This window comes from Prenolepis imparis, unplaced genomic scaffold, assembly GCF_030444845.1.
Source record: "Prenolepis imparis isolate NDT839.2.m4 unplaced genomic scaffold, iyPreImpa1.0 SCAF_10, whole genome shotgun sequence".
In the NCBI taxonomy this organism is placed as follows: domain Eukaryota; kingdom Metazoa; phylum Arthropoda; class Insecta; order Hymenoptera; family Formicidae; genus Prenolepis; species Prenolepis imparis.
Genome location: NW_028141168.1, coordinates 5,015,208 through 5,066,066, shown reverse-complemented (window position 1 = coordinate 5,066,066; position 50,859 = coordinate 5,015,208). Strand labels below are relative to the sequence as shown.

The window sequence follows — 50,859 nt, the reverse complement described above, 5'->3', positions numbered from 1 at the left end:
TTTCATATTTTATAAATCCGTTGCTTGAAATATTAAAGTTAATCGTCCACAAATTAGGTCTTATGCAATACATAACATAAATAAATTAACAATTATTTAATATTAACAGAAACACAGAACTCACTCTCAAATTATGTAAGAGATTAATTAATTAATTAATTAAATTATTTATTTAAAAGATTAGTAATCTGTGTCTCAACTAGACTTTTAAAAAGATCTTTATACTTTTTCGAAAATTATTATGGAGGAAAAGATCGGAAGCTTCTGACACCAATGTATTTTTTTTCTTCTCTTTCAACTATTAAATGATCATCGTCAATATTGACAAATATACAAAAATATTTCGCGAACGAAATATTTATACAGGATGTAACAAAAATGTGAACCGTTACTTTAGGGGCATATTTTATTCATCGAAATGAGCAAAGAAGCTCATATAAACATATATCCAAAAACGCTTTATTTTTACGTTAGTTTTTCATGTTGGGGTTGAAACTTAAGATAATTACAAAGCATATTATTTTATTTTCAACAATAAAAAATAGTATAGAAAATAATTCTCATATCTCAGAAATAATTCGTTCTCGAGTAAAATGGACAAATTGTTTTTCAAAAATTGTCCAAAAATTATGCAGCACCTGCTAAGCGTTTTGATAGGACGAAGGAGCCAATTAAAAAATCATTTTGAGCATATGTTTATACGAACTTTTTTGCTCATTTCGATGAGTAAGATACGCTCCTAAATTAGCGACCCACATTTTTGTTACACTCTGTATATCGATTAATTTGTTCACTTCGGCACCGAGCCTCCACCAGGTTGGCTCTGCATTCCTTAAAAGCCGCGAAGCTACTACCTAACGTAGCTCTGTGCTCACTTAGCTAATTCTTACGGTCTCACGTACCATAAGCTGACGCGGCTGAAAATGATGAGTCTGAGATTCGAGATTACACACGTACCGAGGAACACGTTTCGAGTTATGGCACGGAATATGAAACGTTCCCTCGCGTTGAATTTATGAAAAGGAATTAATTTGCGCGATATGGTCGGAGAGAAAGTTCGCGAGAAAACCGCGACGACATTATCGATACGAGTTTTAAAAAATGTGTAAAAATAATGTCGGTAGAGATAAACGAAATTGCGATTTAATGGATCTTATTACAATTGTCGCGACAATATTTTGAAGATGCGAGATGTTAAATTTTATTATATTAAAGAATCGATAGCGACACTCCTATTTTTGTCCTCGGTATCTGTTTCATTTGTATTTTAGAATGCAATACAATGGGTAGGGGTAGAATATGTGTCTCGGGAGAGATAAAGTCACTGAAATAGTCCATATTGTTTTGCAAAAATCGCATTAATTATACATTATTTTCTAGGGTGTATTATTCGATATCAATTAATCGCGGAAACTACTTAATTAATCAGAGATGAGTCATGCAGTAACGGTATCTATGTTATCAAACCCCCAATAAGCAACCAATATTCTCAACAATGACGCAAATTGTAGATATAGCTTTAACCGAAAAGATAATAATACGTCAAGTAAACGTCATGTGAAACAAAAGTGATATTTTTATTGATTGTCAGATAAAAAGAGTATGCTGCTGCGTCAGAAGATTGTAATAAATCCTATTTTGTAGCATGTAAATAGAAAAGTTTTATAAGTGAATTTATTCACATGACATTTATCTTCTTTATTCTGAAAAGTTATTTTTAAAGTCGCGCGCACACGTTCTTATTGTTTATTTAACAATCTTGTTTCTGCCACTTGTTTTATTATTTGTTACGTGCATTCAACACAATTTATATAAATAGATTAATTGTAAAAAATTAGATGCAATAATTACTAACAATTAATTATTTATTATAAAATGTGAAGAGATGAAAGTAGCGAATTAAAAACTGTGAAACATGTCTCAAAGAAAATGCATAGGCATGTTTAACGTGACTTTCTCCTATTGTTAATTGTAAACAGGATAAAATACAAGCAAGTTATGTCAAGTTCCGACAATCTGCAGCAAAAGATATGCGTAGGAGAAAATAAGACAAATAATCTTACGTAAATTGTGTCAATAGCAAACGAAATCCGTGAGTTCATATGATGCGATTCTTTGTGGAATTACTAAAGATGGAGATTGATAACGCAAAGATATAAATGTACTCGTCTATCATCAGGCGAGCAGTTTGACTTCATTTAACACGCGGGTTATTACAATTAATCTTATACGATGCGCACTTTACTTTTCGCGCTTCTGTGTTTGTCCACGATTGCTTGTATAACGGCAGGGACAGATTTCGTCAGAGGTGAACGTCAGGAGGGTGATAAGGTTATCAAAGATGAAATTATTGAAAGAGTAAGTAATTGTTTTAGAAACATTTTATATATTATACATATATATTGGATATAAAGGGAGAGAATTCGTTTTATCACCTTGTATATAAAAAATCGCATTTTACTTATCAACTTAAAAAAACCTTTTAATTTGGAAATTGTCTAAGTCTTTCATTTATATCATTGAGTTCCATATTTGAATTTTGTAGAAAATGTAGAAAATTAAGAAAAATGTATTTCGTGCGTGAATTATCTCATGAAAATTTGTTAATTGAGTTTGAGACTTTGTATCATAATTTCTGGCCGGTTTAATTAAGCATCAAAGTTTATATTTAGATATTTACTTTTTTTATATAATATTATTAATATTTAACAATATTACACTCTAGAAAGAGTTTACGTTTTATTTTATCTGACTTTATTTTTTATATTATTTGTCGTAGTAATTATTATTGATATACTCAATGCATAAAATTGTTTACTTATTGATAATAATTGTTAAATATTTACGTTTGTTATTATTTTCTCTAAAGTCGAGTAATTTTAAGGAGATCCCTCAACTGTTTGTATTACCGATAAAATTACTATTTTTGTACTTCTAGTCTTTCGTCGCATTAATTTGACAGAATTAAAAATGCTTTTCCACGATTGCAATACATACATCAATGATTCCAGGAAACTCCGATTTCATATAGAAAATGAAAAATAATTACGAAATTATAATTTTCCTTATTCATTTTTATCTCAATATGGCGTCTTGAATTGTAGACAAGCTGTCAACTCATTATAATATACCGGGTGAGGCAATAATTATTAGCACCTTAAATATTTTTATAAATATTGATTTTAGACAAAAATGTTTCAAACAAAAGTTGTAGGGTTTCGAGGGGGACATAACATCGTAATCAAGAATTGCTCTTAAGTGGCGTTTTTCAAGGTCATTTAAAGACCATTTGTTTTTTTAAATGGAATTATCTAAATTTTTTTATATAAGTCGATTTCCCGCAATATTCACTATAAAAAGTTATAAGGGCAATATGGCCAAAAAATGAATAGTTTACGAGATATTTTATAAATTAATGCAAGCATGTCAAACACGCGGCCCGCGGGCCGCATGCAGTTCGCCAACAAAAAGACTGCGACCCACCGAGACTTTTTGAAAATCTTTCGAAAAAATTACAATTTAATATATTATTTACTTAAAAATAATTAATTAATATTTTGCCCTTATAACTTTTTATAGTGAATATTGCGGGGAAATGATTTATATAAAAAAATTTAGATAATTCCATTTAAAAAAACATAAATAACCTTCAAATGACCTTGAAAAACGCCACTCAAGGGCAATTCTTCATTACGATGTTATGTCCCCCTCGAAACCCTACAACTTTTGTTTGAAACATTTTTGTCTAAAATCAATATTTATAAAGATATTTAAGGTGCTAATAATTATTGCTTCACCCGTATATGCTTCATATAAAAAGTGCACACTTTGTATGAACATAAAAACAAGTTCCCTGGTGTTGAAGTATACGAAAGAAAATACTGTTATTCTTAAATCTAGATTAGAAGTTTAATATAGAAGTATAGTTTGTATTACAATTCATGCGTATATGTTCGTGCGTTGTAGGTATAGTAAAGCGAAAAACAACAGTACATATTTATGTTTAAACCTATAATAGCATTGGACGTAGCAAAAAGTGATTCTATGTGTGCAATGTATACACGGATTTCTAATACATGTTTGATTGGGATGATCGATAATGTGAAATTCAAAATGTCAGTGATTATTCTTCGATAGTCAGTCGGTAATTACCGATATTCTTAATTCCAAAATAAGGTACTATTTTGTCGGAGTTTGCCGTTCGCTGAGGGATCCCCTTAATTTAGTACAATTGTTTCTTTTATGTTACTAAATATCCTATTATATTATTACAGCCTGCACACAAGCGTTCTTCCCCGATAGCCATAATCCGTATTTTGGTTCGATTATCAACTAAAATTATCACTTACGTTAGAGTCAGTAGTGCACAAGACATCAAAGTTCATCTGAAAGGCAATATTGGTAGAGAATCTTTTATATTAATAATTGTTTTTGGAGAACCTGGAGTAGATTTAAATTTACATGTGGAAGCTTATGCCAATATTCCGGGCTCCCTGGATCACGGCTTATCCAAAGATAAAAGCAGTAATACATGCGATAATGAAAATGATTCATGCGACGATAAAAACAGCAACATATCCAAAAATAGTTCATCTGAAGATGGAAGCGACTCATCTGATGAAAGTAACAATTCATCTGAAGATGAAAGCGACTCATCTGATGAAAGTAACAATTCATCTGAAGATGAAAGCGACTCATCTGATGAAAGTAACAATTTATCCGATCATGGAAGCGGCCGCACAACTCATGATAAAAGAAGCACCACTCGCAATGGTGGAAGCAGTAGCACGCGCAGCACGACTCCCAATAGTGGAAGCAGCAGCACGCGCAGCACCACTCCCAATAGTGTAAGCAGCACTACGCGCAACACTACTCCCAATGGTGGAAGCAGCAGCACGCGCAACACTACTCCCAGCGATGGAAGCAGTAGCACGCGCAATACTACTCCCAATGGTGGAAGCAGTAGCACGCGCAACACTACTTCCAATGGTGGAAGCAGCAGCACGCGCAACACTACTCCCAATGATGGAAGCAGCACCACGCACAACACTACTCCCAATAGTGGAAGCAGCACCACGCGCAACACTACTCCCAATGGTGGAAGCAGCACTACGCGCAACACTACTCCCAATGGTGGAAGCAGCAGCACGCGCAACACTATTCCCAATGATGGAAGCAACATCACGCTCAACACTACTCCCAATGGTGGAAGCAGCAGCAATACTATTTCCAATGATGAAAGCAGCATCACGCTCAACACTACTCCCAATGGTGGAAGCAGCAACACGCGCAACACTATTCCCAATGGTGGAAGCAGCATCACGCGCAACACTACTCCCAATGGTGGAAGCAGCAGCACGCGCAACACTATTTCCAATGATGAAAGCAGCACCACGCTCAACACTACTCCCAATGGTGGAAGCAGCAGCACGCGCAACACTATTCCCAATGGTGGAAACAGCATCACGCGCAACACTACTCCCAATGATGGAAGCAGCAGCACGCGCAACACTATTCCCAATGATGAAAGCAGCACCACGCGCAACACTACTCCCAATGGTGGAAGCAGCAGCACGCGCAACACTACTCACAATGGTGGAAGCAGCACCACACTTGTCGATGAAAGCACTACTGATTAACAAGATGAAAGCAGCAGCACGCGCAATGATAAAAGCACCAGCACACCACTTATTGAAGTAGATATTAATCTTAAATAATAAATATTATAAAACAACAGCATACCTAATAAAAAAAAACAGTAGTACATTTGATAGTGGAACTAGTAGCACTACTCTTCCGATAGAAACAATACACTTACTAAAGGCAATACAATGTGTGACATAAATTTCAAGCAATGATACAAATGTATAGAAGCTTAATTGTTATATAAGATATGTATTAATTTCTTGACTGGAAACTTTTGCAAAAATTTAATAAAATTGGAGTACGTAACAATTATCACATATGTATTATTATTGCATGTACATAAAATATAGATTAAATTTGATATAGACAACGCGTCATTTAATTAGTATATGATAATGTGTAGCTGTAAAATTATGCAAGGGGTAAGTATATGCTTTAATTTATTCGACACGTATCAGTCTAGAATATGCGTCTTTTTTTTTTTTAATGACGGAGATGTCCAGAGTATTCGCTGGCGTGTACCTTGTAATTTTATGACTCTCGCGAGCCGCTTAACATCGCGCGCGTATATTTTCCATAAAACGCTCTTTCGGACATTCTTCTCTCTCTCTTTCTTTCTCTCTATTTCTCTCTTTCTCTTTCACCCGGTTGGACTAAGGTAAACTTCCAGTCCGTTCGCAGGTAAACGATTATACTCTCCCATGGCCCCCATCGTCTCTCGCGATGGAAATATCTATCTCTTGTTGCGAATCTCAGCAAAACTGCGTTGGCACTTATTATGCCAAGTGACGAGATAATGAGGAGCTCCTCCCTTCCCCCTTCTTCCTTCACCACAACCTAAAAATGTTCTAATCTACCTCAAACTTATTTCTGATTAAATTAAAATTAGATTTGTATTATCTTATATTAAAAAATTTGATGAAAAATCTCTGAAAACGAATTCATATATTTAAGAGGCCAACTTTTCGAGCCATTATTAGGGTGTTATATTAAACTCAAGTTTATTCAATTTATTATACAAACCATAATAAAATATAAATGGAAAGTATAAACGTTTCAACTGCACGCAGTCTTCTTCAGTATTATAAAAATTCTTACAAACAACTTAATCCTAAACATTAGCAGTAATAAAATTACTATGAAACGAGCAATTTAGTGAAAATTTATGCGTGTTATAATGTGTCATATTCGAATTGTCGTACGTGTATTCGTTGTGATATGATCAATCTCAGAGATGATAAATAAATCCCGTAAAATCTCTGAAAACGAAAAATTTTGAAATTTTAATATATTAAAGAAAAAATTAAAATTTTGAAACATTAATATCTCGAAAATTGAAAAACTGTTGATCATAGCGGATTATAGTTTGCGACATTTTTTTTCTAGATGAAAAATCTATCAGACACACTTAACAAATTGAGAGCTCCTGGAAATAACATTCTCCGCTTAAGAAAACGTGTTTAACAAATTTTTTTCATTTAACGAACCGTGCAAAAACATATAATGAAAAAAAACTTGTTATGCTATATAAAATTAAATCAGTTTTATTCGTTTCTTTTCATTTCTTATTTACGCTTAATATATTATTCAAGTCAAAGCGCAGTTTATCGCATTAATTATCGCTACATAAAAGGCTTTCAAGATTACTCTTCCATCTCTTTTACGCTGAATTCTAATATTTTTGTTAAATTATCGCACAACACTATAGACACACTGTAATATTTTTCTACTTAGGATAAATATAATATTCATTAACTTTTTTCTCTCTCTCTTCCTTAGTATATAATACTTTATTTTATACAATTTTTTGCTGGTAAAAGAGAAAGGCCTTTCCTTTATGTACACGCTGTAAAACTTCTAACCGCATAAAATTATCGGCATTGCAGCATGCGATGAGTGTACAACCCTTTTTATATTTCTATTTTTTTTACGTTGACTGATCAAGCACGAAAGCGTTTTTATTTTTAGATGGTACAATCGCACGGCCGTGCTTCGCCTTTCCTTTCCCATATGTGTGTGAAAAAAAACCCACTGAAAAACTTTTACGCGCATAACGCGCGCACACACACATACACACATATACACACAAGATATTGCGCTCCGATGATTAAGAGAACGTTAAGAGGTCAAGCAAAAGCTACAGAGCTACGAAACTCGTACACCGATATTTCGGATGATGGATCGATACGGTACCAACTGCGGTAATTTCTCTCCTGAGGAGAAGCTAAACGAGATATGAACGACACGATTAATTCCCGCGAACGATCTTTTTCGGCGCTGTTAACGGTTATCTGATTGGCTCACGCAGCTCACCTTCCCCCCCTCCTTCGGACGGGGGCTACAGTGCAATGTAACGAGCTGTGGGGATCGCCCTTTTTTTTATTGGCACGATGGTGCATTCTTTTTGCCAATGCGAGAACCAGACTTGGCAAGACCGGGCCCTGGCCGGTTATTACACCACGGAAGAAGCGTGTTGAGCGCGAAATAATGTTTGCACGGATCCGCAACACGTACGTTTAATTAATAAACGTGCACTTACTCAATACGCGTATCCGGCGGTGGGCACGTTTTATATAAGAACTACTGAAAACAATTTCGCTCGCGCGCGCGAGTAGTTTTATTTAAAAAAAATAACATTATTTGAAGATGTATTTTTCTTGGGATACGATAGAGGTATAGCAATAATCAAAATTATTAATTAATTGAAATTAATTATTAAAGTATTTTAATAATTTTGATAAAAATTGATACGCGTATCCAGCGGTGAGCACGTTTTAAATAAAGACTACTGAAAGCAATTGTTCAACTAATCCTGTTTAAAAATATACCGTGTTATTTGAAAATGTATTTTTCTGAAAGTACGATAGAGATAAATAATATAATTAAAATTATTTATTATTGAAATATAATAATTTTTATAAAAATTAATCAAAAATTCTTATTAAAAATAGTATTTGAAGTCTTCGAAATTGCATTAATGCACTTATTGGAAAAAGATCACGTTCGTTTAATTAATAAACCTGCACTTACTCGATACGCGTATCCGGCGGTGGGCACGTTTTAAATAAGGACTGAAAACAATCTCGTTCGAGTTTCATTTAAAAATATAATGTTATTTGAAAATATATTATTTTTCTGTATTTTTCTGAAGTTACAATAGAGGCACAATAATATAATTAAATTATTTATCATTGCAATATTATAATAATTTTAATAAAAATTAATCAAAAATTCTTATTTAAAATAGTCTTTATCTAAAATAATCTTATATTTTATTTGAAATTTTCAAAATTGCAATTATTAGAGAAAGAATATTATTTATAATATTATTCTAAATATTTTATCAAATGTACATAATTTCGAAAGTAACTATAGCGTTTATTTAAAATAATAAATAATACTTTTAAACAATTAATAATAAATAGTAACTGAAAAACAATTAGCAATAAAAGTAAAAAAATATATAAATTTAACAAATTTAAAAATCATAAAGCCCTATAACAGAAAATAATACAAATTTGTGAAAAAAAAATATTTTGTTGCTTATCAAATAAAATAATAATTTTATTTAATTACTACATATTAATTATTTATAATCTGCCAAAAAGAATAGTTTTTTTTTAGAAAAGTATTTTTATTTTCTATAATTCAATACTATTTTTTATTCATTTACTTTTGTATTTATTTGTTTATTTTTTAATCAAATACTATTTTTGAATTATTCATTCTTTGCGGGTGCATCGATATCTTCAATATTGTTAAAATTTCCGAAAGAAACTTTGTCACGCGCAATCCGAATCTTTTAGACAAACTTACAGCTCATCATTGTGCATAATATTAATTTTTCTGCCCGTCCGCGCGAATATTTAATAAATAGCGTCAGTTATGCGCGGACATACGATCTGTTTGCGTTACATGCGCGCGTGATGTTTGCAGGTTGCGCATGAAATATGTATCACGCGAGCAGATTTTAGCACATATGTACGTCGCGTATTCAAACATTTTAAGCATTCATAACGACGCAGGCAATTACCCTCCAAGTCGTCCGCGGGTGCGATAAGTACCAAGCTAAAAAACTATAAATCTCGCGAATCTCTCGCGACACGCGCCGCGCATTACCATGTAGGGGTACCCATGTAATGTCAAAGCGTACCGTGACAAATCTCAGATTATCCCTTTTGGGAATAACAATACGGGTGACGGGTTATGTAGAAAGCGAAACCGTGATGTTAATTTCCTGTTGCCGGGCCAAACAAGGAGAAACAAAGGCACATGCGGGGGATCTTTGCTACGCCTGTCTGCTTCTAGTTTCCTCCTCTCTTTCTCCTCCTCATCCCGAATCACGCCTTCCGTTGTCAAAGATGAAATGGATATCCAAAAAGCAAAATCGTAACCTCGGCTTGAAATTACCTTCAGCTTTTCATAATGACGCGTTAAATTAAGCAAAGTTTGAATAAAAAAGTATATACAAGAATATATGTATAATTGAAAGGTGAAATCTCGAAGATTGAGTTAGCTGGAGAGAGAACCGCTTGTTGAATAAAAGATGCAGTCGATGTGGATGAAAATTGTATAATAGAATGTGCATGTCGAAAACAGAGTTTAATTAATTAAGCATCAATCTCTTCGATTTATAATACCCGATATATCTGGAAATGGAAATTGCATCTTAGAATGCAAGCGTTTGCAAAAATAACTCACTGGATCAATGAATGTTATCGACGTTAATTGAAAAAGCACAAATTTATAATGAGAGATACACGTCGGCGGAATAATTTTTCGGGATAAAAAAAAATATAATAACAAATTTAATTGAGTTAATATAAAGCCTTGCGTAAAAAATTTATGATAATTCTTTAAACTTTTTTATATATTCACAGATAATTGCAGATTTGTAATAAATAAAGATTTCAATGTTTACATTAAAAACAATTATGCACGCACGTATACAAACAGAGATTTTATATATTTGTCTCCATGTCAATGGTTCATTACATTTTTTTAATTAAAGATTTGGTCTATTACTTCATTTCTTCTGCTCTCCCCCTTTTATTCTATATTCATATACATATATACATACATATATATACATAGAAAAAAGAGGGAGGAGAGAAGAAATGAAGTAACAGACCAAATCTTTAATTTAAAAAATGTAATTAATCACTGAATTGGAGACAAATCTGAGATGATAATGTGTCATTATGCATTTATTTCAAGAAAAGCAGACAAGTTATATGTATATATAGTCGGACTTTGTCTTGTTTTCCATAACCTCGAAGTTTAATTAACCCGTGAGAAATTTGCGTAAGGAAAAATTACGCTATTGTATGTATAAACAAGATGCTGTTATTCTCTCGGAATATAGTTAAATTTGTAGCGTAGCACGAGAGATGCACAGTTGAATTTTAGTACAACTGGAATGTATAGAACTTTGTTAGAGATAAACTTTCGACCCTGGTCTGCATTCTTAATTCATTAACTTCAAAGTTATTTTAAAATTGTTGAGGCATCAATCTCCCTCCCTCTCTTTCTTCCTCCCTCTTTCTCTTTTTCTTCTGTCTTCAAATCTGAATTATAAATAAATTTGTACTGTTTAAATTAGAATGCACTTTACTTTCTTTGAATTAAGAAAGTACAGATATTTTTGGCGATGCATTGTGCTAAAAAAAAATTTCACATAAATAAATATATAACTCGACTATCTTTAAATCATATACCCATCTTTCCTTTGCATTTTCTCTGCGGTGGTGGCGCCAAGAGTAGGTAAAATCCCGGGGTATTTTCGTTTAATACCGAGAACTTGTACAAGGCAAAGCAGAATAGTTTTTGTGCGTGTTATTATATGCGCGGCGCAGAAAGCTATTCCCACAAGCTGTAAGCGAAGAAACAAGTTCTCCATTCAAATAAATCGGCTTTATAGAGTCGTAAAAGAGCTCGCGCTTCTACTTCTGCGTAATTTTGTATGCCCCTGTTGCAGGATTAAGGAAACTGCGCTCGGATTTTGTTCTTAAAGAGGGCGATTATAAGACGTATCAAGCAGTTCGTCAAGACATTAAATAAATAACTTAAGGATATATATGATATTATAGGTCATTATATTATATTATTATACAAAAATATATTATATATTATTATTTAATTAATACGTCAATGTTGCATAAATTGAAATATACATTTGAACCGTCGTGTTTCATATGTACGGAAAAATGGAGACCATAAACATTTAAGAGTAAGTTCGATGATAATAAATTGCTTCTTTTATATTAAATATTTTCGTGGAAAAAAATCGAACATTTTGCATGTAGGTAATGCTGGGACAATATAACATTTTAAAAATATGATTTTTCAAATAAAACAAAAATATTATATGAATAAATAAAAGTATTTAACCAATAGGGGGTTTTTCATATAATTAATGTGAGATCACAGTTCTCACGCGATATGATTGCTAAATTATAAAAGTCTCGAGATTCTGCATATGTCGAAATGTTCCTAAATTGCTTAGAAGCGAAACGATAAGACACGTCGATTGGTAAACTGCATAATACAACAGGAGCATAGCTAACCTAGTGCAATACGAAACGAACGCAATTGCAAGGATCGTAAGAATATAAGCACGACGACATAACCACGTTCGCGTTGTAGAACCATGTCTAAAGTTCCTATTATTGCTCACACACGTCGCTATACGGCACGGTCAATATTAATCGGGAGAATAGAGGAGGAGATCCCACACACCCTCCTTCTCCCTTTGCCTCTTCACGCTTTAATGCCTGGGAAAATGTCAGGAACGTACGCGGACCGAAAAGTGGAACAGATTCGTACGATGTCAAGAAAGCGGATAAATGCGAAGGAAATTTTATACTAGGATATACACACACACATAGAGACTATATTCCATACAAACGAGGTCTAAGGTGGATAATCATGGGACATTATACGGCTATGAGGACATCTGTTTGTATTACTTTTTCAACATCGCGAGATAACAAAGACGTACCGTGATTTGCAGCCGAAATCTTTCTTTTCGTAATTTTTCCGTACGAGAATTTGATATATGAAAATGTTATATATAAAAAATATTCTGGTACTTACGCAGTAAGATCCACTTCTGCAAATATGCACTGAAAAATAAATAAATAAAATTACTTAGTACAGTGTGCGATCTTTGTGAATTAATTTAAGTATATTTAAATTATAAAAAAACACTATCATATTTTTATGTAATATATATATTTATAAAATAATTGTATATGTGTATAATAAAAAATTGTATATGTATAATAATAAAAAATAAATATATACATATAACAAAGTAATATATTTTATTTTATTTTATTTATTGCACATATGTATATTTTAGTAATATCCTTTGACATGATTTTTACTTCTTAATAACATCAATTCATTAATTCACTGACAAATATTTGGAAATATTAACCAAATTCTTAATCACTGTATTCACTCAAATAACTATATTAATACATGATATTCCAGATGCTAACTCATAATGATTTTCAAAAATCTATTGAAAAATACTTAATTAAAATTACTTTACATTCTGTGATCTTTGTGAATAATTTATATTTATCCTAAAAGACTATCATATATATATATAATGAGAAATATCTAACATTAAAAATATAAATAATAAAATATTAAGATCTTTTATTTTATTAATTGATATATTTTAGTAATGTCCTTTGATATGATTTTTATTTTCTAATTATATTCATTCATTAATTCGCTAATAAATATTTGGAAATATCAACCAAAATTTTAACCAAATAAAGTGTATTAATATCCCCGATATAATACATGGTATCCGGGATGCTGACTCACAATGGAAAACATCGAGTTTCTAAAATCTATCGAAACTTATTTAATTAAATGCCATATGTATATAACCATCCGTTGAACTTTATCTCTCGAAAACATGATCAGAGAAAGAGACTCCGATGGAGCGATATTCTTTCGTGCCAAGAAAGTCCCGGAAGCAGCAGTCGATGTAACAGTCTGAATAATCGAACGTCTAATATCGTTACGTCCGATATCCGCTATCCAGTTTTCTATACGAATCGATACGTAGCGATATTAAAAGTGCAATTTTGCAGGGGTCTTTATTCCCGGGGAACACGATATCGGTTACTGAAGGGCAGATATATACATGCATATATACATACATACATACATACGGCGGATACGTTATTTCGCGTATGAGAAAAATCGACTAAAATTGAAAACAAAAGTTCTGCAGAAAATGCTCGATAGCTACAATTGCTTTGCGAGCGCGAATAAAATTGAGATTAAAGTAAGATCGTTATATAGAGATTGTATATCCTTCGAAAGAATTAAAGAAACAGTATAGATGAATTTTAGAAGGATGAAACATTTGTAGATCTCCTTTCCTAATCAAAGACATTTTTGCGCAAGAAAAAGGAAGATAAAAATTCTATCCAAAATTATAGATATAAGTATCGTGCCTATAGTTGTTTGATATCTATTGTATACTTGTAAAATATTAGATAAATGATTTTATATTTTAAATGAATAAATATTATATTATATTATATATTATATATATTTTTATTATAAAATATTATTAAAGAATAATAAATGTCAATTTATTATTTTAATATTTTTTTTTGCTTACGCTTTTTTAGGAGAAACAGAGGATTTAATAAAAATAAAATTTCAAATTTTGAAATTTATTTATATTCTTGGTATTGTACCAAAGAAAATTTCTACACAACTAATCAATTTCAATAAAAATTATTAAATTGAGATATAAAAATAAAAATTAATTTTTTCTTAAAATTTATGCATTATCATTTATCATCCTTGTCTGGCTTTTAGATTATTGAAATTTAAATACAAAGTCAGGTATAAAAAGGGCAAATAAGAGCCAGATATTAGCCACAACAAAAAAATGTTTTTAAATTTCTCTTTAATTACTTTATACAAAATCAATTTTCAAAGTTTCAATTTTTTTTGGTACGCGATACCAAGAAATTAAATAAATCTCACACAATTCCAAATTTTAGTTTTAACAAATCCCTTTACCCCTCTCCTAATGAGAAGTGTAGGCGAGAAAAAAAATTAACATTTAAAATAATTAATTGATATTTATTATTTTATAATTATTCGTTTAATCAACGGGGAAAATAATCAACTCTTTCTGCATTCGTATATACATCACAGATCGTTTCAAGAAGCTAAAAACGCCTGTCACTAGTGCCGCTAACTATTAAATTTCATTACGCTTTGTAAGACCATTAATCGTCGGAAACTCCTTTATCGAGTCCTTCGCGCACGAGTGAGTTGTCGCGCGTTCGGAAATCGCCGAAGAAATCTCGACCCAACTTCTGTCACCGACAAGAGAGGAACATATATATACACACACATATACGTCACACTCTGGTTATCTGCCCACGCGCGATGAGAGCAATATTGTCTTTCTCGCGAGGTGTCTCTCCGAGAAAAACTTTTTAATCTCTCGGACGGGCAGATGCTTCGCTGCGCGTTGACGATTCTCGACTTGACAAGCCGCATTAAAGTATCGCACCGCGAGAGAAATAGATACGTACGCACCCTAAAATTTTCGCGGCGCGCGCGCAAAATTTGAAACGTCAAATAATAGCTGTTTCTACAGGGATCCGTATCGCTATTGAGGAGAATCACGGGGATAGCGATCATTATAGAGTCCTAGATATCCAGAAAGGCGATATTGAGGGACAAAGTCTGATTGGTTACCTAAATCACGTGATCATAACGCTATTTTGTTTCCTTCGTCTACTTGCAACTTAATCTTCTTCCTTTACCAATCATAATAGAAGTAAAATAGTGGATAATCGTGATAGATTGATATATCGACAGTCAATATTCTCTGACTGAGCAGGCTTCTCGGATATCTAGGACTCTAATGATCACCAACGTATGTAAGAAAGGGTCACGTGAGTCGCGATTGCACCGATCTTCAGCATGACATCACATCCGGAGGAAGACGGACAGAAAATACGCGCGGATTTCGAATACGCGAGGTCTAAGTAACACGAAGGAAGCTTAAAAACGCTTTAAAAAACGCGGGAATCGTACTTTCTCTTTCTCTTTCTCCCTCGTTCTTCGTTCTCGGTGCGCAGCTTTTACTTATCTCTCTCGCGCTCTTCAACGTTGAAACGATAGGGAACTTTTTTAATCTTCGAAGCGCGAACGAGCAGATGCTTTCACCGACGACGGTTTCCCGACTTGACACGCCGTGTTAAGAGCACGTCGAGGGTATGAGAGAGAAACGCTTCCTTTCTCTCTTTCTCTCTCGCCCTTGGCGCTGCCTCTCTCCTCCCTCTCCCTTTCAGGATTCCGGCGGCCCGTCGGAATGACGTGACGGTAAAGATTTCGTTCCGGATGCCGCGGCAGCAACCCGAGAAGAGAAGGCTGAATAACGGGGCGGGAAGAGGAGGGGGATTTCACGAGACGCGCATTACGCGCGCACCAAGTATATAGCCCGCAAGATGGTAACTAGGTGTAGGATATTCCGGAGGGCCCCACGTCGAGCGTGAAAATATCATTTTTAATGCCCTGTCACGAAGACGCATTTACAACCCTGACATTTATCTTCGTGTTCTCTCTCTCTCTCTCTCTCTCTCTCTCTCTCTCTCTCTCTCTCTCTCTCTCTCTCTCTCCCCCTCTCTTTCTTTCTTTTTTTTCTTCGATATTTATTTCCGCTCGGCTGTTGCAATTTAAATTAGTCAGCAATATTCGATAATATTTCCTTATTAAATTAATAAACCAAAGTCATAAGCAAACAAAAGGCTCGATACTACTCTGTAAGGATTGTTTGATAAGAATTGTGAAAAGCTGTGAACTTAGCCATTCATCTTTTTGTGAGATGTCCGAATGTAATCAATGAAGTCAAACATTTGATTAAATTGGATCTTATATTTTCTGTTCTTATTATTGAAAAGAAAATACAATAATTAAATCAAAATTATTTTTAATATATTATATCACAATGATTTTTATCCGAAAATAGAAGTAATTACGTAGCACGTTGATTAAATTCATATATACAGGATGTTTCTAAATAAATGTAAAAGATTATAGAAGATAATTCTTTGTCAAAAATGAAAGGATGGGGGGGTTATATAAACATATACTCCTATATTCCTCCCTAGAATTACACTCCTCCAAAGAGGGAGATGAAATTTAATTTATAATTTTTTTCTCAAATTTTGTGTTAAAAAAATAAAATTTGATGGATATTTTCTACTAGTAAAAAGGATATTTATTAACATTTTTTAAATCTTTCCGTATGATTATATAAGGGGATGAAACTAACTATACCTGTTAAATTTTTTATTAGAATTTTTTAACGGACCGGAATGCGATTATCTAAAAATATACGTTAGAAAATTTGATTCCTTTAGAAACTTTTTTATTTTTTTCGTAAAATCAATAGTTTTCAAGAAAAAAAATAAAAACCTAATTTTCACATCCACCTTTGGAGGAATGTAATTCAGGGAAGGATATAGGAGTATATGTTTATATGAAAAACCCTTTTTTAATTTTCGACGAACATCTAAAATTGTTCGCACTAATTTTGAAACATACTGTATATTCGAGGAGCGTTTATTAAATTCGTATCTTTGCTTATAAGGAAAAGAATGAAGTGTTTGAAACTGTGCACATTTATTAATCTTTTTCTACATATGAATCTTGCAAAGTTACACATTTTTTTCAGCGATGCAAAATCTGTAATCGATACAATCATTGTAAAAATCGACACATTGTGTGTCTTTTTAAAAAATGTCATTAAATTTTATTATAAATTAATACAATTTATAAAAATTAATTTTATATAAATTAATTTGATAAATTAATAAACTTTGCAGGATTTATATGTAGGAAAATGTGCGCACAGTTTCAATCAACCACTTCATTATTTTCCTTATAGGCAAAGGTACGAGCTTTATGAACGTTATACATATATTCATAAAAAAAGAAAAATTTTGAAATTAACTTAATTAACGTGAAAATTTTTCTTTTATATGAATTATATATATATATATATATATATATATATATATAATTTTGATATTATACAATATATATAGTATCCAGAAACCTTCTTGTTCCTCGAAAATTATGTGTATGTTCTCCTAATGAAATTCATTAAGCGATGGGTACGCGATATTGCGTTACCTAAGCGTAACCTTAAGCGGACGATGAGGGAAAACCGCCTCTTGGCGGTAACGAGAGAAATAATATTAACGACGCAAAATGGCGGCAGTTGCAAGGGATCGCTTTACACAGTTACGTCTACTCACAGTGGCCGACCTTCCCTATGCGAGATCGCGACCGTCGACGCATAGTAATTCGAGATCATGCGCGACGACGATACGGTTTTATCGCGTTAACGCGCCCTTTCGTCGGTCTTGTCGCGCGATAACATATTATATACGAGCGCGAGAAGCTCATCTCTCCCCAAGAGAGGTGGGCCAGGCATGGCTGAACCATAGGCATGGATGATGACAGGATCCAGGGATGACAGGATGATCGTTACGATTTCGTTCCGGATGCCGCTCCAGTTTCTCTCTCTCTCTCTTTAGACTCCACCTGCATCTCATCGCTGCGAGATAATTCGTTACGGCGGAATCAGCTTTAACGGCTTTCTCCCTTCCCCCTTCCTTTCTCTCTTTCTCTGCAAGAATGTTATTTCTGGGACCCCACAATTTGATAGATCAGATTTCATAAAATTTTTGTCAGAAGAAGAATGCTGCAAATGCGCTATGATTCATATATAGTTTTCAATCGATTCTTAAAAATCGCAATAACAGGAATACTTTCGCCACAATAAATAATTAATGATGGTACTATATGTACATTTAAAAAAGAATATATTTGGTAGAATAATTTATCCACCCCCGAAAAAATTTTAACCTAACTCAATTCTATTTTTGATTAAATTAAAATTAGATTTGTTATGTTAAAAAATTTGATGAAAAATCTCTAAAAAAAAAGACCTTTTGCAAAAAATTTTGAATGATCAATATATTTTTAAAAAAATTAAAATTTTGAAACATCGATATCTCGAAAATTATTGATCGTAGCGTGTCGTAGTTTGCGATATTCTTCTTCTCGATAAAAAATCTATCCAAACACACTTATCAAATTGAGGGATTCCGGAAATAACATTCTCTCCTCTCCTTATCCCTTCTTTCTCTCTTTCTCTCTATCATCCTTTGCTACTTTTACACCCTACAACTGTGTGTTTGATTCTCTCTGTCTCTCTCTGTCTCTCTGTAATTTCCCTTATTCTCTCTCTCTCTCTCTCTCTCTCTCTCTCTCTCTCTCTCTCTCTTCCCTTTTCTGACGTCAGCACAAACTTTCGGAGAAATACCAGCAAGCCTATCCGACCGCAGGACAGAGAGAATCGGTCAGCCCGTTACCTTGGTAACGCGATACAGGAACTAAATTCCGTATGTACTCGGGGACTAAGTGCACTTCTAAACCGAAATTTCACGGCCTAAGCAAACGGTTACACCGACACTTAAACGAGATTTCATATTAATGCTTAAAGCGATATTCCGATCCTGTCGTTACCCAGATTGCAATTAGCAAGGGACAACTAGCGAACATACCTACATATACATGTAACTGTGTACTACGGGGGGCGGCAGGTGGCAGGGAAGGGCGGAGGGGAACGTATTGTGTTTGAAATGTTTAAGTGGTCGTATAAACGTTTAACCAGATTTTGCTAAATTTACTACTACGTATTTGCGATATGCGTAAATATAAATAATATATATTTTAATAGCAGCGAAATATATTTTCGTTAAAGAGAAATTAAATTTTCGCGCGCATTCCTTTTCGCACATTTTGCGATGTTTTACATTATTATTCGAAATAACGGGAATATTACATTCGTACATTGTTAACGCGTCGAGAATAGAGATAAATTATCTCTCTCATCTGCAAAGCACGCGATCAATCTTCCCGTTCGACGATCACCAAATAACATAAACATAAACCTTTATTTTCTCGCGAGAAATTTATGCCTTTAATTAAATCACGAATTTACGAACAGAAAGTAAATGATGAGTAGCAAAGCCTCAGATCAGGTAGAACAATTTCACATCTATTAACTTGGCTCTTCCACCATCTCGTTAAAAAAAATTCGCATCTATCAGAAAATTTGTAATTCATGTGCTAATTTGTTATTCCCGATTTTGTTTCTTAAACCTTTTAAGCAGAAATTTATATTCAAAGTTGGTTGATATTAATCTTTTCGACACTTTTAATAATGAATTCCTACTAAAAAATTTGAGCAAGATAATCAAAAGTAGAATAATAAATTAGCACATAAGTAATATTTATTTTCCAATAAACACACCAGGTGTAAAATTTATTTAATAATGATAGGCCAGTTTAATTGATGTGAAGATTGAAAATTAATAAACTTGTATTTGCGCGCAAGCATAATTAAATACAAATCGAACTCTTTTTTAATGTAAATTTAAAAATATATATAATAAAATTCAGTTTCTCTCTCAATAATAAAATTTTGATCGAAAAGCGTGAAATATTTCAACAAATGTTTTTTTTTACCCGCACATATATTTATATGTTTTAAATATTTTTTTTAACATTTCGAAAATAATATATTTTTAAGAGAGATCTCTCAATATTATGCATACATTTTTTTAAGGTAATTGTTAATATTCATCAATTTATATATTAAAAATATTCAAAAAAATATTTAAAACACAAATATGTGTAGATAAAAAAACACGTTGTTAAAATATTTCAAAATTTATACATATTATTGAAAGAGTTCTACAAAGATATATTCCGTAATAATTACCTTAAAAGAATTATACGTAGTATTGAAAGATCTCTCTTAAAAATATATTATTTGCAAATAGGTATTAATATTTATTAATAATTACCGATAATTATCTTAATATTCAAAAAAAGGTATCAAAATAAAATTGTAATGACATACAGTTATCACACAAATATCACAAAAAAATAGCTGCGGAAACGGCATGTAAGGGGTAGAAGACGTGCTTTACAATTGAGAGAAAGCTTTTTCCCTTCCCACACACAAGGCAGCACGATGTCAGGTCACAGAGCACTGTTGTCATCCCTCATTGAATGCCCAGCATCCGTATAAAGACTATTTTCTTCTGCTGGCTGCTCCTGACATCTCGAGGATCTATATTTCTAGCGGAATCATCCATCTTTGGACCGTTCAGGTGACTAACGTGGAATATATTGTGCTTCTCGCTACATTTGGGAAGCAAAACGCTTAACCTTTGATGCATCGCATGTCTCACCTTACATCCCGTTCGCGATGAAAATTTCGTAATCGTATATAATTATAATCGCGCGAAATATATGTATATTTCACGGATCTCCGTAAAATTGTATGTATAGTTTATGTAAAAGCGAGAGCGTATAGGATACGAACGGATATTGAATTCTAGATATACGCATTCAAATAATTCGCACAATGATGCATGAATATGTATTTTCGCCCCACGATCCACTTTTTTTATACATTCAGATTTAAAAATAATTGTAAAATATTTTACGCAAAATTTAAATTTTGTATGGGACACGCGATAGCAATTCGATAAATATCTATTGTGATAGTATTCGCATATATATGTATATATATACATATATGTATGGACCGCAAAAAGAATAAATATTAATACACGAGATATATATGCAATCGCACCGCGTTTTCTCTCTTACGTGCCAAAGACTTTTTTGCCAATTTTTAAAATTTATTCTTTTTATTGTTTTTATTACGGTTATTACTTTTCATTACATTTTCGAATTTTTATATTTTGAAATATAAAGTATATATCTAAAAATATCTCTTTTAAAAATAAAAATTGTGTTAATAAAGAAAAATATACGAAGATAACTGACATTTTTATTTGATATACGCAGAGCGTAATTTATAAAAAAGTAATTACGAATTTATAAAATAATTAACTGTACTTTTGTTAAGCTAGCATTTCCATCAAAAAATTTGTAAGTTTCTTCAGTTATATACCGTTTAAAGCACCGAGAATCTTATCGTTAAAGCAATATCGTAATCTCTAGCGGGCTTCCGGTTGATATAACCGGATGATATGCCAAAGTTATATCCCACATATACGTGAATTTATGTGTCGAACTCTATATGTAAGGGCTTCTCGCGATCTCTTCATTAATGAAACTGCGTTTCGGCCACACAGTTAAACGCTCGTTTGGCCAATTAGATTAAGCTACATGCTTTTTAAATAGGCAAATTATTACACGAAGATGGTATAAAGAGAAGAGTTTTAATTTTCAGGTGGTTTACTCTTTCTAATCTGTGTGAACGTGAGAGAGAGAGAGAGAGAGAGAGAGAGAGAGAGAGAGAGAGAGAGAGAAAGTGGCATCTTTCATATCATTAAAAAAAAAAAAAAAAAAAAAAAGAAAAACGCGAGGCAAGGAAACTTTCAGCAGAGTCTTTCGCTCGTCTTCGTAGTAAGTAAGTGGTATTTTAAAAATTAACCAAAAATATTATATAACTTTTTTTAATGCAACCGCGACATATCTTGGTTGTGCATCACATTTTATACTTTATGAACCGACGGACAAAAAGCTTTCGTCCATCTTACGCGTTTGCGCGTAATATATACAGGGTGATTCACGTAACGGTCGCCACGATTTTTGGGACATTTCCGCCAGTTTAAAAAAAAGTTTATAGTAAAAATCAATCTGCTTTACGCAAGCTTTAACATGCAATAAAAAATTTAAAAAAAAAAATTTTTTTTTATAAACAAATCAATGTCACCTTGAATTTTTTAAATGGAACCATCATATTTTTTTTATATAAATTGATTCCTCATAATATTCTGGATAAAAAATTATAAGAGTAGGATGGTCAAAAAGTGAATAGTTTACGAGATATTTTATATTTTAATCTTATAAAGGTGGTTCTCGTAACGATCGCCACGATTTTTGGGGTACTTACAATAATCTGACAAAAAATGTCATTAATCAGAAATTTACCAATTTGTAACCGTCAACAAATTTAACAATAATTTAATGATTGCATACAATTTTACTTTATGTAACATTTTAATTCAAAATTAACGATTTTAAAGCTTCTACAGCGTAATTCTTTGCTATCGAGGAAGTTCACTAAAAACGTAAATAGTAAACAGACTTGACTTTGACCTTATGTTACCATGTAGCTTAGCTATTAATCTGATCAGGAAATTTTTAGTATCAGTTTATCTAGTATCAATTTAGTGTGTTATTATTTTTATTTACTATTTACTATTTATTTTTATTTTATTTACTATTTATTTTTTATTTACTATTTATAGTGAACTTCCTCGATAGCGAAGAATTACGCTATAGTAGCTTCAAAATTGTTAATTTTGAATTAAAATGTAACATAAAGTAACATTGTATGCAATCATTAAATTATTGTTAAATTTGTTGACGGTTACAAATTGGTAAATTTCTGATTAATGACATTTTTTGTCAGATTATTGTAAGTACCCCAAAAATCGTGGCGATCGTTACGAGAACCACCTTTATAAGATTAAAATATAAAATATCTCGTAAACTATTCACTTTTTGACCATCCTACCCTTATAATTTTTTATCCAGAATATTGTGAGGAATCAATTTATATAAAAAAAATATGATGGTTCCATTAAAAAAATTCAAGGTGACATTAATTTGTTTATAAAAAAAAAATTTTTGTTAAAAATTTTTTATTACATGTTAAAGCTTTCGTAAAGCAGATTGATTTTCACTGTATAAACTTTTTTTTAAACTGGCGGAAATGTCCCAAAAATTGTGGCGACCGTTACGTAAATCACCCTGTATACATATACATATATACAGAGTGAGTCACTTAAGACTGGCCACCCGAATAACTTCCACAGTTTTGGAGATAGGAAGAAATGCTTGAAGTAAAAATTGTATGGTATCGAGAGGGAAATCTTGCGGAGGTGAACATTTTTTTCTAGGTGGAGGTGCTTAGGAGATTTGAAGATCATCTTTATTTTTTTAAATGTCCATTCCAATTATTTTATTTTAATATTTTTATGCACAAAATAACGAGAAAAATCGATTGGTGTATAGAAAACAGACAGTTGTTTTTAAGAAAAAATATGTAGTCGCTAGTTGTAAATTACAAATTTTTTCTTAAAAACAACTGTCTATTTTCCTTTTACACCAATCGATTTCTCTCATTATTTTGTGCATAAAGGTATTAAGGTAATCGGAAAATGAATATTTTACGAGATATTTCATAATTTATGTAAGATTATGTCAAATTAAAATATAAAATATCTCATAAACTATTAACTTTTTGACCATACTATCGTTATAACTTTTTATACAGAATATTGTAAGAAATCGATTATAGAAAAATATATGATGGTTCCATTTAATAAAATAAAGATGACCTTCAAATCTCCTAAACACCTCCACCTAGAAAAAAATGTTTACCTCTGCAAGATTTCCCTCTCGATACCATACAATTTTTACTTCAAGCATTTCTTCCTATCTCCAAACCGTGGGAGTTATTCGGGTGGCCGGTCTAAAGTGACTCACCCTGTATATATGTATATGGGACATACTTTCTCAACCGGACACCCCATGCTCTCCAAAATTGGTTTAACTTTAAACAGTCGTTCAAGGGCTTAAAATTTAGCTAATTGCATCTACTTTCTGATGCCGAGTGGCGTTTTTCAAAATTCAATATAGCGGACTCAATATAATGGCTATAAGCAGTGAACGGTCAAAAAAATTTTCTTCAATACGAAAATAAATCTTTGCATTACAGTTTTTCTTAAAATAACGTTTTGTTCCTTAAGAACCTCCTAACATTTTGTTATCGTTCAAATGTTTCCAAGGTTTCCCATTTAATTAAAAAAAAATAAAGTTAATATCTCTAAGTCAATGGTGAAGAAAATAGCTTGTAACACTTTATGCGGGACACCCTGTATGTCATATGTCAATATGTACATCAGATTTGTCAACTGCAGAAATGACGATTTTTATCCAAAATACAACAAAATTATTTATAAAGTTGTCGCCTGAAAATCCAAATTTTTTGGCCGTCCCCTGATTATAGCCGCCTGATTATAGCCGCCATATATAGATGCAATTAGCTAAATTTTAAGCCCTTGAACGATTGTTTAAAGTTAAACCAATTTTGGAGAGCATGGGGTGTCCGGTTGAGAAAGAATGCTCCATATATATATATATATATATATACACATCATACATGTGTGTGTGTGTTTATGAAAATCTCTGGAAAGAGGGAACATGGCAACACGTATGTAAATAATGATATAATAATTATTTTGCTAATTAAGAGAGGATAATTGTTGTTAATTGTTGAAGAGAGAGAGAGAGAGAGAGAAAGAGAGAAAGTGTAGAAATTTGAAATATATATTTTATGATTACAAATCTTATCAAATATGTATCAAATATTTATGAAAATCTCTGGCAGAAACACGGCAACACGTATGTAAATAATGATATTAATTATTATTTTGCTAATTAAGAGGGGATAATTGGCGCTTAAGTAAATTGTTGTTAATTGTTGGAAAAAGAGTGTAGAAAATTCTCGACTATATTTTTATAGGATAATACTGAAGGAAAGCTCCGTTCGATCAATACTTAGGTATATATTTTTCTATTGCTTTATATTAATAAATAATAAAATAAATAATTTGACTCACATTTCGGCTATTCTTCTCCTCCGGTCTCGGCGTACTCTGGATTCCTCGTCGGCACCGTTTTTTCTGTAGTAAACTAACCTCTGCGTCGGGAACTGTCCTCGTAGAAATCCTTCGAAACATTTTGCACTCACGTTACTTTTTTTTGTTCGCGACGCCCGGGTTTCAGTTATCACAATCTCCGACGCGTTTCGGTAAAACGCGAGAAACGCGAGAGCTTATTCGCGCGCGAAGAAAATCGATGCTCCGTTTTTAGCGTCGCCGCTTTTTTCAAGGCCCACTCATCGAACGACGATGCGACGACTTCGGCGGCTCGAGTCGGAGCTGTGACGTCACGCCGCTTTCGGTGGAACGAACATCGAGCGAGATTCACGATCGACGAGATCGATTTCGCGCGTGCGATCGCGATCACGATGTCGGTACACGTTTATACGACAATTAACAACGTGAAAACTCTAATTAATACTCACATTCGCACTTTTGCGGACCGACGATAAGCGCGCGAACGTTGATCGCGAACAATCCGATAGTGCACCAGATGGCAGCATTCTAGATTGTGTTCGAAAATATATTCATCTAGGGCGAAGCGCTCGATTGACCAATCAGGACAAAGAGATCCTCGACTTCCGATAGATCGGTCAAATTCTGCACTTTGACGGACGGATTTCCCTGAAGTTTCTTTCGACGTAATATATGACCTTTACGAGACACTTATTGAGTTATCCATCCGTGAGTAAATTATTTTATTTATTAATTGGTGTTACGCGCGCGCGTGTATGTGTGATATTTATCTTAATTGAGATATTCTATTCGAAATGAGAATATTATTTCGATTATTACATCAAACGCTGTTCTCATTGTGTCGATGATTCGTGTCATTGTTAATTGTTTTTTTCATTTGCATAGATTTTTCGTGATACACGTTGTAGCAAAATGAGATCCTTCCGAGCTGTATTTTCTATCTTTCTAAGCATAATTTCCGCTTCCCTCTTCTCTTACATACATCGTTTTAACATCAAGTATATAATACAGTGTCATTAATAAAAAGGACGAATCTATGTAAAAAGAAATAAAGAGCGTCAAAGATAAAGAGTGCAAAAGAGTACGATAGATACGACGCTACCGTTTTTTTTTTCAAAAGGGCGCGATCACATATATTTACAAACTTGGAAAGAACGGAGTATTTATACTTTTTATTTTACGTTACATAAAATCTGACAAACCTAAATGCATTCTTCGCATTTCATAACATTAATCTTATTTTATGTTAATTATTATATATGAGGTCTGTCCGGAAAGTAACCGATGTACGCTAATATCTTTATGTCTGACAAGTAAACCTACGGAAGTGTCACTCATCGATTTTAATGAAACTTTGCACATTTGTAGAACTATGAAAAATATTCGATACGTATTTTTTTTTATCGGCCAAGGTTCGCTCTGAAGGGTTGAAACGACAAGGGTTGGATTTTATGCATCAGGTAGAATAAGTTGAATATTTCAAGACATTAAATAAGTATAGGGGTTTTTTGGGGTCGCCGAAACTGAATCTGATGTTAAAATTATGGAAATCAAAATGGCCGACCCAATATGGCCTCCAGGTACATAAAAAAAGTGTTCAGTTCGGCCTCGTAGGGTATGTTGTACCAAATATTTTTACCATGTACCAAAGTTTTATGCATGAATGTAACTGCTGATATTCATAGTGCAGTTTACGTTGGTAACATTGTTCCTACGTAAAATTTCGAAATCAGAATTGTGATTAGCGATATCAAAAACCTTGAGAAACACCGAAATTCAAATTTAACATTTTTTACAATATTTCCATACCGTACAAGGCCGAACTGAACACTTTTTTTATGTACCTGGAGGCCATATTGGGTCGGCCATTTTGATTTCCATAATTTTAACATCAGATTCAGTTTCGGCGACCCCAAAAAACCCCTATACTTATTTAATGTCTTGAAACATTCAACTTATTCCACCTGGTGCATAAAATCCAACCCTTGTCGTTTCAACCCTTCAGAGCGAACCTTGGCCGATAAAAAAAATACGTATCGAATATTTTTCATAGTTCTACAAATGTGCAAAGTTTCATTAAAATCGGTGAGTGACACTTCCGTAGGTTTACTTGTGAGTGTGCTATTGCAGAAAATGAGTATTCTTCATTTAGAAGGAACCTTTGTGTTTCTAGAGGCAAATTTCTAATTTTCTAAATTTCTAATTTCTTTACAATGAGCGCGTCGAGCGCTCAAATAAATTTGTAAAAAATTTTGTTAAAAACTTGACAAAATGTTCGAAAATAATTAATATAATCCGTGTGACTTCTGCCTGTTTTCGAAATTAAAAAAATTTTTCAAAGGAAAGAGATTTGTCGATGTTGGACATAACACAGTATGCGACGCTCACGGTATTCGTCACGTACACATTTGTATACCATTGTCGACTGACGGGCTGCAGGGCCATGCCGCTTGCCAGAAACACTCATAAATATTCCTTCTAAATGAATATTTTTCATTAGCGTAATAGAAGGCCTTTAACGAGCGAATAGATTAGAATAATTATAATTAATGTGGTAGTTACAAATAGTTTGGAAATGAGTTTACATGGTACGTTTCAACGCTGACTTGCGTCTCTTCAACCGCTAACATATTTAAATCTTATATATAAAAGAACCGATATATATATAAAAAAATGGAACGCATTGTAGTAACGCTAATGTTATCGCAATCTTTCGATATGTAGATTATTCACGTTGTCTTGTTTTTCGTTTAAAAGGACCTTCGAGTATAAATTTGTAATTTAGTTAGTTATGATCTTATAATGATAAAAATTTTTGCAGATTTGTATGACTCACCTGTTCGTACGACATCGTTAATATAATATTTGTTACACAATTAGTCAAATGATAAGAAACGTCAAAATTTTTCATTTTTTGCAATAGCACACTCACAATCAGATATAAAGATATTAGCGTACATCAGTTACTTTCCGGACTGACCTCGCATAATTCATATAATTATAATTTTTTAAAAATATATGTATATCAGTTCTATTGTTTTCTTCGAGTACATCATATACGCTGATTAAAGTTAAAAATATTAAATAAACATATTGGATAAAAAATATTAAATAAAAAGTATTAAATATAAAATTAAATAAAAAAATATTAAATAAAAAATCTATGCCTGACTCTGTTTCAAATAGATACAAAAGAGAGTATTTTTAATTATATTAATTATATTAATTATATTAACAAAAATGAAAGAGAGAGGAGCAGGAGCGAAGATACTTCTATGATGACATCAAACAAATGCGTTTACACGCGCGCGCGTCTCTTTTTGTTTATTAAAGCTATTATTTACTCTCCTCCCACTCTCTTCCGTATTACTATAATAGTAGTGACGCCAAAAAATGTATTCTTTAATCAGAATGGTGTATCACAATACCGCAAATGTTTCCGAGAGATAATGAGTTACACGCGGGTACCGGGTGTTTTTATGTAAATTTGACGCAGTACAAATTACACATTATTTATATCTATGTATTTAAATTTCGCACCGGCATATGTAATGTCCGTAAACATCCGGCCGGCATCTGTGTCTTTCGCGGGCGTTTTCATGAAAAAAAACATTTCGAGGCGGACTGTTTTATATTAACGCTGAACGAAAGTTTCAAAGAGGAGGAAAAATTTTTCTTTTCTCCTGTCTTCGGCTTTGCTCGCGCCAGACGGTTAATTTGTTTCGAAGTATCGGATTCAGTCTCTCTCTTTCTCTCTTTTTTTTCTCCCTTCCACCCTCTGTCTTTCTCTCTTTCTCTCGCACGTGATTCAATACGGTAGAAACATGCAGCATGAAGACGGAATTATTCTCCGCAGCAGCCGCTATAATCGAAGGCAAAGAACGGCTAACCGTATTTAATGAAATATTATATTACCAGAAGAGATAACTCTCTCCTTCTCTCTCTCCACCGGGAATGCTTACACAGCTCAAACTTAGCCGACACGAATTTCTCTCGCCGCGCAAGTTGTGACCGAATTGTATCGCAACGCTTAATTAGAGTGAAATAATTTGATAAATTGCATAGTCGCGCGCGGCACTCGCATATAACAATATAATAAATGTTACTATAATATATTTGTGATTTACTTTTACATGTGTAAATAATATTTGTAAAATTCATAAAATATGTATTAAAATATATGATCATAAGCATTGAAATTTATTACGTATGATAACAATTTGATCAATATAATTCTCTCATAGATGAATCTTTAATTTACTGGAAAAAACTGAAATATCTCGCCTTCTGAAACTTTATTAAGATCAGTTAGCAGTTAAGCGATTAATTATCGATAAAAGAGATATTCCGAGAATCATTCGATTTAAAGTTCTTTGAGAAAGATTAATTAATTATAAGTCCCCCACCCCCTTTATCTTAAAGCAATATTAAATTAATGATATAAGTTGCTAATAGCAATCATTTTTTAAGAAGTCTAAAAACTTTTTAAAACAAAATTTAGATATATGTATTATATCTTGAATCATATAACGATTTTCTCACGAGAGTTGCTCCTGCAATTATTTAATTAATTAAGAATTAATAATACATACACGTGAATATATTAATTTTTATATGTATGTATATGTATTGTGCATTATATAAATGGAATCCAAATTTGATAATTTTCAAGATGGCCTTTTGATCGCATCTTAATTATGAAATAGCGAAAAATATACGTTAGAATATTATTTTGCAACAGTGCATAAATATATACATATATATATATATATATATATATATATATATATATATATATATGTACACACACACACACACACTATATATATATATATATATATATATATATATATATGTATATATATATATATATATATATGTATATATATATATATATATGTATGTATGTACATTATCTCGTCTTTGCATATGTGAATAAGAACCATCTCCGCTTGTGAATTCGAGAATATTTGTATATACATATATATAGCCTTTCAATAGCCTATATCTATTTGCAGTGACAGGACCGAGCCCGCGAGAGACTACGACATCCTGCGCATTACGAACTTCCGCAAGTCAACTTCCACTAGGTCGGAAACAACGGCGCATAATTCCTCGGCAGCGCGTAATTACTTCGGCGGGAAATTTCCGTCTTTAACGATGAATTGATGATACTCCCGTACAATCTAATTAGAATTATTTCTTTCCCCTGGGGTTTTCGTGGCAAACTTGACGCGTTAACTTTTGCGCGTTGCTACATTTTGGCAGGAATCTGCCAAAATGTTGCGCCAAAAGCTCAAAAAATCAATTAGACAAATATATTAATATAAGCTAATTAATTTCATTAATTAATGTATATCTAATTGATTTTTTTATTTACTACCTACTACATTTCGATTTTTCATATTTTTAATTAAAAAAAAAGATAGATACGAAACGATAAGAAAAAATATTTTTTCATACATGAATTGATGTGACATATTGTACACATAAGTATATTCTTAAAATATTGAAAAAATAATCTTCCATCCTCCTCCCTCTCATTTAACTTTTGAAATCAATTGCTTTTGCTACATAAAAATTTTATAATAAAATTAAATCACGCAGACAAAAAGCATAGCTGCTAAAATAACATTTGTAACGTTTTACTCTATATGTATATATGTATGTGTTTGATTTTTCTTGTCGTATTCTTTTCAAACGGCAAATCACACAGTTACTCGAGCGGAGTAATTAAACAGCAAACGAATCGATATTCACGTAGGACGCAATGCCGTGCTCAGAACTTTACATGACAGTATCTAATTCGGTAGCCATTAACCTGTCTGCCGCACAGGGAACAAAGTAAACTTCGGTCTGTGATTGCGTCCCGTTTAGTGTGCTCGTGCACCTTAACGTTAGGCTGCGCAAACTCGGGGTGTTTAGCGCGAGAGAGCTAATTTGGCATCGACCAGGTTACGCTTTGGCGCCGGTGGATTTACCAATGTTTATGTTGCCCTCGGTTCCGGAATGCTTACTGACAATACTACTCTGTACCCAGAGTCCGGCGGTGACATTAGTTGTCCCTGAAATACCTTGCGCGAGCGCACGTAACTTCCGTAATCTAGCCTGACCCGCTCGTATGCAAACTGCACCCGAAAACTGTGCCCGAGGAATAGTCGAGATAGCGAAATTATCGCGGCCGATCAGCGAGACGCGCGTTGACGTTTCGCGACCACATGTTCGACAAATGTCAAATATCGCACGTCGCTCACGGAGCGAATTTAACGGAGAGAAACGCGTGGTGGGGACGCAGAAGACCCAAAAATCGGTATCTCCCGATTCCGGTAGGGCCACGAAGCCGCTTAAGAACCGGCTAAGCTGCTTACAGAACGGACTGGACGTATATATATGTATACGAGGAGCATTCGAAATACCGAAGCAGAGGCACCCCCGGGTCGGCATCCTCGACTCATATACCGAGTTCCTACCTATTTACCTACCTGAGCATCGTTAACACCGTGGCTTACTTCGAAAGCCACTTTACGCTCGCGCGTGCGCGTTAACTTACCGCACCGGAGTCCGCAAATTCGCGGCCTTGAGACGGTGGATACTTCGTCGAATACCGCCGGCCGAATTTATTCGAGATTATGCGGGAATAGAAGGACCATTAAAGCACCGCTATTTCTCTAAGCTAACGTAGTCTCTTCACCCTTCATTCTGCGACGCGAGAAAGGGGGAATTTATACGAGTCAAATTTTGATTTCGTGCGGAATACGTTTAGTAGATTTCGGAATATTGAGCAACTTACAAGCAAACTTCGCAAACCTGATAATTTTGATTTTGATGAAACTACATGTAGGGAAGATAAATAGATGAATTAGAAATTTTTTAAATTTGGTCCAATAATGATTTTAAAGGATAGAGTCGCCCTAAGATTCCTCCTAAAAATTTCTGCTCCTCCTGGATTGATGAATCCAGAGTTGAACTTCCAGGTCTTCTAGCATCCTCGGAGGAAGGAATATATATATTTAATTATATATTTCACATATATTGTATATTTATATAGTTAATTAATATCCCATTATTGTATATTATTACATATTATTGTATAGAAGGAAATATAAACTATGTATATAATATAATATATATATTAACTACGATTGGAGTTTCATGAGCGAACGGACAGCTAGAACGCGTGAACGAAGTTTTAATATCAGTATTAACTAAGTAAGCTTTGGAATCTTAAGCGAAGAATAGTTTAAATTCCTTGATTTAACACGAGAGAGGTTCAATTATATCTAAATTGCGCTGCATATAGAAGTATCAGTTACCGACATTATTTCAGTTGTTATTTGAAATTCATATTCGTATGCGAAATAATTCTGAAAATGATTCGAAAATTATTAAAAAATAAATGGATTTTTCGAATATTTAATAAAATAATCAAAATAATTTGCGCGAACAAACGAAAAAGTGTATTGCAAAATTCAGCGAGAGAATCAAGCAATTTTTAATAAAAAGCGGAAAATAGCGAAAACAATTTAATTAGCAATAAAACATATATAAAATTAGCCAAATATACACCTGATTAAAAATCAACAAATCAGTATCTTGATTCATTCACGAAAAAAAAAAAATACATCGAAAGAATAAATAAAGCACGTTACTTTCCGCGATCATTCTTGAAAATATCCCATAATATTATAATCTATTTGTTACAATTTAAAAAAACACTTATGTCATTTGATAGGAAGCGGTAATCCTACGTCATTTATCGCCACGGTGGATCAACCGCCAGTGAAGTTCATAAAAGCCGACATTTCCGCTTGCTCTCCTCGCTCACGGACGATCTGGAGATGTCGACTTTTTTCCACCGTGGTTTGCCCGAAAGATATGAAAGGAGCAGGGCACATCAGTCATCCTTCCTCCTGTGAGAGTCGCGCCGGGCCAAATTGTCGCGTCTTTGGTTTTTTCCGAGGGAAGCGCGCGCGGCATAATGGAACGATGGGGGCAGAAGGGGGGACTTGAGTGGCCACGGAAAAAGGGCTCTCGCGGTTGTATCCCTTTAGTCTGGCCAACCCCTCTCGACTGTCACTCCGAGTCAGAATCACTCGGAGCGCTCTCCTTCACAAAATCTCTTTCTCTCTCTCTTTCTTCGAGACTGTCGCGATACCGATCTAAGTAAGCACAAAAAGAGCACGCTGGACCACGCAGACGATATAACGCGGCCTCTTAATCCCCGCTTCGCGGAGAAAGAAAGAGAGAGAGAGCGATTTAGTCATCCTCGAGAATGCAGGTTCAGGGAAAAGGGATGACTATATGTGATTCATCCTATGAGGCATACCGATGCGGATTGATTTTGATCCCGGTGGACCGGGAGAGATCCGATCACGACTGATCGAAGGAGACGCGCCTTCGACGTCGGCTAACGCGATCACGTCATTACTCGCTTTTATGCAACGTCTCCGCTCACGCCCGCCCTTATTATAAAGGGCACTCCTTCACGATCGATATCGAGGAACGTCTCGATATAACATTACAAGGACCATCATACGGTGAATGTATATAACCATGGGAGTCGAAACTTCAGAATCAATCAATGGGCTTATCTTAAAGAGGAAGCGAATGCATTTTTAAGAACGCGCGCGGAACAATCTTCTTAACAAAGGCGTCATATTAATAGGATCGAATTTTCGAACGTACGATCGATAGACAGTGTTTAAAGAAATTGCATTTGCAAGTACAATGAATAATGAGAAGTTTTTAAATTGCATCGATTTATTATTTAAAAGAAAGAGGAAAAGGAAGTGAGAAGATGCAGAAAAATTTTTCAGAAATTTTATAATATATTTTATAATATATATTTATAAATGTTTATAAATATAATCAAACACATATAATTTGGAGAATAAAATAAATAAGGCATAAATTGTTAAAAAATAAACAAATTAAAAATAACTTTCTCAATCAAGAAACTTGAATATAGCCAGCTGAAAGAAAGAAGCTATAAAAATGATATAGCATATTGTATTAATGATATAGCAATACTTAATTCTTCAATATAAAAATCCTAAAAATAATTTTCCATATACATATACATATATAAGTTTTTTTTTCAGTCGCGTTGTCATCTCTACAAAATATATTTTAAAATAGGAACGAAGTAAAGTCGACCCAACTAGCCAAAATTATATTTATTCAAAAAACACACAACGTTTCGACCATATGGATGTGGTCCTTATCAAGTGTAATATTTATTAGTAGAGGTGCAGCCAAATTAACGATAACATCAACTTTTCCATAATATAGTTACAACATATTTAAATAAACATAACATAAATTCAAGTTTGTCAAAACATTTGAAAGAGAGAAAACGATCCTATCGTTATGATGATTCGTCAAAAATATATTTTATTTTGAAGAAAATAATATTTATAGAGTATTAAAGAAAGAAGAAGAAAATGACATTATTATTTGAAATAAATATATTATTTTAATATATTATTAAAAAAAAAAGAGAAGAAAGTGAGAAGATTGCAATAAAAAATTTACAAATGCTCTAGATAAGAAGTAACTTGTAATATTTATATATATATGTACATACATACTTATATGTATATATGTATATATATATATGTATATATATATATATATATATATATATATATATGTAAGAATAAATAATTTATAAATATATATAAATATATTTATAAATATTTATAAATATAATCAAGCATATATAATTTGTGAAGAATAAAGTAAATAAGGCATAAATCGTAAGCGAAAGTAATAAACAAATAAAAATAACTTTCTCAATCAAAAAACGCCAATATAATATAACTAGCTAAAGAAAAGAAGCTATAAAAACTATATTCACACAATATAGTAATATACTCAATCTTTCGATTTAAAAATCTTAATTTAAAAATTTTAAATATAATATGTAAGTTTTTTTTTAATTATTTAAATTGCGTTATCATCTCTATATAATATATTTTATTCTGCAGAAAATGATACTTATTAAAGAAAAAGAGAGAAGAGAAGAGAGATGCCTTATAATATTTTCTGACTTTTTAAAGATGACAGTTTCTTAAAAAACGGAAAACGTTTTCGTAATTTTTCGAAAACAAGACACAATCCATACAGTATGCGAATCAATTTACCGTGCAATCGTAAGCTCTTTGCAAGTAGATTAAATTACTTTAAAATACTAAGGAACCTCGAAGCCTAAAGATCGTCGGACCGGTTTCGCTCGCCAATTCGGTCGGAAGAAATTGCGCTGAGAAGAAACGGCATAGAAAGAGAGAGACGATCGAAATTCTCGCGAAGGAGCGAATCGGAAATGGGAAATGACGTATAAAGGAGCCAGGGCACGTAGGGTCAGTTTGCCAGGCGCGGCATATCCTGTACCGTAGTAAGAATCTCCCCGACAAATCTTATGTACGTCCAGCTCGTCACATGACCCTGGCTGCAATGCTTCGCCTGAATACTGATCGCCGTCTCCTCCGAGAGAGAGACTCCTTCGTGAGGAACACTTTGCGTCCCTTTGTAAAATCAGTAGCAAGCCTTTTTCAGAAAGAGACCTCCCCTTTACTCCGGGACGCAAGCTCGTTCCCGGAGATCCTTTATAGTCCGCATACCTTTCTGTCGTCTTGCCATCCGCCGTTATATCCTCGAGTACGAGACGTTACGTCTCGCCGTTTCCGCGGCTGCCAACGCGGAAGAGAAATAAGAAACATGCTTTTTGAATTAGAGCCCTATGCGGAGCTTCTTGCGCGTAGACGCAAGTAATAATAGCGTCACATGTTCCTATATCTTGCCAGCGCTTACGTAAGCGGCGAGGAAGGCGAGACCATGAATTGTGAAGAAGATTCGGTTATAATATTAAAAAAGAGATATTATGTGCACACAGCTCTCTATGCAATTTTACTATCATATAAATAGAGGAAAGAAATATGCACGAGAGACAAGAGAGAGAGAGAAAGTAGAGATTTTTGCAATATATTTTAGCATGTTCTAGTATAATCTCTACTAGTCTTTATAATAAAAAAAGTAATAAAAAAATAAAAAAGACTAATAAGAGCCAAACGCAAGATAATGGCGCGAGTAAAAGACTATAAATAATTGCAGATATTATTTATTAATTTAAAATTAATAAATGTTTCGAGCCATCTCCAGTAATAAAAAGAAATACAAAAATATAAAAATAAAATATTTTTAAAAAAATATATAAAAATGTATATACAGAAGAAAAATTGGAAGTTAATAAAAACTAAATTAGTATACCCATAAGTTAAGACTAGATAAAAATTAAACGTCTATTAAACGTCTAAAAATTAATTAGTTTATTAATTTTCTATTTTATATAATTTTTTTTCAAAAAATATAAAATTTGTGCGGTGCACGATGTATATATTAGCGTTTATGAAAAAAAAACGCAAAATCTAATTTTACTGATCAACCACTCGAAAAATCTTTTAAATCGCGACATACATTCAATTTACAGATAATGTGATAGGGTGTAACAAAAATATGGATCACTACTTTTCATCGAAATAAGTTCGATATGAGCAGAAAAGTTCATATAAACGATGTTATGTCTAAAAATGCGTATTTACACATTATAATCATGTTTGGATCGAAACTCAAGATAATTAAACAAAGTATTATTTTATTTCCAACAATACAGAACAGAAAATAATTCTCACATCACAAAATAATTCATTTTCAATTAAAATGGGCAAATCATTTTCCAAAAATTGTTCATAAGCATCTGTTAAGCGTCCTAGCAGGACAAACAGGCCAATTAAAAAAGTCATTTATATAATAAATCGAAATAAAAAATTATCGAATAAAATAAGTCATTCTTGGACATACGTTTATACAAATTTTTTCGCTTATTTCGACGAATAAAATACGCTCCCACATTTTTATTACACCCTCTACACATCGTTGCGCATTTAAAAGTAGATCAAGAGTCATCCACGGAGTCCGCAACAGTTTTATCGCGGCTCGTGATGCACCGACCAATCGTTACACTTAGAATTAAATCTAGTGGCGTCGTTAAACCCGAGGAGGATCCGGGCTGGTCTCCGGCGATATAGCCTGGCTTAATATCCTTGACGTAAATAGATTACCGTAGTGGAACGGGTCGGGTTAGACGCAAGCTCTTTGCTCGCGGGAGGATATGGAAGCGCGAGAGAGCAAAAATCTCTCTCTCCCTCTCGTGGGGGAGAATCTCTATATGCGAGGGAAAGAGAGAGAGAGAGAGAAAGAGAGAGAGAGAGAGAGAGAGAGAGAAAGAGAGAGCGATTTTCTTTCGGAGGAAAATGCAGAAAATTCGTCGGGCAGACGATGGCGAAGGGTCGGCTAAGAGAGTAGCGTCATGGGAGGGAAAAAGAGTGAGCCGCTGATAAGAGAGCACCGTAGGAACTGGCACGCTTTGACAGCCAGTAAATTAAAGTATATTTCCACGACGCGCCGGGAGGCAGATGCACTGTACGCGTAATCCGAGAGAGATTCTTCCGAGCAGAGATGAAAGGTAGATTAGAGGGAATTTTTTATGAACGCGGAATCGGCATACACTGGAGTTGGAGAGCCGAGAGGTATATACAGCCGAGGGAGAGGAGTCTGAAAATCATGTCCACCTGGATGGCGTAGGAGCCATCAGCCGGGAGAAATGGGAGAGTAAAAGGAGTTGTCAGAATCAGATGAGAAGGAAAAGGGAAGAGAAAGAGAGGGAGAGAAAGATTGTGTGTTTCGGAAAAGAATACCTGGAGATACGTTGCACGAATCCGCGAGGAAGGAAAATCGATGCAGACGATGAAAAATCGTCGAAAATATATGGAATCTCGAAGTTCTCGAACGAGGATTATTAGAGAGCAGACCCCGAGAAGAGAAGAGCAAGTTTTGCCGATTGGCTAATTGGATAATTACGATAATTTGCGCGATTCGCGATTAAATATTCGTGCCACCTCTTCGTGCCAACTCTCGACCCGGTTCACTTATTCCGAACAAAGTTCGGGCGATTATTTCTTCGATATGTGCTTTAATTGCCCTCTTTCTATTTATCTTCCGGTATATATATACAATTTTCTGCAACCTTTTCTTGTGGACATAATAAGCGTAAAATTTCTGTCTTTCGTAAAAAATTTATTGACGTTTTGAGAGGCCACTCCATGTTTTCCAAATATTTTACTCTCTCGCGTTACAAAAATACGTGGATCCATTAATGATATACAGATACAGGATGTAACAAATATACTTGAGACAGTTACTTTAGGAATTCTAATCATCAAAATGAGTAAAAAAGTTTTGATTTTTTAATTGGTTCCTTAGTCCTGTCATGACGTTTGACAGGTGCTGCTTACGGACAATTTTTAGAAAACGATTTGCCAACATTTTACTCGAGAATGAATTATTTTGAAATATCAGAATTACTTTCTACTATTTTTTATTGTATATAATAAAATAATACACTTTGTAATTATATTAAGTTTCACTCCAAACATGACTGTAACATGGAAATGACGCATTTTTTTTACACATAGTATGTTTCACGTTTCCTTTCTACCATTATTGAAAGAATAGACGAAACACAGCAACTGCTATCAACTATGTACGATATGCATAATCTCCTTCCTCTCCTTCTCCTTTCCCTCCCCGCTCGGAAGTTTCTCTCACAACAAATTTGATACTTTCTTTTTCCTCGAGTTTTGCACTTATTGATGAAACGAGACAATGCGACGACGGTTCCAAGCCTCCGGCAATTCCTGAATTCCGGATCTAGGGTGTTCTTTTGGATGCGCGCGCAAAATGAAGTGGTTTGTTTTATCTGTCTCTCTCTGTTTCTCTTTCTGCATTTCTTATCTCTCTTTATTTTACCTTCTTCTTACATCACTTTGTCTTTTTATATTTTTTACTCTCACTCTTTCTCTCTCTTCCCCCCCCCCCTCTTTCTCCCTCTCTTTCTCTCTTGTTCTTGGTTTCTAATTATTAAACAAATATCTTTAACTTTTTTACCTGGCAAAGGAGAGGAAATGCTTACCTCAAGACCGGCCTTAGGGTTATGTAGGGCTTGCACCCATTAAACCCTTTCCATCCCCCGAAGAAAGACAATCCTATTCTTATATGTCGGGATACTGCCTACGTATTACTTCCGGAACATCATGTATACTCGCTATTGCGGCGAGTAAACACTCCTATAAAATTCTATTCGCAGCTACGCTCGGAACTCGCGTTGAAAATAAGAAAAGCATCGTTGATGACGGGACCATGAGATTATCTTCACGGTTCCGTCGAAACGAGCTGTCGCGCTCTAATCTAAATAAGGACTGCACGCGCTGGAATCGCGCGTTCTTAGAAAAACATACATCGAAAAAATTATATTCTCGAAGTAAGATGACTGTATAGGTATACTATAAAATTCCCCCAAAAAACGAAATATTCTTAAATGTTTCTAGAACATCTTCTATAACTCTCTATAAATCTCAAAAATTTGACTTTAATAGAGACTAAATCAGAATTTTCCGATTAAATTGCCGGTTTCTTAAATAAAATGTCGAGATATATCTCGATAGTTTCCACATATACATATAAGATGATGAAACAATATTTTCCAAACTTTTACCTAAGAGATAAAACTCGAAAATAAAACATGTAAGTTTCAATATCCTTTGCCTACATTGAAAAAATTGTATCTTAAAGTAAAAGACTGTATACTATAAAATTCCTCTTAATATATATTTTTAAGTGTTTCTAGAACATTTTCCGAAACTAAGAATAAGAAGATATTCTTGTTAATAACAAAAGGACGTTTCTTTATGAGGACTGTTTGTTTGGTGTTATATTGTTATATTGTTGCAGTAATGTACATGATTATACAGTGTTGTAATTTACAGTGCAGTGTTTGTCACTGAATGGTTTTTTAGTTTATTAGAAGAATGGATAAAGTGTGTTAACAAAGTGGCTCGAAAAAAGAAGACTTCGAGAGACGTCGAGTGACTTAAGACTTAAGAGAAGTGTTCACAAGTAAATAACTTGTAACATAATCTAATTTAATTGTTTAGGACTCAGGTCTCATGCTCGGTTTATATGTGATATATTGTTGTTTTCTTTATAATCTTTCTTTGTCTGCTGTAAAAGAATGTACTTTCTTGTCAATGTAAAAATAACATTTTGTCTACATTTGTATAAATTAGGAATATCTGCTTACTAATCTTTTAGAGAATCTTGAGATAAGAGGATCCTTCTGGCACCTCTATTTTTTAGAACCTATTATTTAAGAACAGGATATTCTGAAAATAAGTGGAAAATTCTTAAAATAAAGATACAATTCTTTCAGTATAGATTAAGATGGACGATTACAAATATTGACAAAAATAATATAAATATGTATATGTGTATAATTTTCAATAATATAATTCAATTATATATAATTATGTAATAATATAATTTTCAATATATATATAATTATTAATATATTTATATATATTATTTATATTATAATATATATATGTATATGTATATAATACATACATACATACATACATACATACATACATACATACATACATACATACATACATACATACATACATACATACATACATACATACATACATACATACATACATACATACATACATACATACATACATACATACATACATACATACATACATACATACATACATACATACATACATACATACATACATACATACATACATACATACATACATACATACATACATACATACATACATACATACATACATACATACATACATACATACATACATACATACATACATACATACATACATACATACATACATACATACATACATACATACATACATACATACATACATACATACATACATACATACATACATACATACATACATACATACATACATACATACATACATACATACATACATACATACATACATACATACATACATACATACATACATACATACATACATACATACATACATACATACATACATACATACATACATACATACATACATACATACATACATACATACATACATACATACATACATACATACATACATACATACATACATACATACATACATACATACATACATACATACATACATACATACATACATACATACATACATACATACATACATACATACATACATACATACATACATACATACATACATACATACATACATACATACATACATACATACATACATACATACATACATACATACATACATACATACATACATACATACATACATACATACATACATACATACATACATACATACATACATACATACATACATACATACATACATACATACATACATACATACATACATACATACATACATACATACATACATACATACATACATACATACATACATACATACATACATACATACATACATACATACATACATACATACATACATACATACATACATACATACATACATACATACATACATACATACATACATACATACATACATACATACATACATACATACATACATACATACATACATACATACATACATACATACATACATACATACATACATACATACATACATACATACATACATACATACATACATACATACATACATACATACATACATACATACATACATACATACATACATACATACATACATACATACATACATACATACATACATACATACATACATACATACATACATACATACATACATACATACATACATACATACATACATACATACATACATACATACATACATACATACATACATACATACATACATACATACATACATACATACATACATACATACATACATACATACATACATACATACATACATACATACATACATACATACATACATACATACATACATACATACATACATACATACATACATACATACATACATACATACATACATACATACATACATACATACATACATACATACATACATACATACATACATACATACATACATACATACATACATACATACATACATACATACATACATACATACATACATACATACATACATACATACATACATACATACATACATACATACATACATACATACATACATACATACATACATACATACATACATACATACATACATACATACATACATACATACATACATACATACATACATACATACATACATACATACATACATACATACATACATACATACATACATACATACATACATACATACATACATACATACATACATACATACATACATACATACATACATACATACATACATACATACATACATACATACATACATACATACATACATACATACATACATACATACATACATACATACATACATACATACATACATACATACATACATACATACATACATACATACATACATACATACATACATACATACATACATACATACATACATACATACATACATACATACATACATACATACATACATACATACATACATACATACATACATACATACATACATACATACATACATACATACATACATACATACATACATACATACATACATACATACATACATACATACATACATACATACATACATACATACATACATACATACATACATACATACATACATACATACATACATACATACATACATACATACATACATACATACATACATACATACATACATACATACATACATACATACATACATACATACATACATACATACATACATACATACATACATACATACATACATACATACATACATACATACATACATACATACATACATACATACATACATACATACATACATACATACATACATACATACATACATACATACATACATACATACATACATACATACATACATACATACATACATACATACATACATACATACATACATACATACATACATACATACATACATACATACATACATACATACATACATACATACATACATACATACATACATACATACATACATACATACATACATACATACATACATACATACATACATACATACATACATACATACATACATACATACATACATACATACATACATACATACATACATACATACATACATACATACATACATACATACATACATACATACATACATACATACATACATACATACATACATACATACATACATACATACATACATACATACATACATACATACATACATACATACATACATACATACATACATACATACATACATACATACATACATACATACATACATACATACATACATACATACATACATACATACATACATACATACATACATACATACATACATACATACATACATACATACATACATACATACATACATACATACATACATACATACATACATACATACATACATACATACGTACATACATACATATATTATATATACATATATGTATATACAGGTTGCATCTAAATAAGTGCGAAAAATTTTAAGAAATAAATCTTTGTCGAAAATTAAAAGGGTTTCTTATATAAATTTATACTCTTATATCCCTTCCTGAAAAGTTACACTTTTCTAAACAGGAAGGTAAAAATTAAGTTTCTATTTTTTTTCTCAAATTTCAGACAAATTAAAAAAATGAAACTTGATAGATATTTTCCACTAATAAAAAGGATATTTATTAATATTTTATTGATTTTCCTGTATCGTTATATAAGGGGGTTAAACTAACAAGCCCTATTTAATTTTTAACTTCTCAGGGAGGGATATAAGAGTATATAAGAAACTCCCCTTAATTTTCGACAAAGAATCATCTCCTAATATTTTTCGCACTTATTTATAGATACACCTTGTATATATATATATATATATATATATATATATATATATATATATATATGTATGTATATATTATTTTTGTTAGTACATTTAATATACACTTACACACACACGCAAACATTCTACAAGAAAAAATATCTATAATTTGCTGTATGTATTAACAACATTAAACATGAGATTTTGTTTCGTGTATCTCCGTAAGAACTGACCGTAATCCTGATACTTTACGGCTCATTCATTCTGCGGTCCCAACGACTTCTTCGCGGATAAAACTGCCACGGTTTACTTTTCATGTAACTAATGTAATGTTGAGACTTACATTCAGCTTAACGTCCAACGCGGACTGAACTTAGTCGCCGTAAATTTTTCGTCTCTTTATTAACCTTCGCACCTGTTCGCTAATGTAAAAAGCCTGTTTGTACCTACATATTATGTTTTCTTTTTATAAAGAAAAATATATAATGACGAGAAAAATAATATTGTAAAATCAGAACGCAAAAAAAGTTGTGTGTGTATGTGTGTGTAATTTAAACTCTCCTAAAATTACAGGAATTAAATTTTCGTTTGTATTTCCGTGTAATATAATTATGTTGACACTGTAATTATACATCAAACAGAGCTATGAAACGTCACATATTAATTATCCTCTTCTATCTTATATGTGTTTCATTGTCATAGATATACTGATGTAATTATATTCTCGCATATAACGAGTTTGCGCATGTACTTTTTTTTGTATAATGTTCATGAATAAATAGACAAATAATTACCCGACATGTCATAATTAAACAATATAGAGAATAATGTATGTATGCGCAATAATAGTTAAAGTATGTAATTCGTACATGTGTCATATTGTAAATAATATCACACAATTAGCGTTTTCGGAAACGCAGTCCATGTAATCCACAATTAATTCGAATAATACGCGGTTAAATTATCTGATAATAAATGGTATCATAATAATGTTTAAAGCGATCTGGATTCAACACGAAAATCTCCAGATGTAAGTGGTACCTTATCGACCTAATTACGATTCTGGGATTTATACCGAATGGAAATGAGCCCGGGACCACTTGAATCTCCCCTCTAGGGTATACTATCAAAAGTCTATAATTCGTTGTCCTTATCTGGCCTGATGGTAATGAATGAACTTTTAGCATTATTTCTCGACGAGAGAATCGAACAAAGTCCGTTCGCTCCCTCTCGGAGGGAGAGAGATGAAGAGAAGAGAATGCTGCAGCGATAACTGCAAGCAGAAATGATTTATTAGCCGCTGCCCCCCCCCTCCCCCCCACCGTTTCACGTATACCTCATATATAGTCTATCTATATTGTATAAAATATAGTATTAATCTATAATTATTATATACGGTTAGAAATTACATAATAAATACGCTCTATCAGACAAAATTTTATTGTGTGATATCTTATTAAAATTTATAATTTTATCAATATTTCGCAAAATTTTATTTATATTTCGCAATTGCTGAAATTATGTATCACGTCGCTCTATGTGAAAAATAGCGACAATCTAGTGTGATAATAACATTTGCGAGATATGTATATGTTTTTTATGACAAGAAAAAGAATCTGATTGTATCGTGTATCAATTGTGTGTGATTATTGTGTCAACATTCGTATTTATTTACAGAAATTGTCGAAACGCGGAAATGTGTCGAATTATTTTTACCCTCTTACAATATGTTTGCGACTTGACTGCTTTTTGGTAATTTATCTTTTATATGGCAACCATAAAGTATAATTTTATATCGACGAATTATATCGGTTGTCCGATCTAAATAAGCATCTGCGATTATGCGTTCCGATTCCTTGCGCATATATTCCATTCATCATATATGTATATCTGCGACGAGAATTTGCAACGAAATCTATTCTACAATGTCGTTAAGTACGTGAGCGTGTTTTCGCAATATTAAGTTTTAGCAATATCTTGAAAGATCTATGTTTCCGCATCACGTTTATATAATACATACATACATATATAAATTATATATAATAATAATAATTAATATAATAATAATTATATTATTATTATCATCATCATTATCATCAATATTATTATTATTATTATTATTATTCAACATATTAAATTTTTTAAAAATAAATGCATCAGAGAAATTTCGGATTTGATTCTCCAGTAAAAAAACAGGACAGTAAAAAAATAGAACATTCAGACTTTTGTAATTATCTTTATTTAAACGAAATCGCGTTAGCTCTAAATATTTCTATATTTGCAATATTTAGGATGCTTTCGAATGGATAGATAACACATTCAAGAAAAAAAATTAATTTCTAAATTGATTGTATTATTTTATTAAATCAATTTTATTATATCAATAATAAAATGTATTTTAATAAAATAATATACATATATAATATATATGTATACATATACAATATATACATAAACAAGGAGTCCCCAAAAGTTCCGGCCAGACTTTGAGATCTTATAGGAAATTTAATTCTGAACAAAAAATTTCGTATAAACATGGGTCGAAAAATGCTTCCTTAAAAAGTTAACGCCCAAAAGCCTCTGAAATTATGGTTATTTTACACATTTTTACAAATATGGAAAATATGTATTTTTTAACAAAAAGTACCGAAACAAAAGTTGTAGGTTGTAGAGAATTAAAATGTTGAGAATGAATTGTTTGGGGCCCTGATATATATATATATATATATATATATATATATATATATATATAGGTATATCAATTTCTCAATTAATATATGTATTATTTTATTTAAATCAATTTTTAAAAAAATCTAAACGTTAGAATTCTAATGATGTTTGCGCAATGAATAATTTTTTCGAATCTGTTTCAAATACTGTGGGTTGAAGAGTTGCATGCGTGCATATATGTATACATATACATGCGAATGTATGCGCTAGTCTGGATTAACATCTATTGCAGCGCGCGTACGCTATTTAACTTCGGTACTGCATATTTCCCACAGGGCTCAGCACTGAACATTCCGCGGCGTGAGAAAATCGATAATGCCATACATAACGTATAAATCTGTCCGGTTGATACATAATCACGACCTGCCATAAAAGTATAATGTCGCGTGTTGTCGCAGGCGTGCACATATGTGTGCGCTACGTTATATTTTTTCCGTTATCCCGGAACTGCCGAACGAAACTTCGAATAGCGCCATAGTCATCGGATTTAGCGGCAGCTTCATCGTTTTTTTTTGCTCAGGACTAATTATAGAGGAAAAAAATTAATTTAATTGATAATTGAATTATTTTAGGAGAAAAATTAAATAATTATTTTAGTGTAAAAAATATTAAAATTTTGAAAATTCTGGAAAAATTTTATTCAAATTTGGTACACTTACATGTGGTATTCAGAACTATTTTCCAGTACTGATGAAGCATTTTTAGATCCATAAGGTTCATAAGACCTTTTCTTCCTAAAATAAGCCAAGGAATATCCCCTTCAGTTTTTTGTATACACTAGGAAACACCTTGTATAATATGTATATATGTGAAATTTAAGAAAAATTAATTAAATTGAATTAATTACATTAATTAGTTTACTAAAATATTCACTCTTTAATTATCCTTTATGCGAATACTTTTATATCTACAGTATACTTAAATGCAGTATACTTAAATAAAAAAATATTATTAATTAAAGTAATATTGCTTTCATATAACACAAAATGCATTTTATAATTTTATCATGCTACATACATGATAGTCTACATGCATATAAGAAGGCTGTAAAAATGGTTGTAAACAGCCATTTAATGCAAAAAGGCTGTAAAAAATATAATTAATAGTAACAAGCTTATACTTAAAAAATATCTAATATATAATAATTATATATATATATATATATATATATATATATATATACCTTCTTTGTATACATATGTATATTATAACTTATAACACCATTACAAAACACACAAACGTATATTAACCACATATGTATGTATACATTTGTGTCGTTGACAGTCTTAAAACAATAAATAACAATTAAATGTAAACGATAAAAGGTATACAGGATCAGCATGGTTGTTAAGATGCAGATAATCTTTCTCAGTATGTGGTAATACTAATGTATTTTATTAATAACGGTTGAATACAAAGGATGACGCGTACGTTTCGGCCATTATTCTGGCCATCTTCAGCGCATAGATAATTATTAAAATTTAAATTAAATAATTAGATGAATTGTTAATATAGTCGGTATGTAAAGAAATACAAAATCGAAAAAAAGGAAAAGTTAAGTTCAAAACAAGATGAATTAATGTGGCGCATTCCCATACGGCACAAAAATATTGCAGCAACATTGCAGAAATATTTCTTTGCAAGATTGCAACATTGCAGAAATGTTGCAAAATGTTGCTGCAACATTGCTGCAATATTGCAGCAACGGTAAAATGTCCGCTTTCAGCAATATTGCAATACAATATTGCAGCAATATTGCAATGTAATATATATATTATAATGCTTTGTAATGACATAATAATTGGTATTTTTACATTCTAACAATCTATTGTCCTATCTACACCTAATAACACTGAAAAAACAATTTTGTTGACATAACCAAAATTTGGTAAACCGTTCCAAATAATTTGGTTAATATATATGATTAACCAAATATTTTATTGTTCCAACTAAAATAAAAAACATTTCAAAAACGTGTATAGTAACTATATATATATATGTGTGTGTGTGTGTGTAAGTTGATAATAATTCCTTATTTTAATATTTTATAATTAACAAGCGGTCACCACCCATCCAAGTATTAACCGTGCCAAACGCTGCTTAACCTTCAGTGATCGGACGAGAACTGGTGCTGTTGTTGAAGCTATTTAAGTTGTTTATTATGTCAATTTGAGTAACAATTTTTACAAAACTAATAAACAAGTTTTTACATGTATAACTGTCGGCAATATTTTATAATTTAAAATACTTGTATATAATACTTTTTTTTATGAAGGTATTATAATTTGCACATACATTATATTATACATATATGCAATTAATAAACTGATTTTTTGAAAATATTTTTTAGTAATATTCAAATTTTATATATATATATATAATTTTACAATGTTGCTGCAACATCATTATCGCATTATTGCAGCAACGTTCCATATTTATATTTCAATAATGTTGCTGCAATATTGCATTGCAATATGCAAGATTGCAATATTGCTCTAAGGTCCTGTGCCGTGGGTACTAGCATTGGTGTTTTTTCAATTGTTAAGATTCTCTTACGTCAACGACTCGCCCGTATACAAGAAGATAACTTGAGTCCCCACATAATTCGACGATCCAAGTTTGTAGGCTGGGATATTACCGCGTCTTTGACTATGGAGACTCAACAAAGGACTTCTTATCTCTTCGGATCTTGTTATTGAGCGTGTCTGTAATTCGATAGATAGGCAGGCGCATATAAAGACATTGACCCTGAGACTGCACAATTAGTTTTAATATGAAATACAACGTAAAAATAGAAAGGCTATACTCACAAATCAGTACCAAGGAAACATATGGAAGAGGTCACGGAAAAATTGTATTTCTCGAGTTCTTTAAATGGCCGTCTTTTCTCGTCTAATGAAATGAAAGTCATATTCTGCCAATCAAGAAGGCTCGGGGCGTAAACATTTACAAAGTCGATCATAACGCGCAGATTACATGTATATACTCATATTTAAAAACTCATCGAGTCAAGTCGTACATAACAATCAATTTAAATGTCTATGTTTAAAACAAGAAGCATATTTATACACATATTCTCTATCAATAGAGCGCTATATCTTTTTAAGAATTGTGCAATTTTTTAATCACGTTCAAGTAAGTGTAATATAACCTTTCAGTGTCCGTCTGCAAGTTGAGACCATTGATCTGTCCCTTTGGATTTCTGATATGGATCATTTCAGATATAGATCTTTTGTGGAAATTAGGTTCCTTATCTAAAATTTTGACTCCATCCCAGTCAAAATCGTGGATGAAATTTTGTCTGTGCTCCGTTATAACCGAATGATTATAGTGACATTCCATTTTATATGTTTACGATGCTCGTTGATTCTGGTTTGTAATCGTCTACTTGTTTGACCCACGTAGGAGGCATCACAATTCATGCAATTTATTCTATAGACTACATTGCAAATGGATATGGACGGTATAGGATCCTTCTGTGCTCTTATAAATTTACTCAATTTATTAAGGCTGTAGTATAATATAGGCGCATATCCAAGCTCTTCGAAATTCCCTTAAATTTTCCAGAAAACGAAGGAACATAGGGGACCGTAAAAAACAATGCAGAAGAACATTCATCGTTAGAACTATTAAGATTAGAAGTTTTTACTCTACCCTTATAGAGTCTGATTTTTAAACGTTCCTGAAAAGTATGAAATATAAAGCTCAGTGGATAGTCATTCTCAAGGAGGATTCTCCTATAATTAATTCAAAATTCTTTTCATGAAACGTAGGATGAAAAGTATGAAATATAAAGCTCAGTGGATAGTCATTCTCAAGGAGGATTCTCCTATAATTAATTCAAAATTCTTTTCATGAAACGT

The 50,859-nt window shown here is 32.3% G+C and overlaps 1 protein-coding gene across 1 annotated transcript; it reads left to right on the top strand.

Annotated features, from left to right (window-relative positions):
- Window positions 1-2,162: 2,162 nt before the first annotated feature.
- Window positions 2,163-5,961, top strand: LOC145941808 (uncharacterized). The gene is made up of 2 exons (XM_083048133.1): window positions 2,163-2,358; window positions 4,275-5,961. The coding sequence occupies exons 1-2, from the start codon at window positions 2,233-2,235 to the stop codon at window positions 5,637-5,639; spliced, it is 1,491 nt and encodes a 496-aa protein (XP_082904259.1). The 5' UTR covers window positions 2,163-2,232; the 3' UTR covers window positions 5,640-5,961.
- The last annotated feature ends 44,898 nt before the right edge of the window (window positions 5,962-50,859 follow it).

Excerpts from the sequence above, each read along its gene's own strand:
- LOC145941808 (XM_083048133.1), top strand. The coding sequence starts at position 2,233 with ATGCGCACTTTACTTTTCGCGCTTCTGTGTTTGTCCACGATTGCTTGT. Across the intron at positions 2,359-4,274 it reads AAGATGAAATTATTGAAAGA|CCTGCACACAAGCGTTCTTC; the intron begins GTAAGTAATTGT and ends ATATTATTACAG.